Source organism: Glycine soja, chromosome 20, assembly GCF_004193775.1.
Source record: "Glycine soja cultivar W05 chromosome 20, ASM419377v2, whole genome shotgun sequence".
Lineage (NCBI taxonomy): Eukaryota > Viridiplantae > Streptophyta > Magnoliopsida > Fabales > Fabaceae > Glycine > Glycine soja.
The window spans coordinates 19,537,943-19,610,031 of NC_041021.1; the positions used below are offsets into that span (position 1 = coordinate 19,537,943).

The 72,089-nt window shown below is 35.3% G+C and overlaps 3 protein-coding genes, 1 long non-coding RNA gene and 1 pseudogene across 5 annotated transcripts; 3 read left to right on the plus strand and 2 right to left on the minus strand.

The window, feature by feature from the left end:
• Positions 1–21,608: 21,608 nt before the first annotated feature.
• LOC114401899 (classical arabinogalactan protein 9-like) lies at positions 21,609–21,941 on the minus strand. The gene has a single exon (XM_028364477.1). It carries the CDS (start codon positions 21,939–21,941, stop codon positions 21,609–21,611), a length of 333 nt encoding a protein of 110 aa, XP_028220278.1.
• A 539-nt stretch (positions 21,942–22,480) lies between these two features.
• LOC114402592 (thymidine kinase a-like) lies at positions 22,481–26,129 on the plus strand. The gene is made up of 4 exons (XM_028365233.1): positions 22,481–22,656; positions 22,808–22,952; positions 24,382–24,503; positions 25,697–26,129. The coding sequence occupies exons 1-4, from the start codon at positions 22,505–22,507 to the stop codon at positions 25,959–25,961; spliced, it is 684 nt and encodes a 227-aa protein (XP_028221034.1). The 5' UTR covers positions 22,481–22,504; the 3' UTR covers positions 25,962–26,129.
• An 11,166-nt stretch (positions 26,130–37,295) lies between these two features.
• Positions 37,296–40,636, plus strand: LOC114402877 (OBERON-like protein). 2 transcript variants are annotated; one of them, XM_028365559.1, is made up of 3 exons: positions 37,296–37,414; positions 38,041–39,173; positions 39,790–40,636. In XM_028365559.1, exons 2-3 carry the CDS (start codon positions 38,087–38,089, stop codon positions 40,404–40,406), a joined length of 1,704 nt encoding a protein of 567 aa, XP_028221360.1. In that variant the 5' UTR covers positions 37,296–37,414; positions 38,041–38,086; the 3' UTR covers positions 40,407–40,636. The 2 variants fall into 2 exon arrangements, with proteins under 2 accessions (XP_028221360.1, XP_028221361.1); XM_028365560.1 differs by having other exon boundaries at positions 37,413–37,532.
• A 14,212-nt stretch (positions 40,637–54,848) lies between these two features.
• On the minus strand, positions 54,849–56,897 carry LOC114402964. The gene is made up of 3 exons (XR_003664559.1): positions 56,801–56,897; positions 55,060–55,199; positions 54,849–54,978 (listed from the first exon to the last, which is right to left on the minus strand). It is a non-coding gene; the product is annotated as an uncharacterized LOC114402964 (long non-coding RNA).
• A 7,294-nt stretch (positions 56,898–64,191) lies between these two features.
• On the plus strand, positions 64,192–64,916 carry LOC114401900 (annotated as a pseudogene).
• Positions 64,917–72,089: the final 7,173 nt, after the last annotated feature.

The following is a 72,089-nucleotide window of genomic DNA, read 5'->3' on the forward strand; positions in this document are numbered from 1 at the left end:
TGAGATTTTGGATGTTAGCATTTCGTTTCTAAATGACCATTTAGAGGAAACACTGGGTTCAACAAAAATAGAAGAAATCCACTCAAAGTGTATCAATCTCGCACAGGTAAGTGTTTTATCCTAATTCCGAACCATAGATATGTCATGACTTGACTTTGCAAATTATTTCCTATCAAATCAAAAATTACATGCGTGATCATGGATCAATAGGGCTTCCCTTGGGAATGGGTTCTTTTGGTGGTTTCTTCTTTCGGCTTTTGTGTGTTTTTGGCTTTTGATTTTCCTGGCTTTTTCTTTTTCTGTTTTTTTGTTTAGTGCGGGGCGAGAAAAAAAAGGGTCGCTAGCGCACGGGATTTTGGTTGGTAATTAAAGGGAGAAGACCATTTTAGGTCGTGGTTTCCTTTCCTTCCTTTTTTGTTCATTTGGTGACAATTCTGTATTGTTCAGATATTGTCCGGTCCAAAGACCTTTCTGCACATTTCTTCTGTTTTCTTTCGATCCTTGATCAGGAGCTTTCTTTCCTTCTTTTCTTTTTTTTTTTTTTTCTCCCATTCTTTGATTGGGAATTTTCTTTCTTTTCTTTTTGCTTTCTCCCACTCTTTGATTGGGAATTTCCTTTCTTTTCTTTTTTTGCTTTCTCTTTGATTGGAAATTTTCCTTCTCTTCCTTTTTGCTTCCGAGGGTAAGGATTATGGTGAGTCAGGATTTTGGCTCAAGGTTTGTAGAATGGCTAGACATGATACATGTCGGGGTTTGGTTTGGCTCAAGGATAAAAGGGATGCCTCACATTATTTCCATGACACAAAATGCAAAAATGATGATTTGGAAACTTTATGCAAAACTGGTCATGCATGCACCTATGCGGACACTCAAGTGTCAAATTTTTAAGGTCATGTGATGCTAGGGCTCAGGATTCATTTCCTCTATTTTAATCAACCCAATGTTTCCAAAATATGTTCTTTTATCAATTTGTGCATTCATCCGAGTCCATTTCGGGCGTCCGGGGAAATTTCACAGCATTCACCCTTCAGGTGTAGACACATTTTCCAAAAATTGGTTATGATCAATGAATTTTTTCAAAGAAAAGTTGGAAATCGTCTCTTTTCAAAAGCATGTCATTTTTTAGCTAGACAACTTATTTTCTCTTTTTCCCCCTTTTTCCTTACTTGCCTTCTTCTTTTTTCTTATTTGCTCTCTTTTTCTTTACTTGCCCTCTTCTTTCCCTTTTGTTCTCTTTTCCATTTCATTTTCTTTTCTTTTCTATTTTTATTTTTATCATGATTTTTTTTTTTTTGTTTATTTTACATATATACTTTTGGACGATGTTCCTAAACGAAGAACTCTACACGGTTCCAGAATTTCAAACATCATCGATAGTAATGATATATAAATACTAACGCACCAATCTAAACAAAAATGTATGCGCTGTACAAATGACAATCGAAACAACAAAAACAAACATTAGTCTCTCAAGTCAAAACAATAACATAGAATAAAAATGACAAAAGAAATATGAAAGAAAACATGAATCTGGGGATCTCCCAGTCACGTGTCTCCACTCCCTCCCAAGAAGTCAAGCAAATCGGCCATCTCCTCATCCTCGTGGGCTTCTTCTCCATCGCCGGGAGCTTCTGGGGGTGCCTCTCCTGCTTGGGCCTCGGGCCAATCTCCGGGCCATGCTACCTCTGCCCTGAACTGGTCTGGAGTAGGGCATGAAAAAGAAGCGAAGCCCTGGCTCTGCATGCTAAGGCTCATCTGGTACAGACAGTCATGGGTCCGTACATGTGCTCGGTGGTTGGCCGCCTGCTGGCGAACCAAATGTCGTAAATACTGCTCTATGTCAAATGCCCCAGCCTGGCCATCCTGATGAGGTGGTGGTGGCGCGCCTGCGGCCTGTGGAGCATCACCCTGAGCCTGTCTCTGGGTACAGTACTTCTCAATAAAAGCCCGGGTGATGGGCGGCCGAATCACCTTGGTAGGTGCAACGGGGACTCCGAACGACTGGCAGAGTCCTGTGATCAGTGCGGGGAATCCCAGGGCCCTGTTGGACTTATCTGGGTCCAAAGGGTGCCTAGTGGGCGCCATACCTGCAAAAATATATATGGCATCAGCAATCAACTGAGCCACATGGATGCTCATCCGTGTCAGGATGGCGTACACCAGCTGGCACTTAGGCATGGGGAGGTCGGAATTATGATCGGTGGGCAGGATGTTGCTGAGGAGCAACGTCATCCATATCTGGGTCAGGGTGGTCATATTGGTGCGCATGATTCGCACTCGCCTCCCTGCAGCAGTCCAGGCAAAATCCTGCCCCGGTATACATAGCAGCTAGGCGATGGCCTCCTCATCGAACCCATCAGACCGGTTCCTCCTCTGGCCATACTCGCATTCCTGGCCCTCTTCCAATACCATCGGATATCCCAGGAGCTGGCTGATAGCGTCGGCATCGAACGGGATCCACTGACCCCTAACCCAGGATCTCATGTCACGCACGCCCTCCTCTGTTGGCCAAGCATTGGCATAAAACTCAAGGACTATTTCTGGATCAAACTTGGCCATGGGAGTAACCAGTGGTGCCCACCGCCGGCGCCCTATTTCCTCCTGGAAATCAGTATACTCGTCGTCCCTGAGCTGGACGCGTCGCTCCCGGAGAAACGACCATCCCTTGATGGCTTCGAAGCGCTGCTGGTGTACAACGCTCCTAAAGCGGTGACTGTCGTACTCCGGGGCGGAACTAGTTCCTTTGGCCGCCTTGTCCTTCCTGGACCTCTTTGAGGCAAGCTTCCTCGGGGCCATTCCTGCGAAGGCAAACATTTGGAAAGTTAGTTTTACCAGTGGGACATTACTCTTAAAGCAAAAATGGCATATAACCTCCTCCCATAAATACAAACATCAATGTAAATTTAGAGCAAGCTTATGCGCATATTTCCTTACAAACGTTCTCTTGCACAAGACATTCTATTAACCGAAAAAAAATGCACCCATATACAATCAAGGCAGCTTCGTTACCTAGATTATTTACACGTACTTCCAAGGTGTATTTGTTACTTACATCACACACATCTCCTTGGCTAAATTCACATACATGCATACTCAAAGCATTTTGGGGTACCAAAAATTGCACATGTGCACATCTTGGTATTTCTAATACCTATACATACACAAACTTCATGATGAATCTTGACTATCTACACAATAAGGTGCTACATTTCATGCTCTTTTCAAGTTTTTGCTACCTAAAGCCGCATGCAAATTCAAGTATATTTTCCTTTGCTGACTAAAATTGTATTCAAATTAAAAGGTATACATTTTTTGGTAATGTATCTTCTTTACATAACATGCAACATATTTATGTATATTTTTTTTTTTTTGTGAGACATTTTGACTACCAAAAATTATATGTACATACATCCAAGTATTTTGCTATCATACCCAAAGTGTAAATTGCCAAAGGTATTTTGCTACCTATTCTAAACCTACACATTTATGATGAGCAAAATTCCTAACCATCTAGGCATAGGGAAAATATTGTAGCGTGGCCCATAGCTGATTGCTGGCCAAAAAAAAAAAAGGGTAACTTTACCCAATATGCACCTCCCTTTGTGCTCTTTTTGCATAAAATTTCAGTTTCTAGGACTAGGATATATGTGGGGCGATTACTCTAGCCTTTTTCGGGAATGAATACATATTCCAAAAAAATAGAAAATATGCACGAACCAAAATACCCCATGGGTTGTCTCCTTACAAAAGTCACGCGCTAATGCCATTGAGGCATTTCACCGAACACTTGGTGGGCGCGCGTTTAGGCATCAATAGCAAGAGAACGGGGACAATGTGGCATGTCCTATTGTTTCAAAATGCATTATAGGCCTAGGGCCATCTCATACCAACCCCTAATTCAACCTAATCAAGCAAGAAAACAAATCAAAATTGCCCCATATATTTGAGCACACTCCCACAATTTAGAGCACAAAAAGGAGATCAAAATACACCAATGAAAAGCTAGAAAGCTTAGGGATGGAATACTTACTTGTTGGTGATGAACAAAAGCGCAAAACGGAATCAAAAAAAGCGAAAAAGGATGACCCTAGGGCTGCAAATTCGTCAATCCCGTGGGTATGGCTTTTGAAAGGGGGGAAAAGAAGTTTTTGAATGTAAAAACGCCCCCCCTTTCGTCATTTTTATAATTTGGTGCAGGGGTGGCTCGCCCAGGCGAGCCCAGCTCGCCCAGGCGAGCCCAGCTCGCCCAGGCGAGCCCAGCTCGCCCAGGCGAGCCCAGCTCGCCCAGGCGAGCTAACCTGCACTTTTTTTTTTTTTTTTTTTTTGAGGGGAACATTAACCATGTCCCCTCCCTTCTCATGGATTAGCATTTTGCCTAACTTGAACTTACTTAGGTTAGAATTAGGCGTTGATTACTTATCTTATTATTACTCTTTTCCTTTTTAAAACAAACAAATAGTAAAAGAAAGCTGCAAAATACAAAGGATACGGGGCTGCCTTGCAGCGACATTCCCTGCTTGTTTCGCACAGAGAAGGGCAACGATCGGTCGGTCGTGACCCCATCCCCGCTTGCGTTCATCCTTAAGTACCTGCAAGTAATAAACAACCAGGTATGGCCAATCTTGACCGCATCATTACCCTACCTTGATTGGTTTCTGCCGTTCATGTTTTGTCTCCACTCCAGAAGGTAGCCCAAGGTGATCCTGCCCCTGTTTTACCACAACAATATACATGCGTATGCGTATGCGTATGCATGAATGTTTTCAAACGCAGAAAATTTAGGGAAAGTTGGTTTAGGTTCAATTCTAATTAAGCGCTTGGGGGATCCCATGAACTGAGCGGAAGGGCTCAGGCGATCACAAATTAACGCAAGGTGTGAAACTAACGTGAGGACTAAAAGCCTCAAATCCATGTTCATTTCTTTGAAAGATCGTAACAAGAGATACAACGGACCTGAAATCCCTGGGGGGAAATCTAGAAAACGCATAAAGATAGAGAACATGCAGCGACATCCTTAATTGCCCCAGCTTCTAAGCATAATATTGTTTGACGACATCAGAGTTCACGGGTGAAGGTAGCTCTTCGCCATCCATGTTGGTAAGCACCAGGGCTCCTCCGGAAAAAGCCCTCTTCACAACAAAAGGCCCTTCGTAGTTCGGGGCCCATTTCCCTCGGTGGTCCTTGACAGCATGGGACATTTTCTTTAGCACAAGGTCTCCCTCATGGAACTTGCGTAAGCGTACTTTCTTGTCGAATGCACTCTTCATTCTTTGCTGGTATAAGCGCCCATGACTCATGGCCGTTAAGCGCTTACCCTCAATGAGGTTGAGCTGATCGTAGCGTGTTTGAGCCCACTCTGATTCCTTTAATCCGGATTCTGCCAAGATCCTTAATGACGGGACTTCTACCTCAAACGGTAACACCGCCTCCATCCCATATACCAATGAGAACGGCGTTGCCCCAGTTGACGTTCGCACTGAAGTCCGGTAACCGTGTAACGCGAATGGGAGCATCTCGTGCCAATCCTTGTATGACACGATCATCTTTTGGATAATCTTTTTGATATTCTTATTGGCTGCTTCCACGGCTCCATTCATCTTTGGCCGGTAGGGTGTGGAATTGTGATGCTGGATTTTAAACTCCTCGCACATTTCCCCCATCATCTTGTTATTCAGGTTGGTGCCGTTGTCCGTGATAATCTTCCTTGGCAAACCATATCGGCAGATGATCTCCTTCTTAATGAACCTGACCACCACATTCCTCGTGACATTGGTATATGAAGCCGCCTCGACCCACTTGGTGAAATAATCTATTGCTACGAGGATGAAGCGATGACCATTCGAGGCCTTGGGCTCAATGGCCCCGATGACATCTATTCCCCACATGGAGAAAGGCCAAGGGGCGGACATGACATTCAGAGGATGCGGTGGGGCATTGACATTATCCGCGAATGCTTGACATTTGTGGCACTTCCTCACATGGACACAACAATCACTTTCCATGGTAAGCCAGTAATAACCTGCTCTTAAGATCTTCCTGGCCATAGCATGCCCGTTGGCGTGCGTTCCAAACGAGCCCTCATGGACTTCCTCGATCATGTGATTTGCCTCCTTGGCATCCACACATCGCAGGAGTGTCATGTCGTGATTTCTCTTATACAGTGTGCCTCCGCTCATGAAGAAACTGGCTGCCAACCTCCTCAATGTCCTTTTATCGTTGTCGGCAATCTCTGGCGGGTATTCTTTGCTTACAACATATCGCTTGATGTCGTAATACCAAGGCTTTCCGTCCCGTTCCTCTTCCACTTGGCAACAATGTGCGGGTTTGCCACGACACTGAAATTCAATGTAGGGTAGGTCCCCGTGCGGTGTTAGCTGGAACATAGATGCCAACGTAGCAAGTGCATCCGCCATTTGATTTTCCTCGCGGGGAACATGATGGAAGGAGATCTCATCGAAAGTCTTAGCCAATTCCTTGATGTAGGCTTTGTAGGGTATCAGCTTGGGATCTCTAGTTTCCCATTCCCCTCTCAGCTGATGGATTACCAACGCTGAGTCGCCGTACACCTTGAGTAGTTTGACATTGGAGTCAATTGCTGCCTGGACGGCTAGGGCACATGCTTCATATTCGGCCATGTTGTTGGTGCAGTCGAATCCTAGCCTGGCTGTGAAAGGTACACATTGATTGTCCGGAGAGATCAACACTGCCCCAACGCCATGACCTAGAATGTTTGACGCTCCGTCAAACCATACAGTCCATTTGTCCCGATCTTCGTCCAACTTTTCCTCGAACAAGGCCATGATGTCCTCATCCGGGAATTCCGGATGCATGGGCTGGTAGTCGTTAAGAGGCTGTTGAGCCAAATAATCTGCCAAAGCGCTTCCTTTTATCGCCTTTTGGGTGACGTAGACTATATCAAAATCAGATAGCAAGACTTGCCACCGGGCGATTCATCCTGTGAGAGCTGGCTTTTCAAAGATGTACTTGACCGGGTCCATTTTGGATATCAACCAGGTAGTATGGCTTAGCATGTACTGCCTTAAGCGATGGGACGCCCATACTAAAGCACAACACGTTCTTTCGAGCAAGGAGTAATTCATCTCACAGGTCATGAACTTCTTACTTAGGTAGTAAACAGCGCGCTCTTTCTTCCCGGATTCGTCATGTTGCCCCAGCATACACCCCATTGATTCGTCCAAGATTGTCATGTACAAAATGAGAGGCCTTCCCGGTACTGGTGGCATAAGCACGGGAGGACTCATTAAGCACTTTTTGATCCTTCCAAAAGCCTCTTGGCAATCCTCATTCCACCGATCAGTTTGGTTTTTGCGCAAGAGTTTAAACAACGGCTCACAAATGGCGGTGAGCTGCGATATGAATCTGGCAATATAATTCAGGCGCCCCAGGAACCCTCGGACTTGCCTCTCTGTACGGGGTTCCGGCATCTCAAGGATAGCCTTCACTTTTTCGGGGTCTACCTCTATCCCTTTCTGGCTTACAACGAAACCAAGCAATTTCCCTGATTTGACCCCAAAGGTACACTTAGCGGGGTTCAACCTTAATTGATATTTCTTAAGCCTTTCGAACAATTTCCGCAGGTTGACAAGGTGTTCTTCCTCGGATTTAGATTTAGCAATTATGTCGTCCACGTAGACCTCGATTTCTTGATGCATCATATCATGGAACAAAGCTACCATGGCCCGTTGATAAGTTGCCCCGGCATTCTTGAGTCCAAAGGACATCACTTTGTAACAGAACGTCCCCCACAGGGTGACGAAAGTAGTCTTTTCCATATCCTCGGGCGCCATCTTTATCTGATTGTAACCAGAGAAACCGTCCATGAAGGAAAATAAAGCGAAATTGGCCGTGTTATCCACGAGGACATCGATGTGTGGTAAAGGAAAATTGTCCTTGGGACTGGCCCGATTCAGGTCCCGATAATCCACACACATTCGTACTTTCCCATCTTTTTTAGGAACTGGTACGATGTTGGCCACCCATTCTGGATACCGAGAGACGGCCAGAAACCCAGCGTCAAATTGCTTCTTCACTTCTTCTTTTATCTTCAAGGATGTTTCGGGCTTCATCCTCCTTAGTTTCTGTTTTACCGGGGAACACCCGGGATTTAGAGGTAATCGGTGCTGCACAATGTCAGAACTCAAACCGGGCATATCTTGGTATGACCAAGCAAAGATGTCTTGGTAGTCTTTTAGCAGGATTATTAATTCTTCACGGATAGGTGCGGTAATGCCTGTACCTATCTTTACTTCCCTCTTTCCACTGCCAATTCCTAAGTCTACTAGCTCTGTTTCTTCTTGATGAGGCCCCATTTCTTGGTCCTCATGGGCGACCATTCTTTCTAGTTCCGAAGGAAGTCCCACATCCTCATCTCCTTCATCTTCCGTTTGATTCATCTCTTGCTCGAAGTCGATAGACGGGTCCCAGGTATTAGTACCTTTGGGGGACTCGTCATCGGATCTGCCGTTTCAGAAAAAGAAGTAAACATGCAAATGAATGATAATGGGTAGAGACCAGGAACAGATGAAGCAAGATCCTTGTATTATAAATTCAAAAACAAAAGACACAAAGCCTTAACAAAAGGAAAAACTCTAAAGCCTAGGCCCAACTATAGAGCTTTCAAAACCGTAAAGGTTTACATTATGCTTGTTGCGTAAATGCCGGGGCGTTCCTCCACTCGCCAATTTCCCAGCTGGAAATTAGGAGGGCATGGTCATACCAAATCCAAAGTACTCGGAATATCATCTTCGCATATCGCAAACGCTTGACCTTTGTCTCCCGAACCCGCGCTTATAAAGCTTCTACTTATGTGGCAGGGAGGGCTTCCTTCACCTTCTTGTCTCCAACGCGAACTTTGACCATTGTTCTTCCTTCCCGCGATGCTTCTTTTCATGTCTGCCTGAGTGGGCTTATAGCCTAAACCATACTTCCCACGATTACCTCGGGTATTTATCAGTCTAGTTATGCCGCCGTTGTTTTTTCCTAAACCCATCCCGGGCTCATAACCGTTCCCCAACATAACTCGGGCCATCATTACCGCTGCATCGGACAGACTAGGCTGCCCAAAGAGGGAGTCCACGGAGGAAATGCTGACCACCTCAAAAGACTGGAAAGCAGTTTCTAACGATTCTTCTGCGGCTTCCACATAAGGCATGGAGGATGGGCAGCTTACCAAGATATCTTCCTCGCCTGACACGATGACCAAGTGCCCCTCTACTACGAATTTCAGCTTTTGGTGGAGCGTAGAAGGCACGACTCCCACTGAGTGGATCCACGGACGCCCCAACAGGCAGCTGTAGGGGGGATTAATATCCATTATTTGGAAGGTGACTTGACAGGTGTGAGGGCCTATTTGTACTGGGAGATCGATCTCTCCCCTAACCTCTCGGCGAGTGCCGTCGAAGGCCCGAACCACCATTGAACTTGGTTTTAAGTGGGAAACATTGAATGGTAACTTCTCCAAAGTGCTCTTAGGCATCACGTTTAAACTGGAACCATTATCGATGAGCACCTTGGCTACGATATGGTCCATACATTTGACTGATACGTGTAAAGCCTTATTATGCCCTCTCCCCTCGGCGGGGATTTCTTCTTCGGCGAAGGCAAGATAGTTGTTGGCAGTGATATTGTTGACCAGCCCTCCGAAACCTTCTACCGAGATATCTTGGGCCACATGAGCCTCGTTCAGCACTTTTACTAGCAGAGCCCGATGAGGCTCGGAGCTCATAAGTAACTCCAGCAGCGAGACCCTAGCCGAGGTTTTGTTGAGCTGTTCAATAACCTTGAATTCGCTCTGCTGAATTATGCGAAGGAACTCGCTGGCTTCCTCTAGCGACACCTCCTTTCTACCATCCTTTTTCTCTGGGGGCCCCTTTGCTGGAATATCTTTATTCGAAGCGTGGGGTGCTTCGCCATCTTGTTCCTCCACCACTTTTCCTTTTCCTTTGACGTCGGCGGGTTGGACTGGTAGGTCCGGAGGTGCGAACACACGACCACTACGGGTCACACCACTCAGCCCCGTGATATTTGTTACTTTAGCTGACAGCGAGCTGACGTCAGTGACTTCTTCTTCCTTCTTCCCCGGAGGTGTATATCTCCACGGGACCGCGTGACTATTTTGGTACGGGAAAGGAACAGGTTTGGCCATTAAGGGGTGCCCGGGCTTTTGCGAGGCTGCACTTTTAGTGAAGTATATCACCAAGGGTTTGGGCTTCGCAACACCGCTCCCCTCCGTAGATTGCATGCATATATGCTGCTCTTCTTTTCCTTCAATGCCGACTTCTAGTCGACCTTGGTCTATCATCCGTTGTAACAATTCCTCTACTTCCAAACACGTCTCCATGTCATGCATCTCGCCGGAATGTAGCAGACAGGAATCCTCCTTACACCTACTATGGGGAATTACACCTCCCTTTTGTAGGGCCTCAAAGATAAACCTCCTAGGGGTTGCCACATCCCTTAAAGGTTTAGACCTGTGCGGCCTATTGGATTCAACTGCATTAACTGCTCCCCCTCCATGATTGGCGAGCGGGTTGGTCCTCACATTGGGCCGATCCTCTTGGAAAGTCAGCCATCCGGCATCCATTAAATGTTGGACCTTGTATTTAAGGGCCAAGCATTTTTCGACGGAATGCCCTGGGACACCCCCATGGTACTTGCAAGTTGCATTAGGGTCATACCACTTCGGGAAAGGGGGTTCGAGGACCCTTCCGGGAGTTACCACGGCCAAATGATTGGCGATGAGGGATGGTAGAAGATCTTCGTACGTCATTGGGAGCGGGGTGAATTCCGGCAATGGCCTCGGAGGGAAGTTCCTTGTCGTGTTGGAATTACCGGCCGGTCGAGTCGTGTTCGGAGTTGGAACTTGGGGAGCTTCCCTCTGGGTGGGTGCCTTAGGCTGCACGGGTGTTGAACTAGAGGCGTTCCCAGCATGAGCCGAGAAGCTTGGGTGATGTTGCGAGTACTGATGGGTACCATGAGGTGTTTGCTGGGGTTTGACCCACGCGGGTGTTGAAGAGACGGCATGGGCATCTCCTTCCTTCCTTTTTGCCCCTGTTGCCCCGATTCTTTTGGCGTTCACGTTTGTGGAGGAAACGTAATCAAACTTTCCTCTCTTCAATCCAACCTCGATTCTTTCCCCGGCAAACACCAGATCCGCAAAGCTGGACGGCATGTAACCCACTAGCTTCTCATAGTAGAACACTGGCAGAGTGTCTACCATCATGGTGATCATCTCTCTCTCAACCATGGGAGGAGCTACTTGTGCCGCCAGATCCCTCCATCGCTGCGCATATTCTTTAAAGGTTTCACCCTCTTTCTTAAACATATTCTGCAGTTGAGTACGGTCAGGAGCCATATCAGAATTGTACTGATACTGCCTTAGGAAGGCGGTAATCAGATCCTTCCAAGTACAGATACGGGAAGCTTCCAAATTAGTGTACCACACTACCGCAGCTCCGGCCAAGCTATCCTGAAAGAAGTGTATCAACAGCTTTTCATCTTTAGAATGAGCGCCCATCTTACGGCAGTACATTTTGAGATGGTTTTTGGGACAAGTCATCCCTTTATACTTGTCGAAGTCCGGCACTTTGAACTTCGGGGGAATAACAACATCGGGTACTAAGCAAAGATCCGTCATGTCTGCAAACGGATAGTCCCCAAATCCTTCCACAGCCCTCAATCTTTCCTCAAGGAGATCGAGCTTCCTCCTTTCTTCAGTTGCCGGGGGCGGCCCTTCCATGGACAAAACTATTGGCGATGCTGCGATGTTGGGTTGAGGCAACGTGCCTGGTGTCGGCCCTTCGGGGATCGGGGGATAAAACTCGACATCCCTCCGAGCATAATCTTGAGGGTCTTTATGGACTTCGTCGGGCTGCTGAGGAGGCTCTTTTTCATGGACGGTAGAAGCAATGTGGCCCGCATCTTCTTGCAAGATGGGTGGTGAATAGTTGGGCGGCAATCCATAAGGGTAAGCCGCTCGGTTGTATCCCAGGTGAGGGCTGCCATCGTGCCCCAGTGTGTCCCTTCCCCGTCCTACTATGTTTGAGGGAGGATGGTGCGTAGTTGCCAAGAGAGTCGGGTCTGCTTCGGCAGCCGAACTGACAGCGGCGGCGGTGGCCGCGTTCTTCTCCATGAGCTGCTTCATACCTAACATGGCCTCCATCATGGAGGCCATTTGTTCTTTCAGAGCCGACATGTCGGCTTTCATCTGTTCCTGCGTCTCCTCTTGATCACCCATCGTTCTAGATTTGGATCTGGTGCGATAGGGATCCCTTGCGGCGCGTTTAGTTATGGTGTTTTTCCCTAAAAAAACCAAACGTGAGGAGTGGGTAAAGAAGAAAATGCATGCTAGAGATGAAATGTAGGAGTGATTTGATTTGCACAAGTTTTTTTGGAGTAAAACATGGGACCAACTCATTTTATTTCAAAAAGGAAGTCGTATCTAGTCAAGGTCTGAGAGACCATACAAGTTTCCTAACGATTTCTAATTATGTGGGCCATTAAGTCTATCATATGCTGACAATAGGCGAGAAGCCCATGGATCTCTTCGGGGGCGGAGTAGGTGTCTGCCATCGCCTTGGCCTTGGCTAACAATCGGGGAAGTTCTTGACTCCCGTTCAAGGTAAGAGCAAACCGATCCATCCACATGGTTGCCTCTTGGTGTAAAGAGTCGATCACCCTTCCTCTAGCCTCTTTTTCCGCATACACTTGGGCATACTCATCCGCGATTCTATGCTCGTGGGCCGTGGCTAGACCTAACTCTTCTTGGTACTTGGCGATGATAGCTAACATGTTGGTCTCTGTCTCGCATAAACGCTGAGACAAGCTTCTTTTGGACCTTGAACAAGCAATCAACTCCTCTTTCAGAACCCTGCTATGTGCTCGCGACTGGTCCCTTTCTTCCCTTCGCAACTTGAGTTCACTATTGCTACCCCATAGAGCTCCGCGAAATTTGTTCCGGCCATACTCTTCCTTGCGAGCCCTCTTGGTCTCTTGTTCAAGGGCTCTTGCGGTAATTGCATTCTCTTCCCGTAACCCGGCACACTCCTTCCGAACGTGTGTAGCAGCCAACTTGAACTTCTCCTTGGCGAGTTTTGCTTTTCCTAACTCGCTTTTGAGAGCTTGGACTTCTTCGTCCTCTTCCGGTGCTTCAAAATTCTCTTTGCTGACGACTTTTAACTTGGCGAGCCAATCTAAACCTCGTATGCGAACTTTCAGCCATTCGTGGTACCCACCAATGATGCCATTACGAATGCCTCTAAGCTCTTGATCTTTCCTTAACGGGGTTTCCCATGCCTTATGGATTCTTTGTATAGTCTTGGAATTTTGTGCGCCGAGATCCCTCACCAGGAAAGGAGACATGCTTTCTTCCGTCGGTGCTCCCCTCATGGGGTACCCTAGTTGTCTTATAGCGAGCGTGGGATTGTAATTAATACAACCCCTCGTTCCTACCAGCGGAATGTTTGGGTATCTTCCACATGAGAAAAGGACTCCTTCTTTTCCTTCCTTCCATCGGGGGAACCAACTGATTGTTCTACCTCCTATCCCGGCCAAGAGCTGGTCCCAATCTATTCTCCTCTTTTCAGTACACGAGCGATGGCTCAGGAGCGGACAGGGATGTCTTGTGTCTTGTTGGAACAAATGGGAAACCAACCAAACACAGAGGGCGGGTAAGCAATAGATGATCCGTGCGCTACTCTTTTCGCACCTTCGGTCAAATGTGTCAAATAGATCTGCCAAGACAGCTACCACCGGACTCTCCTTGCTATGGTGGTAGGCAAGGAAAGCGTCGATTGCTGCTAAGTCTACCAAACCATCCACGTTTGGAAAGAGGACGACCCCAAAAATTAGCAAAGCTAACACATCCATAAACGGGACCCAGTCTCCTTGATTGGCCATACCCCTCGCCTTGTCTTCTAGGTACTTCTGTGGTAGGCCCGCTATGCCGTTCCGAGTCTGTTTTATGCGGTCCAAACCTCTTGCTGAATCCTTGACCACAGTTGCAATTCTGCTCAAAGAGGGGAGACATCCGGAGGAAAGATATGGTTTTCTTCCCCCGAGAGGACATCCTAGAATTTCCTCAAATTCTTCAATGGTTGGTACTAATTGGAAGTCCCCGAATGTGAAGCATCTCAAAGGCTGGTCGTAGTATTGGGTAAGTGATGCAATGGCTTCTATGGACACCTCTGCTATGGTCAACTCTAAGATCTTTCCGTAAGTCTTGCGGAAGGCTTGCATTTGGAGGGGTTCCATCAACCGCCCTAATTCCTTGATGCTGGTGGTATCTAGGCTTTTGACCTTGACTTGGTAGAACCTCTTGCCGGTTTGATTTGTTCCCATGCTTACTAAAGTGAGACAAAAGTTGGTGCAAATCAAAACTCCGATATTTCATGGGTGGGATGGATGAATGCATGATGGAATGCATATGACACAGATGCAATCTAGGAATGCGGGGGTCCGGGGAATTTGTCCCCTTCTTAGATACGACGTCTAGGGGTAGCGAAATGCCCCAACGCCCGTTTTTCAGAAGGCGACACGGACCCTCCGTTGGTTTGTTTACAGTAGGGATCAAGACAGAACCCATATGCAATGCCTATGCAAAAGACACAATGCGGGAATGTGCACAGTATGACAATATTTACCGAACATAAGCAAAAGGGTATATGATACTCATGCATGGCAGTGTGAAAAATGGCACGCAGCGTGTTTGCTTCGTGCCCCTATTTAAGGGACCTATAAGGGAGAGAACTAACTAGGCTTTTAGCAATAATCCCCAAGGTAGTTATATCTCTCTTGATGGTTTCTAGAGGTATCATCCCCTTTGAAAAACATATTGTAGCAGTAGGGACTACTAGCAACAATAGATTTCCAAAGAGAAAAGCTCTAGATGAGGGTTCACTGTAATCAAGCAAGTCGGAGACCTAGCATGATCACAGATTCACCTCCACTCCTTATGCTCCCATGAACCCGGGTATAGGGCCCTTTTTCACTCACAGTGTGTGTAAATAGTGTTGGTGTTTGTGTGCATCAAATGAATAAATATTTACTTCATGCATACATTTAAAACGCACTAAAAGCAACAAAGAGTTTATATACACAAGAACATAATGAAAGGAAACCAACAAAGGGGTAAGTCACGGTAAAACATTGCACAAAATTAAATGGCCTAACTCTCTAAAAACAGTCCCCAGTGGAGTCGCCAACTGTCGCAACCTACCCTTCGGCGGGAGGGCGACGCGTGACTCGCGTGATGCGTGTTCCACGAAAGGAATACGCGCGGAGTCGCCACCAACGTTTATTTGAGGAAAACGTCGGAAAAACCGGAAAAGACGCGATCTACGAACTTTTAAGTGAAAGGTTCAGGAGTTGTATTTACGCACGGGGAAGGTATTAGCACCCCATACGTCCGCCCCAAGGGACGGCAGCCTTTAATCGAATGTGCAAACATGACTTTGATTTTTTTATGTTCCCTTTTTATGTCTCCATATCCTTTATACCCTTTTTATATTTTCTCTTTTTGTGGTCGACAAGGGTGTTTCCCTTTGCTCCTACGTATTCCTCAATTCGGGATGAGAAAATCAGACCTACGTAGTTCTTTTTTTTTATCAAGTGATTCTTTTTTACTTAAGTGGTGATCATTTTAAGGCGTTGGACCTTAAAAATGATCCTTTTTACTTAGTGAGAAATTGAGATGACAAACTTCAAAAGCCTATTTTTGTGGACGAGCTTGACTAGGCGAATTGATTTTAGCCTTTAGTTTCACTTTAGTTATTAATCAATTCGATTAAGAATGAGAAATCCCAAAGAGAAAACGTCCGATTGATTTTCCGCTTTATTTTACCTAAAGATGTCTTTTTGACTATTATATTATTTTTTTTACCTCTTTTTGATTTCCAACGTGGTTACGGCACGACCGAACGGTCGGAATTTATTTTAACCGAAGTTAATGGATAATACAATTCAAACGTTCGGTGGAAATTTATTTTGTTTTTAAGTTAAGCGAGAAATGACTTAAGTAAAATGGCTTAAGCACGTCAACAGGGGGTATAAAAAGTAAACAAAACGAGAATAAAAATGCACAAAACACAATGTGGACCACTACGGGTACATAGAATGAATCGAAAAGCTTGGTTCGAGGTACTTACCCGTTGAAGATCGAAGAACGAATGAAGAACGTCGAAGAACGGTTGAAACCTTTGCGAGATTCCTCACGGAAAACGTTACGGAAACGTTTCGGAAGCGCCTCGGCTTAGATTTTCTTCACGGAAACAATTTTTCCAAGCAAATTCGAAAGAGAGAGAAGTGCCTAAGGGGCTGAACCCATTCCTTCTTCACTTCCTCCCCTATTTATAGCAAAATAGGGGAGGTGGTTGCCGCCCAGCTCGCCCAGGCGAGCAGGGTTGCTTCCTCCAGAAGCAACCGCCTTCTGGAGGAATATTCCGGAGGGCCCAAGTGGGCCTGGGTGCTATTTGCACCCCCATTTTTACTAAGTACACCCCCCTCTGCTGTTTTTTGGTGATTCTTTTTTCGTAAAGTTACGGAAACTTACGAATTTCGTAACGATACTTGTTTTCTTTCCGTAATGTTACGGAACCTTGCGGATTACATAATCATCCCCTTTTTGACTTACGGAATGTTACGGAACCTCACTTAATTATACAACGATGCTTCCATTTGATTTCCGGTGTGTCACGGAAACTTACGGATTGTGCATCAATATTTTTTTGGTTTTTCGGCATGTCCTGGAATTTCACAAATTGCCTAATGATGGGTGTCAAGCACCTCACGAGGACCAAAGAATGGTCGCACGTCATCGAGCAAAGGTCCCCGGACGAAATTAGGGTATGACAATCATGCATGAGCAAACATGAAAACAAAAGGTATGCAGTTTGTAGAACAAAAAGTATGTTGAATTCATATGCATGATGATGCAATGACTCATGCAAAATGTGATGCTGGAATATGATAACGGACAAATGCAGGAACGATATGTTCATTATGATGCCATGAAGAGATGCTTATGCGATGCACAATATGAATGCATTTACGGACACGAGAGCCCGGAAAATCATCTCTTCTTACTTGTGCATTCGGGGACGCAGTGCCCCATGTGTGCAGTTAAGAAGGTGATATGGACCTTCTGGCTTCCCGTGACAAAAGACGAGACCAACATGCAACGCGTGCGTGACGACATGATGTAGATGCGCAAAAGCATAACACGGGGATGTACACAGTATGGCAATATCAACAAATAATCATAAGCAAAGGCGTATATGACATTTAGGTTATATGCATGGCAGTGTTTAAAAGGCACGCAACGTGTTTGCTTCGTGCCCCTATTTCAGGGACCTAAACGGGAGGAACTAAAAGGCTTTTAGTGATAATTCCCAAGGTGGTCATATCTCTCTTGATGGTTTCTAGAGGTATCATCCCCTTCGACAAACATATTGCGGCAGTAGGGACTACTAGCAACAATATGTTATCAAAGAGAAAAAATCTAGATGAGGGTTCACAGTTATCAAGCAAGTCGGAGACCCAGCATGACCACAAATTCACCTCCACTCCTTATGTTCCCATGGACCCGGGTATAGGGCCCCTTTTCAACTCACCGTGTGTACAAAAAGGTGTTGGTGTTTGTGTGCATCAAATGAATAAATATCTATCTCATGCATACATTAAAAAGCACACTAAAAGCATAAAAGAGTTATATACAAGGACATAAGAAAAAACAAAGGAAAACGAACAAAGGAGAAGTCATGGTAAGGAATGCACACTGAGTGATTGCCCTAACTCTCTAAAAACTATCCCCAATGGAGTCGCCAACTGTCGCAACCTACCCTTCAACGGGAGGGAGACGCGAGGGCTCACGGGTGCGTCTTCCAAGAAAGGAAAATGCGTGGAGTCACCACCAATGTTTATTCGAGGAAAACATCGGAAAAACCAGAAAGGTGTGGTCTATGAACTTTAAGTGTGAAAGGTTCGGGAGTTGTATTTATGCACGGGGAAGGTATTAGCACCCCACGCATTCGTCACAAGGGATGGCAGTCTTTAATCGAGTGTGCAGACATGACTTCGATTTGTTTTATTTCCCTTTTACGTTTTTATGTCTTTTTATGCTTTTTTTTGTATTTTTTTATCTTTTTGTGGTCGACAAGGGTGTTTCCCTTGCTCCTACGTATTCTTCAATTGTAATAAAGAAATCAGACCTACGTAGTTCTTTGAGAACTGAACGTTGGTTAAGTTGTTTTTATCTTTTTTTTTTTTTTTGCAAGATATATTTTAATTGAACAAAAGGTCATTTAAAGGTGTTGGACCATTAAACGATCTTTTGATTTTGAAAGGAGAGAAACGTTAAGGCGTTGGACCATTAACGATCTCTTGGTTTTGAAAGGAGAGAAACGCTAAGGCGTTGGACCATTAACGATCTCTTGGGGTGGTCGACAAAAGCGGGGCTTTTGCTCCTACGTATCCTCAATTGCGATGAGGAAATTAGACCTACGTAGTTCTTGCAAAAGCGGTAAAGTTATGTATTGATTTTATGCTTTTAAACGATCCATGTTAACCGATAAAAGCAAAGAGGACTGTTTAAGGCGTTGGACCTTAAAACGGTTTTTAGTGACTTTTGCGGACAAAGCTTGATTTGTGAGTTGATTTTAGCCTTAGTTTCACTTTGGTTATTAGTCAATTGATCCAAGGAAACTTTCAAAGAAAAGCGTCCGATTAATTTTTTTGATTATTTTATTCAAAGATATTTTGAGTATTTTATTATTATTTTTCAAGATATTTTGATTATTTTATTATTATTTTGCTTTTTTTTGTTTAACCGAGGTTACAACATGAACAATCGGTTAGATTTTGTTTTAACAGTGATTAAACGAGATTACAATACAAATGATCGGTTGAAATTCATTTTATCACTTATTAGGTGAGAAAACGGCTTAAACGATCGGTTAAAGCTTGTTAAAAACGGAAGAAAAGAAACCAAAAGTGAACGAAATAAAGATGAAAGCCAAAAAACAAGAAATAAATTGAAAGTCTCGGATTCGAAAACTTACCCGTTGAAGAACGAAGAAAGAACAAAGAACGAATGAAAAACGGTGAAGAACGACAAAAAACCTTCACGGATTTGTTCACGGAAACATCTCGGAAGCGTTACGGAAGCACCTCGGCTTGGATTTTCTTCACGGAAACAATTTCTTTCACCCTAAACAGCTGAAATGCATAGCCAGCGGGATCAGGGATCATTGGAAAATCCCATTTTCGCCTATTTATAGGAAAAATGGGGAGGAGGTTGTCGCCCAGCTCGCCCAGGCGAGCTGGGTTGCTTCCTCCAGAAGCAACCCTGCTTCGAAAATATTCTGGAATGCCCAAATTCAAAATTTTGAAAATTGCTATTTGCACAACCCCATTTTGATAAGTTCACCCCCCTTCTTTCGTAATTTACGGAAAAGTTACGGAAGCCTTAAGGAAGTATATAGAACTTGAATTTCTTATTTTTTTCTCTTCCATCTCACCCATATTAAGTTAAATATGCTTATTTAGGGTTATGGAAATTTTACGGAAGCATTACGGAAGTCTCGGAAGCCCCGGAAACCATTTTTTTAACAAAACGGGGGAGGTGGTTGCCGCCTAGCTTGCCTGGGCAAGCTAGGTTGCTTCCACCTTAAGCAAGGAAATATCCAGAATCCTCTAGAAGGGGCCAGATTTGAAAATTGCTATTTGCACCCCCAATTTTACTAAATACACCCCCATTTTGCCTTTTTTTGATGATTCATTTTCCGTAACATTACAGAACTTTACGGATTACGTAACGACACTTATTTTCTTTCCGTAATGTTGCGAAACCTTACGGATTATGCAATAATCCCCTCTTTGACTTTTGAAATGTTGTGGAATTTTACGGATTGCGCAACAATGCTCCCTTTCGACTTCTGGCATGTCGCGAAACTTCACGTATTGCCTAACGATGGGTGTTAAGTACTTCGAAGCGGTCAAGCAAAAGTTGCAGGCTATCAAACAATGGTCCCCGGACGAAATTAAAGTATGACAGTCATGACTTTTCAAAGTGTTTTTTGAAGTATCGTTACTAGTAATCGATTACAAACATTTGGTAATCAATTACAGGATTTAAAATTCAAATTTCAAAACCCTTTTGAAAAACTCATTTGAAATCTTGTCTTTGATAATCGATTACAATATCTGGTAATCGATTACCAATGCCTTTGAGTTGTTGAAAATATTTTGTTTGTGGCCAAAACTGAACCACGAGTGAGATTCTTTTAACAAATAAACTAAGGCCTTATATTTTTCTTAATCTTGTTTGTTTGACCTTGAATTAATCTTGAAGCAATCTCTATTTGCTTAACTTTGAATGTTTGTTGAAGCAATCTTATTTGATTATACTTTTTGTATCATCAAATATCTATCTTCATACATTTACAAAGACTTATTAAATCTACACCGTTGATATTTTTTTATTCATAGAAATTAAATACATTACTATGGAATGTACAACACTTACACATCATGCTCAACAAACTGAGACCGTTGCTATATATTAATCCTATGATTTATAATATCTTAATAAATACGACAAATTTAATATATTTAATTATAATTAATTAGTTATCTTTAATTAATAAATTAGATTATTTGATTGATATGATTTTTTCAAATTAATTATTTATTAAAATTATTAACTGCTATATATTTATACAATTTTTTTCATGCAATAAAGTATATATTTATGGCTATTTATTATTTTCATAATATAACAATAGTTTATTTCTGAATCGTTTAAAAAAAATACACTTACTAGAAAATAGAAAAAATAAATGTATAATTAATTATGATTTAAATTTATTTATAAATTTTATTATCATGTATTATTTATTTTATATATTTTATTGTAAAAATATTATGTAGTATTTTCTTTTTAACCTATATTAACTGTGAAAAATGTATATCATAAGTAGAAAAAATATAGTCTTTATTATGGGTAGTATTTGTAGAAAATATTATTTTGTTAATAATTTTTATAAACCATTAAAAAATCAATCAAATAATCTAATTGATTAATTATAATTAGGTAATTGATAGTGATAAAATATGTTAAAATTATCATATTTATTAAGATATTATAAATGATAGAATTAACATATATTTATAGTGTAGATTTGGTATAAGTATTTTATACTTACATCATGTGTTAACAGATCTTAATATATATTTAATTAAGTTATTGATATATATTAATGATGACCGAACAATATTCAGCAAAAAAAAAATGATGACCATAACAACAAAACATTTACCCCGTGTTTGGATGAGATATTTAAATAAGGTAATTCATTTTTTTAGTGAATTTAAAATACTCCTATCATAATTTACTTGTTTGGATATAGGAATTCAAAAAATTTAAAATGACATCATTTTTTAAAAGAATCTTAATAGATTAAAATGATAGGAATTGAAATTCCACCATAGTAAGAATTTGAATTTTCCTAATCTCACATTGTACCATAGGCCCCTTCGTTTTCTCTATCACACCTTTGTTTTAGGAGACGAAGCATTTTTGCTTGACCCGGAGCTCATATCGGAGGAGTGGGAGGGTCAAGCAATGCCGACGACGATGCTAGTGCAGTGTGCTTCTTATTCTTCTTCGTCTTCTTCTTCAACTTGGGAGTGGGGACCTCAGCGCTGGGTGCTACCACGGGTGTCGGAGTTGTCGGTGCCAGTGCAGGGGGAGAGCTCACCGGAACAGGCGATGGTGGAGAACTCATTGGATCTGGCACTGGCGGCAAGCTCACAGGTGTCACAGCAGGAGGTGTAGCCGTAGGAGGAGTGGCCGCAGGAGGTGTTGCCACCGGAGGAGTGATTGCTGGAGCTGGAGCAGCAGCTTTAAACGGAGGAGATGCTACCATGGGAGATGGAACGAGAGGGGTTGCGGTTGCAACATTGGGGATGAAGATGGAGAAGATGAAGTGGGAGAAGCAACAAGCACAGTTGATTTTGGTTTAGAAGGGGTTCTAGCCGGGGATGCTATCAACACTTTTTTTTAAAAAAAAAATAAATATTTAGAAATGAAAATTTAAATTTCATTGAAATTGAATTATTTTATTCAAACAAGAAAATTAAAATATAAGAAACTAAATTACTTCATCCAAACAAAATATTTACAAAATGAAAAAAATTTAAATTAAGACAATTAAAATATTGTATATTTAAATTTCCTAAAAAAAAATTTAAATCCTTCATCTAAACACAATGTTAAACTATATGTGTAAAGCGTACAAATATATTTTTTCATATATCCGTTTCCCACCAATTTAGAATTCGAATCGTATCCCATGTGTCTAAAAGTCTCAATTTTCCCTCCACAATTTAAATGTCCCTCTAAACCAAATCAAATCAAAGCTACGCTCCTAATCTCAAAATCCCTCTATAAATATTGAATGAATGCCTTCCCTTTTTCTCATACCAAACTATGGCTTCTTCTTCTCCTTCGTCCCTCTCACTGGACACTGCCAAAGACCTTTCCCACTCGTTTAGTGAGGTTCATGTCATCATCGGTCCCATGTTCGCTGGCAAGACAACTGCCCTTCTTCGTCGCATCAAATCCGAACTCAACGCTGCCAAGTAATCTTTTCAATTCCCACATTTTTCTTTCTTTCTTTGATTCTGAAATTTTGTTTTGTTCTTGCCATATTATTATTATTATTATTATTATTATTATTATTATTATTATTATTATTATTATTATTATTATTTGTGTTTTGTTGTTGCCAAGTAATGTGGCGTTGTTAAAATCGAGCAAGGATACAAGATATGCAATTGACTCGGTTGTGACGCACGATGGGATTAAATTTCCTTGTTGGGCGTTACCGGATCTGTTGTCGTTCAGAGAAAAATACGGAGAGGATGCTTATCAAAAGGTACTTTTGATGTTCTTTGTTTTTTTTTTTTTAAAACTTAATTATATTTTTTATTCTTAACTTTTTAAATTCTGATAAATTTTATCCTAATATTTTAATTTGATGCATTTTATTTTAATTTTTAAGAATTTTGTGAATTTTACTTTTTATCAATTTATTACTAACATAATTCTACTTTTTGTCTTAAGTTATTATTTTTTGAAAAAATATGTACTTTTTATCTTAAATTGTTATTTTCTGACAAATTTGTCTTTTTAGTTTTATTTTTGGACAAATTTTATCCTTAATTTTTTTAATAAATTCTATCTTCAATTTTTGTGTTTTGATATATAATAGAGGATAAAATTCCTAAATTCCTTAAAAGTTGGTAAAATGTGTTCAATTTAAAAGTTAGAGATAAAATTCATAAAAATTAAAAAATTAGAAATAAAAAACATAATTAAACCTTTTGATTATTTGACATTTTGAAGAGGAAATGGACCGAGAGTAGCACTGTTTTGTTTACTGGTTTTAAAAACAGTTTTTGGTTTACTAAAAGTTGTTTGTCCTTGAGTATGTTGTGTTTGGCCCTTGAACAGATCTGGTTCTTGGTTTTTTTAAAAATATGTTTTTCAAATAAAAAATTAATTTATTTTAAATAAGAAATTGATGTTGATTAGTATAAAATTATTTTAGAAAATAGTTTTTAAAACAAAAAAAGGTGAAATGAGAATCAAACAGGTCATTGATTGTTTATTGTTTTTGAAAGTAAATTTTTGTTTCCTAAACTTTAATATATTTTTACTCTTATAGGTCTGTTCTTTGAACACTTAATAAAGCACTTGAAAAAGCAGAGAAAGAGCACGACAACATTTTTTTAAATGAATTTTAGAAATGAGAAATTGATTGTTGAGTACTATGCAATGAATTTTAGATGAGAAATCGATTGCTGAGTTTTAAAATAAAATTATAGCAAAACAAAATTGAGAAGGGAATCAAACAACCCTCACAGTCATAAATTGGCTGCAAACCCATTCCTTTGGGTCTTTGTTAACACCACAACATTCTATTTGATGGTAAGACAGGATCAAAATTCAGTAGTTATAGTTAATGTTTTAACTTTTGTGTGTGGTTGTAATTGTAATTTTGTTGCACTTCGTAGTATGGTTTAAAATTTCAGATAAATATAGTTGAATTGGCTGCAAATCGTTGTAATTGTATTTTTTTATAGACGAATTTTAGTCATTAATTATTAAATTTTTTTGTTCGTAAAAAATCAAATTTGTGATTTTTTTTTCTTCTTTCTCTTTTTAATGCCAACCTTATAAGTTATAACTCCGAAATTGTTGTCTTGATATTAGGGCTGCAATTGTGATTACAGTTCACTTCTCAAAATATTTAGTACTTTGACTAGGTAGTTTATGTATGTGTTTCACTGCTTTGGATGCAGTTGGATGTGATTGGCATAGACGAGGCTCAGTTTTTTGTAGATCTATACGAGTTTTGCTGCAAGGCTGCTGATGAAGATGGCAAAACCGTAATTGTTGCAGGCCTGGATGGTGATTACTTAAGGTAGTGCTATATTGTATTATTGAGACTTAAAATAAAAATGGCTTAATTATAAAATTTGTTTTTTTTTTATTTTGTCAATTTCATTAAATTAATCTTTTATTTTTTTAATTCATTATTTGAATCTTCTTATATTTTAAAATTTATTATTTTGATTGATCGACTAGAAACATGATATTTAAAATGAATAATAAATTTCTTTATCATTACATTTATATGATTACTTTTAATACAAAATATAGTATTAATATAAGTTTTATAGGTAAATAATTTAAATTCAAATTTTATTTTTTTTAATTTATTTTATTTTTGTAATCTTATATATTATTTTTTAAAATATAATATATAAAGATTAAATTTTATTTCTGTATAAATTAGAATATATATATATATATATATTATATAAGTTTTATTTTTATTTTATATATTATATTTTTACAATCTTATATACTTTTATCAAACTATTCAAAACTTATTTTATATAGAAAATATATACTATAAATTTATCTTTAATGTATATTTTTTTATATAAATTATAATTTCATATTTTTTTATATATTTTTATATTTTTTATATAGAAAATATTGTTATTAAATTACAAGTATTATTTTAAAAAATAAATATAATATATAAAATAAAAATAAAATTTATATATATATATATATATTTTAATTTATGTGAAAATAAAATTTAATCTTGTATATTATATTTTTTAAAATAATATATAATATTATAAAAATATAATAAACTAAAAAAGAATAAAATTTAAATTTTAAATTCTTTTTTATAAAACTTATATTAATATTATATTTTACATTAAATATTTAAATAAACATTAAGTATAGTGATAAAAGAATATATTTTTTACTTTAACGATCATTATTTTAATTTTTTTTTCAAGTATTTTTTTAAATTCTTATTTTTTAAGAAAATATTAATCAATTTTTTAGTCTAATCAATGTTTAAGATTTAATCATTAATGGTTACTCAATGGTTAAAATTAACTCCAAAAATTAACATAATATATCTTAAAATATAGAAAAACTTAAACAGTAAATTAAAAAATAAGGATACCGAATTGATGAAATAGATAAAAATATTAACAAATGTTAGTAGGTACAAAAGCTCAAACTACCTTGGTTTAGTATTTGGTTTTTCCTCGAATGCTTATTTCTCCAGCTTACCCCTTTGTACAGGAGAAGCTTTGGCTCAGTCCTTCACATAATTCCACTTGCTGAATCAGTGACCAAACTAACAGCACGTTGTGAACTGTGTGGCAAACGTGCTTTTTTCACCTTGAGGAAGACAGAGCAGAGAGAGACTGAACTAATTGGTGGAGCTGATGTGTATATGCCGGTTTGTCGCCTTCACTACATCAACAGCCAAGTTGCTGAGAGGAGTGTTCTCGAATCTGAAAATGAGAAAACTGATTCCCTTCTTGAGGCAGCTACAGATGTTTAAGGGTTATTGGGAAATTGGCTTGTATGTGGCCTACCATGCCTTTGTTCGACTGAGACAGGCATAAATGAATCTAACTTAATCTATTAGTTTTTAGAGTTTAATATATAAGTATTAATACGGTAAAATAGTTTTATATTTTTATTTAATAATAAATTACTGTTTAAATTATTTTAAAATTTAGTAAATTAATTATTTTTTATAAGTTGTGATTCGATGATTTTGTAATTTTTTGCATTATTAATGTACAATTTTGTTTTTCTTGTTTTCATCACCCTTTTGTATACGTACTTGAGTTTGTTAATGCTCATTTGCTATGTTACATGTTTTTCCTTGGTGCCTTGTAGAAAAATTCGATGACTCTATTGTCTATCCTTTCTTTGACGTATCCATCCACTTGAAGTCAGGAAACTGCTGAACAATATTTAAAAGCGAGTCAAAAACAGTTGTTAAAATATTTTTTTTAATTGGTTTATGAATTTCTTTCAATTTCAGACTTAAATTATTCAAGATTTCATAAAGTTATTTTAAAATTTAGTTGTTAAAAGTTGAAACATAAATTAAAAATAGTATATATAAATGAATTTAAAAGATACGAAAATTTGAAATTTTATTACATAAATATGAATTAATATTTATCAATATTGAAATGATGAGACCTAAGTTACCCAAAAAATCATAAGATCTATAATTAATTAATTAATTAATTAGTATTAAAACACAAATTTTATTATCGTTCATAAAATATATTTTGAAGTAATAAAAATGGTTTAACGAGATTATGAAAAAAAAAATGTAAATTTTAATGTTATATATGTAGTATTTTTGTAAATATATAAATAAAAATAATTTTCCTTTCTGTAATATTAATATTAACTTTTAAATATCACTAATTTCTTTTGTAGACAACTTCCACACTTGTATGAGTCTAAATGATAAAGAGCGTGTATTGTATGAGTCTAAAATATCACTAAAAATTTTAAAAGTTTATTTGCATACACATTTATACTTCTATATATTTTAGAATATACTAGTATAATATAAATAAACTCGTGTATTGGATGAGTCAAAAAAATAGTATATAATAAATTACACTCATACTCTTATGTTTTTTATAAATTGGTTTTGATGATCATCGACTAATGGTGTGGTGGTTGATGATGTTACAAGTATGAGTGTTAAAGTAAACTCAAATCTAATGAGTTAACTCGACTCACTACACGTTTGTGCCGAAAAAAATAAAAATTTCATTTACTAAGAAAAAATGAAACCAACTCACTTAACCCATATGCTAAGTGGGTCTGAGCTAGGTTGAATCAAATTGGTCCACTTAATCCACTTAAGTCATTGTTTAGTAATTTCAATTATGTATGTTGTCTTTGACAATTTGGTATTTTTAATTCTAAGAGTATAATGTTGTTGAACTATGATTGATGTTTGGATTTAAGACTTTGGTGTTTTAAGACTTATGATTGATATTTTATGTATTTGAGAATTGAGACATTGGACTGGTTATTTTCTTGGTTATATCAGGTATTTGAATGGTTATTTAAGACATTTGTTTGTTATTTGCATTTGTATTTAAATCATTGGAATGTCTTTGGTTAAAAAAAATATATTTTAAAAATAACAAAAATATTTTTAATTTATTTAAATGTCATTTTTTCATATTTTTTTATTATACAAAATTTGGTGAGCCACCCAACTTAACCTGAGAATCCACCTAACTCACCAACTTGTGGTGGATTGGGCCAGGTTGGTATTTTCGTGGCTCATTTAAAAGTTAGTTGAGCTAGCTCAACCCGTTTAAGTCTCAACTCATGGTGAGCCAACCTGTGTGAGTCGGACTGTCCCGTTTTGACACCCCTAGTTACAAGGGAGTAAAAGTAATATCATAAAACATGAGCGTGAATGTAATTTACTCTTCTTATTGTGAACACAAGTCATCCATTATTAAGTTGAAAGACTTTTAATTATTTTAATTAGATGCAAATAAATACAAATAGTTAACTAAAATCACGATCTGATACATCATTCAAGAAATGACATTTAAGACTTCATTTATTATTTTTTTGTCTAAGATTCGTTTTGCAAAATCATTCTCCTAGGATTTATCGAATCCCATGAAGAATAAATGAAGCTCAAGTTTTAAAAGTGTCAAACAACATCAAAAGACGTGCTCTGTTGTGACAGACCTGCTCTGCCCAAAGAGAAGTGGTTTTCTATTGAAGTGTTCTATACAAAAGCTTTTTGGCTACAATGAGTCTAGGCCACTCTTGACATTACACTTAATCTTCCCTTGGGATTAAGAAGTATTTTTTGTCACTAAGCCACTCATGGCTTTCACAAATAACATATGTTTGATAGAAAAATTATTCTAATCACTCAATGAGTGTTTACACAATAAGCTTGAATACAATGAAACTCGATAACTTAGCAATACTAAGATTTACTCAATTCGCTCAAGTTTCCTTCGTCCAATGGACTGACAACGTTACAATACTTTTTCATTTTGTTTCAAAATATTTTCTTATTTTTCGACAACCTTAACACGAGCATCTTTAGGCTTTATATAGATTTCGAAGCTTTGATCAATTGAGAGATCCCAACTAGTCGTTGTCTAATAGCTTTGGCGCTTGACACGAGGTCGCTACTATGCAAAGATATCTTCAGAGATGTACATTTTTTCAGTGTCGCCTAGTGCTCAGAGCTGACTTTTCAGTGTGTGCTAAAGACGAGACATTTTAAATCTTTCCTTTTGTGTGCTAAAGCACGAGTTTCTTACTGATTTTGTGAACGTTACTTTCTTGTGATTGTTTTTAGTTCTTGAGGATTGAGTAACTATTCTATTGCTTTTTGCATTTCAAGCCAAGTGCAAAAGCACTTGTCTTCTCAAGGTTGGACATAGAAGCATTATCATCCAATGACTAGTACTTTGCCTATCGTCCAAAACCCTTTTGTTCATGCTTTTCTGCTTGTACCTCATAGAGATAAAATAATTGATGACTTAAGCATGAAAGATTAGTACATAAAATCTATACTTTGTTAAGATCAAAACCTTAGGGATATAATTGTTTGGTACAGTCCAATGTGACTTGGATGCAACTAGACTCAATAATCTCTGTTTTTTTATGATGAAAAACAATATAAACTTTGATACTTAACTTGATAAGATAAGTAGATTAAGATCAGAGTATCAGAGAAAAACTTTGATACTAGCCTTACTTTCTTCCCAGTTATCAAGCCATGTTCACCTAGCTTATTTTTGAAAACCCATTTTGTACCTATAATGTTTGTCTTACTAGGCCTAGGTACTAGTTCCCAAACTTCATTTCTCTTAAATTGATTAAGTTCATCATGCATAGCCATAACCCAATGTTCATTGACAACCGCCTTTTCAATAGTTGAAGGTTTTACCATAGACACAAATGCATAAAATTCACAAAATAGATTTAGTGAGTGTCGACTAGAAACACCATTTGCAGTATCACCTATGATGTTGTCAATAGAAAGGTCCTTAGGTGTTTTCCACTTGTTGGATCAAGTGGCCTCAGAATAATTAAGAAGGGGGGGTTGAATTAATTATTAATGTGTCTTGACTAATTAAAAATTTATCCTTCTTAAAGTTACTAGATTCAATTAGGCTTTACTACTAAGTTATGAGAAAGTAAAAAACAAAAACAATAACTTAGACAATAGTAAAGCGAAAATAAAAAGTGCACAACGAAAAGATAAAGAGTGTAGGGAAGAAGAAGACAAATACAAGATTTATACTAGTTCGGTCACAATCTGTGCCTACGTCCAGTCCCCAAGCAACCACCGGTTCTTAAGATTTTCAATAACCTTGTAAAATCCTTTACAAGCAAAGATCCACAAGGGATGTACCCTCCCTTGTTCTCTTTGAACAACCAAGTGGATGTACCCTCCACTTGAACTGATCCACAAGAGATGTACCCTCTCTTGTTCTCAGTAAAACAACCCAAGTAGATGTACCCTCTACTTGTACCACAAAGGATGTACCCTCCAATGTGTTAAGACAAAGAATTCTTAGGCGGTTAGTCCTTTGCATTCTCTGTAAGGGGGATACAAAAGATATCTCAGGCGGTTAGTCCTTTGAAATCTTTTGTATAAAGGAAAAGGGAAAAATATATCTTAGACAGTTAGTCCTTTGAAATCTTTCATAAGAAACAAAAGATATCTCAGACAGTTAGTCCTTTGAAATCTTTTGTCAAGAGAGAGAAGGGAAGAAGAAGAAGAATAACACAAGTTTTTTGTCAATGAACTTTTCTTGAAAGAGAAAGTATTGAACAAAAACTTTTTGAAAGATGAAGAGAAATGAATGAAAGAATTCTGTTATGCATTCTTTGAAATTCATGCCATGGTCACATATTTATAGTCATTTGATGACTCAAGTTAAAAGTTGTGACTCTTGACAATTTCTTCAAAACTAGTCACTTCAAGAGTTGTGACTTTTGTGAAAATTAGTCATTTAAAAGTTGTGACTCTTTTTGAAAACTAGTCACTTAAAAGTTGTGACTCTTAAAAAATCTTCAGAAAACTAGTCACTTTAAGAATTATGACTTTTGGTAATTTATTTTTTAAAGTAAGTCACTGGTAATCGATTATACATCAACAGATGTGACTCTTCATGTTTAAATTTGAAAATCAAATCATTTAGAAACACTGGTAATCGATTACAAGTATTGTGTAATCGATTACACAAGTTTGAAATGATTTGAAAATGTTTTATCACAAGTTGTGACTCTTCGAAATTTGAAATCTAACGTTTTAAAACATTGGTAATCGATTACAACTTTGTAAATCAGTTTGAAAACAATGTTGGCTACTAGTAATCGATTACTGTCTTCTGGTAATCGATTACCAGAGAGTAAAACTCTTTGGTAAAATTTTCTTTTGAAAAATTCTTTTGAACAAAATTGAGTTGTTCAATAGTTTTTGAAAAACTCTTTTAATACTTATCTTGATTAAGTCTTCTCTCGATTCTTGAATCTTGAGTCTTGATTCTTTACTTGAATCTTGAATCTTGATCTTGATTCTTGAAACTTGCTTGACTCTTGATTCTTTGGCATCATCAAAATAATCTTGGAAGGCATTGCTTCCACACCACTCCTTAGGAAGATTGTTGTGTTATAATGAGTGTCCTTCAAGAGGGTTATTGTTCACTACCTTTTCTCTTGTAGGAGAAGATTCCTTAGACTTCCTACATCATCATTATCATCATAAAGAAGTACTTTTCCCAATCTTTGGGACATAGTTTCATAAAAAAAAACTGCATGCATAGACTCTTCTATTCTTAGTGTACATTTCTTAAAGACTTCATATGCTTTTCTATTTGTAAAATAACCCAAAAATAGACCTTCATCCGCCTTTGAATCAACTTTCCTAAGTAACTCCTTACCATTATTCAAAACAAAACACTTACTACAAAAAACTTTGAGATGTGACACATTTAGTTTTCTACCCTTGTATATTTCATAAGGGGCTAATTTAAAAATGGGTCTAATCATCACACTATTGAGTACATAGCAAGTTGTGCTAACAGCATCAACCCAAAAGTATTTAGGCAGATTATTCTCGTTAAGCATGGTCCTTGCTAGTTCCTCAAGGGACCTATTTTTCCTCTCCACAACACTATTTTGTTGTGTTGTTCTTGGAGCAGAAAAGTTATGATTAATGTCATTTTTTGTCACAAAACAACTCAAAGTCCTCAATTTGAAATTCTTGTCCATGGTCATTTCTCAAACTTTTAATTTTGAAATCCTTTTCATTTTGAATAGGCAAAATTGCAAAATTGGTCCCCCACTTTATCTCCATTTACGGATTTGGTCCTCCTATAATTTAATTCACAAATTTGGTCCCCAGTTTTATAAATCCCTGCAAAATTAGTCCTGAAAGCCCGATTTGGACGTTGACCGTTAACCTCAGACGTTGACTACTACATGTCAATGACACGTGTCAGCGTCTGAGTGGTTCCCTGTAAAAGCTTCATTTTTTGTAGGTAAAATTGCACTTTTGGTCCCCCAGTTTTACTCCAATTTCGATTTTGATCCCCCTATAGTTTAATTCACACATTTAGTCCCCCAGTTTTATAAATCCATTTATAAATTGTTCCTGCAAAATTGGTCTTTTGAATGGTTTAGCTACTGGTGCTAGAGACATGGTAGGTCTTGATAAATCTCGCACTTCTTTTTCATCGCAAGTTTTTCACTCACTTGGAACCCAGAGAAAAATCACTCTTTGTCTCTCTCCCACTTCCGGGGTTGTTCAACTTGGGAAAGTGGCGCATGAATCCCAACCTGGGTCAGAAATTTTCAGATCTCTTACTTTAAGATGTTTTGTAATAACCCCCTATTTTTTTTTCTTTTTTTGCTCCCCCATGCGGTATTATGTGTATACGATTGCTTAAGTGGCCTATGTATGACAATGATATTTTTGTTTGAAATTTGAAATACAACTTCTCGAGTAATAAAATTTGGCTGAATTTATAAAGGAATTTATAAAACTGAGGGACCAAATGTGCGAATTAAATTATAAGGGGACCAAAATCGAAATTGGAGTAAAACTGAGGGACCAAAAGTACAACTTTACCTACAAAAAATGAAGCCTTTACAGGAAACCACTCAGACATTGACACATGGCATTGACACGTGACAGTCAACGTCTGAGGTTAACAATCAACATCCAAATCGAGCTTCCTGGACCAATTTTGCAGGGATTTATAAAATTGGGGGACCAAATTTGTGAATTAAATTATAGGGGGACCAAATCCGAAATTGGAGATAAATTGGGGGACCAAAAGTGCAATTTTGCCTTTTGAATAAGCTTGGCAAGTTTTTGAAAAGCTTTAGAAGCGATACTTTTAGAAGATAAGAATAAAGTCCAGGTATATCTAGAGTAATCATCTACAGTAACCAAAGCATAGTAATTCCCTCCAATGCTCATGGTTCTAGAAGGACCAAAAAGATCTAAATGTAAAAGTTTGAGCACTCTAGAGGTAGAAACAACATTTTTAGATTTGAAAGATGCTCTAGTTCGATTTCCCTTTGGACATGCCTTACATAATCCATCCTTCTCAAATTTGAGCTTTAGGAGTCCTCTAACTAACTCCTTAGAGACTAGCTTATTTAGATGATTCATGTGGATATGAGCTATTCTCCTATGCCAAAGCCAAGAGAGATCATCATTACTTATTAAACAAGATATGTTTGAGTGAGATACACTTTCTACATTAAGCATATAGGTATTGCCAATACGACTACCAACAAACTTAATGCTATTTGAAATCGATTTAGTTATTGTGCACCACTCTCAGTTAAAAATGATTTTAAGACCCTTATCACATAGTTAGCTTATGCTCAACAAGTTATGTTTCAACCCTTCCACATATAAGAAATTCTCTATGGAAATAGTTAAGGAATTACCAAATATTACCTACACCAAGAATTCTCCCTTTCTTGTTATCACTATAGGTTACAATCCTACTACTTTAGCCTTTAGAGACAAACTTTGACTTGTCTCCAATTATATGCCCTGAGCAGCCACTATCAACATACAAATATTGTTTATCCGTTGCTAGGCACACCTACAAAACATATTTAAAAAGGTAGATTTAAGTACCTAAGTTGCATTGGGTCCTTTTTAGTTTTCATAAGAATAAGAGTACACAACACAAACAACAAACAAGTTCATACCCCAGTCTTGATAGGACGAACTGCTCTAACACCACCATTGTAACACCTTAAAGTCTTTTTCCAAAATTTTGTTTCAAAAACTATTCAAATAATAGATATGTATCATATTATGTGCATAACCCTCATTATGCGTACATCACACAAAACAAACATTCATACACACATAGAGAGACGAGGCTCGAGCCTATGTATTACTCTTAGGGAACCATTCTAGGCCCCTCAAGTGATAGAAATCACTGTCACCCAATTCAACCGAAAATTCGACAACATGACAATTATATTTACAACATCCCAAAATTTATAACAAGTAATTTGCCGAGGGTCAGACTCCCCTAGACCCAATCCACAACGCCTACCGATAAAATGACAATATACAGATATATATCAAAATATAAATTTGCATGAAACATATATAATTGCTAGAGTTCACACTCTATCGGTCTTATCATTCAACAATAATAATATACAAGCTTTCTGAAAATGTATCAGCAAAAAAATCATTACAATTTCAAAGCATGCATCAGTCATCAGAGTTTGCAGTTTATCTCAACAATCATATATAACAATTAAATCAACAGTTACAAAAATAAATAATTCTAAGGTAACTTTATCTAGATGCATGGTTTCCAATGTTAAGCTGTCTATTGTCTCAAATCACTTTGTCGCTCAATTTTACAAAGTTCTGCTCCAACTTATTCTTAGTGTTTCTGGGTGCTCCAGGAATCGGTTTCTCACTGCCAGGTTATTTTCGAGACAAATTTTATCTGATAATATGTTCTAAAACTTGTTTTATTCATAAATTTTGCTAGAAAACTTCAATTTAAGTGAAATTTAAGGCTTATCCTATGTTTAAACACTAAAAAAACTAATTTTTGGCATTCAAAACTCAAGGAAAACAGCTCAACCCATAGATCTATAACAGGGAAGCAAGCACAAAAATTTCAAGACAACAACATGTTCAATGGAGTTTAACAACAAGCCACAAAGCAAACTATATTTACATGAAAAACAAGAGAATATTTACAACAAAACAAACAAGAAAAAGACAAAAGGGGTAAAACAAATATTTGTAAAGGAAAATATAATTTTGCGCTATTAATTATATCAGGCTTGACTCTCAAAATCCTCAATGGAATCGCCATCTCTCAAAATGATCTTTGAGACCAATGATAGGTTTGAAAGTCAATTACATGTAAAGAATGTATTAGCACCTTATCATCCCCGTTAAAAGCAATACTTATAACTAATTACACAAAATTATATAATTTTATAAACATTTATTTTTCCCAAAAAGAAAATAGTTTTTATTTTATTTTTGATGATGGTTATATTTTTATTTTTTATTTAATGGAAATTATCCATGCATGAGACTTTAAGCTAATAAATGAGTAGTCATTAAACTCTCATAATCAAATAACATTAAAGATAAAATTGTTATTTGTTAACGCTATTGATGATTGCATATCCAAATAATTATAAAAAGAAAACAACTTTATGAATAAAAGTTTTAAATAACAAATGACTATTTCATAAACTTTTATTATTTAAGCAAAATTAAAAGATAGAAGTGCTACTTAATTAATGTCACAAACCATTACATGAGTTAAAATAATTATTTTTTAATAATTGCAAATAAATACAAATAAAAAAGTCAGAATTCATTTTCCTTACTATGAATTATATTATTTTGACAAAAAAAACAAAAAATGGTGAAATTAATTAATGCAATTGATGTAACGCACATTCACCACCAAAACTAGAATCATTTCATTTCCATTTTGATTAAGAAAAAAAGAAAAAGAAACTCAAAACCTAAACTAAATTTTCAAATATTCAATTCTTATCCTATGTACAACAGCACGCATTTGCATTTCACACTCAAAGGCACAGACAGATTAAAACATACATTCTTATCCCTTTTTTAGAATCAAATGAAAGGTTAAAACCAATACAGATTCTACACCCACAACGAAAGATATAGTACCAACTACCAAGGGTTTTAATCTATTCTTTTATTATTTTTAACCGACTCAAAATTCATATACAATAAGAATAGTACCAACTACCAAGGCTTGTATCAACTCACGAAATAAGTAAAAAATGCAACACGCAACATGAAAAAAAAAAAACCTTGATGATGAAAGACCTGTTGTCATTACACGAAACGAAGAAAGAAAGACTTGGCTTGTAATTGGTAGGCTATTGAGAATGAACGACAGAATGAGAGAAACAATTTTTCTCTTTCCAGAACTTTTTTTTTTCATCATTTGAGTGCTAGTGGGTCTTTTTTATAATTTAAGAATTGTTTGATCTCCGCGTAACGAACTAATTATCTTGTTTTTAAACCTATGGCTTCATAATCATTATTTTTAGTAATCGTTTTGTTTTTCTCAGTTAAGTAATTGTTACTCCATATAACTGAAATATTTTCTAATGATTAAATCTTCTCTTAAGAGCCAAATATTTACTTTTTTTTCTTTAAAAAATATTTAAATATATTTTAAAAAGAAAAAAGAAAAAAATAAATAAATACACTCGAATAAAATTGGATATTCACAATGATGAAATCATATTATCAAAATTTTAAAAAATTATCTTCTTATTTCAATTAAAAAATAAAGGATAAATCGTTTGTTCACTAATTTGATAGCTTTTTTTATCAATTGGAAAAAAATAATCATTTGTTCATTGTTGGACAGAATCCTACTAACCTGACTTAATATATAAGTGGCATGCACGGAAACAGCTTTCAGAGATTTGTTTCCTTTTGGAAGATAAAAAAGAGTTAAACAATCAACTTATTGATATTGGAAGACTCATATGATTATTCTGGTCAAATAGAGATTTTTTCTTTGGACCATTTTTTGAAATAAATATCTCTATTTTTGTAATAGTTTAAGTGATATTGTATGAAAATATTTTATTACTTTTTATTAGTATAGTACAAAAATTATATTTTTTTATAAATTTAGTTTTCTATTATTTTAGAGTTTAGATTATTATTTCTACTCTTTTTTCTGTTAAACAAATAACATTTCTCTTATTATATTATTTATTTAGTAACATTTTCAATTTTATTTATTTTAATCTTAATTGATTTATACATTACTTTTTTTCCCAACTTTACACACGTCAGCATTTTGGAAAGTTTTTTACCCACTTTTTTCTTTCTTTATTTTTTTTTCTTTTCTCCTTTTTTAAATTTTCTTATTACTATATTTATTTAATCAATAAAAAATTAGAATGCTCAATATTATTATCTAAAATAATTTTATAGCATAAAAAATAATTTATTTAAGTACTTAAATTATTTAGACATTGATATTTTAGTAGAAAAAATTCAAAATTAATTTTTCATCAAATATTTGGGGATTTGGGATAAAATTTTTAAAATAATTATATTTGTGTGTGCTTACGAGGAGTTAACTCATTGTGTGAGTATTTGTAAATTTCTGATATTGTATTTAATTTTTATTGATAAAAAAAATTATGCATGCTTTGTTTATTCATTACCAAAATATATAAACATGTCCTATAGTAAAAAAAAAAAAAAAAAAAGAAGACAAAAGTAGAAATGGAAGGGATATCACAATTACAAATTTACAACTGTGGAGAACCGGCTGAACCGGTCACCCATGGGCGTTGAAAAACACGGCTTCGTGTTCCTGTTGTCGTTTTGGGTTTTCCTCTTTCGCAGCTCAACACAAAGCCCCATCGTCTGTTCTCTCTCCGTACTTCATTCAGGTCGGTGTTGTGTTCAATCATTCGATCTACCCTTTGGGTTCTCCAATTTCATACTTCCTTTCTTCTTTTAATTTCACCATCGTTAGTTCCAAAGGGAAGCTAATTTCAGCTGTCCAGAGTATGATTCTAAATAAATAAATAAATAAAAATAGTGTCAAACTCTATAATTTTCTTATCCTTTATAGTTTTTATGTGTGCTTTGGAGGAAAGATTAAATCCCACAGTTACTTAATTAAGTAAGCTAATTTACTGATTTGCATATCAAGGAATTAATTAAGTGAGCAATTGGCTTCCGAATTCATATGTTGCTGTTCTTATCTTAGGCTGTCTTTTGACATGGATGAATTGTTAGGTTTATGGATTTTTTATTGTTGTTATTATTGATAATTTACATTTGCAGTCGGCCTCCATCTATTGAATGATAACAACCATGATAATTGAGTAAATCCCCAAATTAGTTCTTCAAATTGCAAGTCCTTGACATTGCAATGTCCTACCTATGCTGTTTGAATTTTTAAGGACTAGTTTAGGGATTTACTTAATAATTTCCCCAATCAAGTGTTGTGTTTTATAAATGTGCATATAATCCCCCCACTAGTGACTAACCAAGTAAATCTTTTTAATAGGCACATCATCTTCTTCTATAACATTAACCCAGGGTCGTCTCCAAAAATGCTACCTCTGCGTCCACAAGCACAAGTTGGAGGACTACAAACATCGCTGTCTCTGGTTTCCTCAGACCCTCTCCTGTCTCCTGATGAACCTAGATCAAACTCCAACAATCTCCATGAATCTCCGGCTGAAAGTGCAAGTTCTCAGGAAACTTGGCCTACTGCTGATGCAGCTGCAGCAAAGAAGATGGAGAATGGAAAAGCGGAGGTTAATTGCCTTGAGCAGAAAGTGATTCATCGTGTTTCTAGTTCAGACAAAGTTACTCTTCAGGATGTTGCTAGAGAAAGTGTTTGTATGATATGTGAAAAAATGCATCATCTACCTGAGGAATATCTAGAAGAGCTAAAGAATGGACTGCGAAGTATCCTTGAGGGAGGGAATGGTTCGCAGCACAGAGAGGATTTTTTCATTTTGCAGAAGCTTGTTCAGAGTAGAACTGATTTGACTGCCAAGACACTGGTCAGAGCACACCGAGTGCAGCTTGAAATCCTTGTTGCAATAAATACTGGAATTCAGGGATTTTTGCATCCTAGCATCAGTCTATCACAGACTTCCCTGATTGAGATCTTTGGCTATAAGAGATGCAGAAACATAGCGTGCCAAAACCAGCTTCCAGCTGATGATTGTACCTGTGAGATATGCACCAACACTAATGGTTTCTGCAATCTTTGCATGTGCGTGATCTGCAACAAGTTTGACTTTGAGGTGAATACTTGCCGCTGGATTGGATGTGATTTGTGTTCTCATTGGACTCACACAGATTGTGCCGTTCGTGAGCAACTTATTTGCATGGGCCCTTCTTCAAAGAGTGGAGCAGGACTGAGTGAAATGGTTTTCAGGTGTCAAGCATGCAATAGGACTTCAGAATTGTTGGGTTGGGTTAAAGATGTCTTCCAGCACTGTGCACCGTCATGGGATGGAGAAGCCTTAATGAGGGAACTTGATTATGTTAGTAGGATCTTTCATGGGAGTAAAGACCCCCGAGGAAGGAAGCTATTTTGGAAGTGTGATGATCTTAAGGAAAAATTTAAAAGTAAAAAAATGGATTCAAAAGCTGTCTGCAGGGCAATATTGATGTTTTTCCAAGGTACTAGAAATCTAGTTTTTTCTGCCTTTATATATATAGAGAGAGAAGGGATCAAGTTACTCTAACAGTAAATTTAAAAGAATTACTCCTCATCTTCATCATTTATTTTCTTGAAATCTAATGGTTAAGATTAGTTATTCATTGCAACCATTGGATTTCAAGGAAATCTTTGAGTAACTTGATCCCTCCTCATATATATATAGGCAATATCATGCTTTTGCCTTTTGTTTCCTTTTATATTAATTGAATTTAGTTATGTCTAAATTATGCTAAGGCTGATTCAAAAATAACGTGCACCATAAATAGAGATAGCAATGGTGAACAGTGCTTTTAGACTACAGCTTTATATGTTCTCTTTATTGAACAATCTCTTTGATTGACTAAAATTTATTGGAAATCACATATTTTTGTAGGTCCTTCTTGTTATTTAATAATTCTCTCTTTTGATTTTGTAATTTTCTATAAATTCTAACCAATAGTGAAGTGTGTGTTGTTAACACTTCTCTTTGTTTCTTACTTTTGCTTTTTAAGGCAAAGGCTGTTGTTTGGGGGGTTGATGCATGATTGTAAGTTTAACTTTTCTCTTGTTCTAACCAATACATTATCCTAATTGAAGAGCTTGAGGTGGACTCTGCAAAATGCCTGGAAAATGGAGAAAGTGGAACGTTGATTGCTCCGCAGGACGCATGCAATAGAATTGCTGAAGTGGTGCAGGAGGCTATAAGAAAGATGGAAATGGTAGCTGATGAGAAGATGAGGATGTTCAAGAAGGCTCGCTTGGCTCTTGAAGCTTGTGAACATGAACTAGCTGACAAGGCCAGGGAGGTGACAGAGCTCAAGATGGAGAGACAGAAAAAGAAGCTGCAGATAGAAGAGCTGGAGAAAATTGTGAGGCTGAAAAATGCAGAGGCTGATATGTTCCAATTGAAGGCTAATGAGGCTAAACGAGAGGCCGAGAGGCTTCAGAGGATTGCTCTTGCCAAGCAAGATAAATCAGAAGAAGAATTTACTAGCAACTACTTGAAACAACGTTTAAACGAGGCCGAGGCCGAGAAGCAGTATCTTTATGAGAAGATCAAATTGCAAGAGAGTTCTCGCGCTTCGCAGAGCAGTAGTGGTGGTGACCCTTCTCAGATGCTGATCTATTCCAAAATCCACGATCTACTTTACAGTGTTCCTTCCAAAGCAGACAGTCAGGGTAATGAGCGCCACCCTTTTCGGACAAATCCCTGAGAGTCCATTGTGTTTGTAATGCCAATTATGTTCCCTGTCATAGCTAAGTCATTCCCTTTGAACAATTTAGGATGAGCCACTTTTATGGCAATGTTATCATCATTTTCATCAATTTTATCTGCTTTTTGTACAAGGAGATATTGGAAAAAGCTTCAATATATGTTTGAAACTAGGCTTGTTGTAAGCATTATTAATATGTTTTTTGTAAGGAATTGTCGACTGTTGCATAACTTGTGGCTACTGGTAAGTTGAGTTAGATGTTTGGCAGTGTGATAAGTTTCTCGATAACTACTTATAGGAAATAAAAATTAAAAAAAATAAAATACAATGAATGAAGATTTTTTCATTAGTTGAAATTAATCGTATAAGCTAATATTTAGAAATTTTCTTATTTTATTTCTTCAGAAATTGATTTGAATTTATGCATAAATTAATTTTAATGTTTTGAAGAAACTAAATTCATTTAACTTTATTATTTTCTTCTTTGATGATAAGTATTCCTAAGTTTATCCAAACAATTAATAGTTCGGTGAGTGGCATCAACGACCATATAAATCACAAAGTTGGGATTATACGAGTATATCAAATATGATACTATTACAATGGGAAAACAAACTTTGTAAAACAAGTTATTAATATAGATATTATAATCCTAGGCATGATTTTAGAGTTGCAAATTTTTAATTATATGGATATTTTTCATTAAATATTATAAAATTGAAATATTAAATATTTTATATTTTTATTACATATGTACTAGTTATTAGGATAAGTCCTATTTAAGCATTATATTTAAAATTACGTTAAATTATTTTTTGATCTTAGAGCTATTTTTTTTAAAAATAAGTCTTTGAACTTGTATTTGTTTATTGGTTTAATTAAGTCTTTCATACTTAAAATATAAGTTGTTTTTAGATTATCACTTAAAATTTATTTTTTTCAATCAATTATCTGAAAAAAATTTCAATTTCATTTGATTACCTACCGTTAGCCGTCTTCCGTTAAGTGATGACATGACAAACAAAGTATCATGTCATCACGTCCTATCACAGACACCTTATTGTCATGTCATCACCTTCAATGACGTGTCGATAATTGGGTGTGTCACACACAGTTTGTCATGTTATCACTCAATGAAAGGAAACTAATGATAGGTAGTAAGTTGAAACAAAAATTTTATAGATAGTTATTTGACAAAAAAAATGAGTTTTTAGATAGTAATATGAAAATGATCTATTTTTCAGGTATGAAAAACTTAACTAAATCAATCTGAAAATTAATTTTTTAGTTAACAAATGATAAGGAGGAGTTTTATCAAAATAAATAATTTAATTTCAAATAAAATGATAAATTTTATTATTTTATTGAAAATAAAAATAAAAATGGTAATCGTAAATTTAAGTTATGTTTGAAAGCAAATCTAGTCAATAAGAAAAAATCGTTTCTCAAAATTTTTTATTTGATCAAATATTTGTAAACTTGTCAAAAAACTAAAAATTAATTAAAATAACTTGATGAACATATATGTAATTTACTTTTATATAGACTTAAGAAACTTTATCCGATTTATTTTTTAAGATAATTCTTCATTCAAAATAAGAAATACATTAAATTGATAAGATATTTTTTATTGGTAGGAATAAAAAAAATACTATTTGAAATTTACAATAATTTACCTATCAATTTATCATGTTTAATCAACTGAACTAGATTAATAAGATAGTATTAAAATTGAAATTGAAGAGTTAAGATGAATACATTTAATAGCTGGACAAAGCTAAAAGAGAACCAACAAAATCAAATGGTGAGATATATATTTTGGATCCATAGAATAATAAGGAAAGGCATAACATGTGTACGTTGATCATAGACTACAAAACACTAATTATATATGGTTTAAATAAATTTTTCATACCTGAAAAATAGTTCGTTTTCATATTACTACCTAAAAATTCTTTTTTTTGTCAAATACCTACTTGAATTTTTTTTTATGTTTCAACTTACTATCCATCGTTAATCCCTTTTCGTTGAGTGATGAGATGACAGACAGTGTCACATCATCACACCCAATCACTAACACGTCATCGTCACGTCATTGAAGGTGATGATGTGATAGTGACATGTCAATGATTGGGTGTGATGACGTGACACTCTGTCTGTCACGTCATCACTTAATAGAAGACGACTAACGGTAGATAGTAAAATGAAATTGAAATTTTTTTAGGTACTTGGTTAAAAAAAAGTGAATGTTAGGTAGTAATTTGAAAACGGTCTATATTCTAGATATGAAAAACTTAATTAAGCCTTGTTTTTTTAATCAGACTCTTTCATCTAATTATTGCTAAAAAAATTAATTCACAAGAACCTAATTAGTCCCTCTTGATTGCGGTCGCCACCTCTACATGCCTACACTCAATATTTTCATCTCTTCAAGTCAATATTTTCACATTTGTACGCCAATATTCTAACCTATATTGGTTTTAAATCTAGTATTCTCAACCAAGTTATAATAGTGGCTTAGAGAGGTGAGAATAGTGATATTAAGATGAGAGAATACTCAATGCATACTCCACATGTGATCAAATTGGATTCAAGACCTCTTCAAGCCAATGTTCTTACCTATATAGGTTTTGAACCCAGTATTCTCAACTAGAATATATACTAACCTAGAGAGGTGAGAATATTGACCTTAAGAGGGGAGAATACTCATTGCAAACTTATAGAGGTAACAATATTGGATTCAAGGACTAATTAGGATTTTGTGCTTAATCTTCTCTTATTATTAAAGCGAAGAAGTTTTACAAATAAAATTTTCCGGTTTTTTTAGATGCAATTTTTGCTAAAAAGGTGTGTAAATTAACCGCCTAATTGAATTACATAACATATTGACATTATTATTAAAGCAGTAATGATTATTTCCCAATTGATATTAAAAATGCATGTCAATCAATGAATATATTATCAATTAGGCAATCATCAATATAAATTGTTCTAATAATAATATCAATATGTTATGTGATTTATGCAGTTAATTTACACAATTTTTTTTAGTGAAATTTGCATTAAAAAAATGAGAAAATTTCTCTTCTGAACTTCTCACTTTAATAATAAGAGAGAGATGAGCGAAGAAGCACGCTCATTGATTTTCATCTAATTGCACAATTAACAAGGTAATCAAGCTACCCTTAATTGCATCATTAATTAATACCAATATTTTTACACATAAATTTAGTTCCCTTTAATATTCAAATTAATTATCCATCTATAACGCACTGATTGATTTGAAAATTAAATTAGGGAGGAGTCATTTTGTCAACGAACATTGCATAGTTTGATATAAATCACAACTTGAATCACAAATTCAACATCTCACATTTCTTTTGGTAATTTTTTCAAGAAAAATATAGAAGTCAAAAAGGAAAAGATGGATTGAGGTGAGGAATGATAGAATAACACCACAATTTAGATGGATTGATAAGTTGAAATGAAGATTTACCACTTTGAATTAGGAAATTCAAAGATAAGAATCAAGGTAGTTTCTATGAACCAAGAGAGAGTTTCCTCTCACAAAGCTTCATTTCAAAATGAGTGAAAACTAAATGACAATGTCAACATTTTTCCTACTATACTATAGCCCTTAAGTCCACCAAGGCCCATTTGACACATATGCCTAAAAAGCTAAACACAAAATTACAAAAAAAATAAAAAGTCCAACAAAGGCCCAACACCAAAATTACACAATTCCTTAATCTACTATTTGACTCTAATGTAGTCTCAAGCCTCCTTTTTTTAGACTTCTATCATTCATTCCTTCTTGAAAGAAATTTGTCCTCGAATTTAACACTTGATTGCCTACATAAACAAAAAAAACACACATTAGAATTTATTGAAAATTGCATTAAGAAAATCCTACATCTAAGTAGACTTGAATCCCCTAAAATGGAAAATATCTTATTATTGAAGTACCTTTTCACCAATCCTCCCAGGTCAAAGACCAACCTAAAGAAACCATCACATATAATTTGCAATGCATTATATGACTTGTGAAACAACACCTAAGCGTTGTATTTTCAACTTTAATATCTCCATCACACATCTTATGTAATTCAAAATATCTAATAAATTTTTATTATGAGCCTCTCCATCTAAAGAATCATGTAATGGCATTAGAGACATTGATGAAACCTTAATTTGTAGATCTAATTTTTAGTCTCAACAAACTGGGAAACTTATTTGAGACTCTTTGAGATTGAGGAAAATAAAAAGGAAAAAACAGAATTAGAAAAGGAGATTGAAAGAACAACGCCACAATCTTGGAAGATTGATAAGTTGAGGATGATTCGCCACAAAGAATAAAATTCTTTGATTAGAACCTAAGGTTTCACACAAGAACCAAGAGAGACATTCTCTTAACTGTGTCTAATATAAAATTTCATCAAAAAAATATCAAATAAGTGTTTAAGGAGTCTATTTATACCTCCTACTAATAACCTTAAACTAGGCTCAAGACCCAAGGCCCAATAATTACTCTAATAATTAAAAGACTTAAAAATAACAATAAAAGGTCGTGTGGCCCATTACAAGTCCAAAAATAGGCCCAAAATACAATTAAAAACAAAAATAAATCCTCCATGAGAAAATTTAGTCTCTTTTCAAACTCTTCTTGAAATTTCTTACTCTTTGCTTAAGTGATTGCTCCATCCATGTCGAGCCCACCCAAGTCAAACTTTTCCTCCTTGGATAGTCTTCTGTCATTCCCTCCTTCTTGGGAAGAATTTGCCCTCGAATTGATGTCAAAGGTACCTACATCACAAAGAGTGAAGTCAGTAACATTAAAAGTGTTGCTCACATGATAGTCAAGTGGTAAATCAATTTATATGCATTACCATTTATGCGCTCCAAAACTTTAAAAGGACCATATCCCATTTCTTGAAGTTTAGATTTCCTTTTGGAAGGAAACCTATTCTTCCTCAAGTGAACCCAAACCCAATCACCCCGTTTGAAAATCATCATCTTTCTACCCTTATTGGCATATCTAGTATATTGTTCAACCTTGTTCTCAATTTGTGCTTTCACTTCTCATGCAACTCATAACAAAGTTGGCTTTAGAAAGCCCATTCCGATTCATCATAGCAAATTTGATAGGCGAAGGTAACAAATTAAGAGGGGACAATGGATTAAAACCGTAAACCATCTCAAAAGCAGAATAAGAAGTAATAGAGTTTACTACCGTATTATAAGCAAATTCAGCACAAGGTAGGCATTCCTCCCAAATTTTCAAATTCTTACCTACCAAGCACCTTAGAAGTTGAGATAGAGTTCAATTTACCAGGATGACGAGCATAACACATGAGCTCAAAATTTCTCTCACCCATTCTTTTTCCATTAAGCTCTCCACTTGTCTTTGGCTTTCTTTTGTATCTTTTGGGTTACTTCTATATGCTGGCCTATTTGGTATGGAAACTCCTGACATCTGATCAATTTAGTGCTTTATCCCTCTTAAGGGAGACAACCCATGAGGGGTGTCTTTGGGGAAGACATCCCCAAACTTCTTCAATAATTCTTCCACACCTAGAGGCAAAGAACTAGCAACAGAAGACAAACAATAATCATGAGGCATTAGTAAATACATAGGTTGCCTAGCTAGCATCACTCTCTTCACCTCTTTTTCTCTCATGAACAAGCTCTGTATTTTTCTTCCTTCTTGATTTTCATTTTTTTTTACAGTTTCACTCTTTTCTTTCTTTTCTCTCCTTTCATGTCTCTCTCTCTCTCTTTATCAATTTTTCTTTTCTCTTTTTTTTTTCTCTTGTTCTCTTTTCACTCTCATTTTTATTTGATCCTCACAAATCTCACTTGGAGACAAAGGTGTGAGGGTAACCTTTTGCCCTTTATGTACAAATGAAAATTTATTTGTGACACCATTATGGACAACATCCCTATCATATTGCCAAGGCCTTTGAAGTAAAAGATGGCTAGCCTCTATAGGGACAACATCAAATAGTATCTCATCATCATATTTTCCAATGGAGAAGCATATCAAAACTTGTTTATCTACAACTAACTCCACATTAGTGCATCTACCCCCATCAATAATCAAAGAACATATTTTCCCCATGGCCATGCACCTAGTATGAAAAATATTCTCCCTTTGCGTTTCATTTCTATCCTTACACACACTCCCTATTAACCTCCTAACCATCAAAAGATCACATTTCAGGGGCTATATATCACATTCACTTCCACTCTCACTAGAAGAACTAGAAGAGCTAGAAGAAGGGGTGTGCAAAAAAAATGGTTTGGATTGAATCGGATTGTAACCGAACCTAAATAAAATTAGTTTTTTTCCTAAACTAGTTCAAGAAAAAACGAGTTCACCAATTCGATTAACCAAATTGTTTCTACAAAACTAGTTCGGTTAACCGAATTGGTTTTCATTTAAATATTTTTTTATTTGAAAAAAATAGTTTGAAAACCAGTCTGAAACTGGTTCGACTCTTAGAACCAGTTTAAAATTGGTTAAAAAATAATTCAATTCAGAACTAATTTTTTAAAACCAGTTCAGTTTTGAACCAATTTCTAAATCAGTTTGACTATATGATATAAAACTGAACCAGTTAAAACAGTTTGAAACTAGTTCGGTTAGGTTTTCTTATCGAACTAGTTTTTGCACACCCCTAACTAGAAGAAGATTCACTAGTGATATCCCCATTACACAACACAACCATAGTCCTTTTGTTAGGAATTGGTAGGCAATGTGACCCTTTCCCAAACACTTAAAATATTTAAATAGAACTCTTTTTTTTAAGAAGTGAGAGTAGGGTTAGAATTATTTTTTCTAAGTGCAACACCTTTCTCATGAGATTTGAATTAAGATCTGCCCCCTTCTTGAATGTCCTTATCTTTCCAAGTTTAAGAGCCATAGGGGAACTTCTTGTATATTTGCTTCCTTTTTAATTGCTGCTCCACCTTGATAGCTTGATGAATGGGATCCTCCAAAGAGGCATAGTGGTGCAACTCTACAATGTCTTGGATCTCCCTATTGAGACCATGCAAAAACCTTGCCATGGTGGCCTCTTGAGACTCCTCATTTTGAGCCCTAATCAAGGAAATCTCCATCTCTTTGTAATACTCATCCACACTCTTATTTCCTTGAATTAATCTTTGGAGCTTGTTGTGAAGGTCTCTTCCATAGTAGGACGACACAAATCTCTCTATCAAAACTCTCTTCATGTCTTGCCAAGTATTCATCAATGGCCTTCTCATCCTTTCAACATCACTCCTCACTTGGTTCCACCACACTAAGGCATATCCCTCAAACTCCAAGGAGACCAATTTGATCTTTTTCTCATCATTATAGTTGTAGCAAGCAAAGACTTGCTCAACTTTCATCTCCCACTCAAGATACACTTATGGATCACAAATCCCTTTAAAAGTAGGGATCTTCACCTTCACCCTCTCAATCCCTTCCTCTCTTTGCCTACCTCCATATCTTCTATGATTTCTTCTCTCCCTATATCGCTCATTCCTCCTTCCTTCCTCTTCCTCTTCTGTCACGACCCACCCTTGGATCATGACTGGCGCACAAACTATGATTTTGTTAGTCTGGCTAGCCTATCCTATGTTAAATAACCTGTAAAAGAACACATAATATATATATATATATATATATATATATATATATATATATATATATATATATATATATATATATATATATAGACCCTTAACATATTGACCAAAATATCCACTAATAACAATGTTGATTATAAATACTAATCATCAAAGTATCTCAAAATATCATAAGTACATCACATCATTAGCATACCTATAAGAGAGAATCATTTAAATTTCAAAATAAAGGAATTCTCTCTAAATCTATTACTACCCTGGTCCCTATAGCTGCATTATACTGGAGTTACAAACAAAATATCCATTAGACGCAATGGAGGCCTACCAAAAGATAATCAAATTCCTAGGTACGTCAGCAAATCCCAGGAAGTCAGTTACTCCACTATTGTGTATCTGAGAAAATAAAATAAAATAGGGGGGGGGGGGGTAAGTAACAAAGACTTAGTGAGAGCATAAAATACAAAGCGAACAGGAAGGAAAGCATAACATAGCACGAGTCTTTACATCAAAAGAAATTTAAATAACCTTAATTAAATAAATAATAAAATACAACTTGCTTTTAGAAATCATTGTATGCTCAAAGAATAATTTCAGAACTACTCATAAACTGGTATTCAAGAATAATAACTTTATAATCGAACTTTCATTCCACTATGTGCACATAGACCACATTATCTCTTCGTTGTGGTGAACAGTAATTATATAAATACGATATTTAGCTCGTAGGCTACATTATCTCTTTGTTCGTTGTGGTGAACGGTAATTATATAACTACGACATTTAGCTCGTAGGCTGCATTATCTCTTTGTTATAGTGAACGAAACATATAATTATACTATGAGTAATTGACTCATAGGCTACATTATCTCTTCGTTGTAGCAAACGACAAATATAATTATACTATGAGAATTTGACTCATAGGCTACATTATCTCTTTGTTGTAGCAAACGAAAAATATTAATTATACTATGAGAAATTAACTCATAGGCTACATTATCTCTTCGTTGTAGCAAACGACAAGTATAACTATACTATGAGAATTTGACTCATAGGCTACATTATCTCTTCGTTGTAGCAAACGAAAATCAATCATAAACTCACAATAAATACCATAAACAAATAATCCAACATTCATCCTTATATATATTATCAAAATCTCAAAATAAATTTCAAAGATCATAAAGAATATATATATATATATATATATATATATTGAAGTTTACTTGCTTCTCCTAAAAGTACTTTAAAAAATGTCGCTAAGTAGATTAGCTACTCACATAAATAATGCAATCAATGTCTTCTACTATTGTTGGGAAGATCAACCACCGTATTTTCCACAGGATCTAAGCATTTAAAATAAGAGATTAGACAAAATCCCCAATTTTAGCAAAACCTAGGGTTTTGAGAAAACCACAATAATTCCTAATACTTAGTTTCTAACCCTTTTCACACAACCCATAACTAATCAGTGCTATAAAATACTCATCTAACACAATGGGTTATAAATTTTTACCTTAAAGAGATCAAATAGAAAAATCTAAGGAAATGAGTAGTGTTCCCCTTTTTCTCCAATCACCTACTTGTGCTTGGAAATGACACAAGGATGTAATAAGCTTGATAATTTTGGAACAATGGAAGGAGATGAGTGAAAGATTGAGAGATGAAAATTTGGGGGGAAAAAGAGATAGGGTTTGAGAGGTGGGAGGTGGGTTATTGAAAGGAAGAAGGGATTTTGAAAATGGGGGGGGGGGGGGGGGAAGGGGTCTCAGGTAATAAGTTGATGCAGAGGGGTGAGTTTTTTTTCCCTTAAGTGAAATGGTGCGTTTCATCTTCATACCCCTCATATTCTCCATGATTTCTTTGCTCTATATTTTCAATCCTAATGCTTAAAGCTTCACTACTCCTTTGTATTCTTCCAAAACTCTCTTCATTCTCCTTTCTCACTCTTTCCATCCTTTCTTCATTTTCGTAACTCATTCTTCTCATTTGATCACCAAGTTTAATCATCTCCGCCATGAGCTTTGCAGTTTTTGGAGATGGTGGAGTAGCATCTCCACTTGTAGAAGCCATACCTACAAGGAAAAGTTAGTGCACAAGTAATAAACAGAATAGGACCTCACCACTCAACTTAGTATTTCACTCAAGTTCACTCGTGTATCACTCTTTCAAGACTTTTTTTTTCTTTAATAATATGCACTCTTGTCTTTTACCACTCTTGCTCCTCTTTAGTTTTTAAGCAAAACCTTCAAGCTCAAAATCATGAAGTATTCAATGTGAAATATGTCACAAATCAAAACTCAACTCAAGAAGCCAGGAATAGAAATACTCTAAGACAAAACTAAGGAATTTTAAAGACAAGCAAAAATAATAAAAGGAACACTCAAAAGGATTACTAAGGAAGAAAAACTAGAAGACTCCGGAATCAAGAAAAGAATTGTCCCAGAATTGAACTAAATTAGATATAAATAATCAACAAGACACACCTTTTTTTTGAAGTATAGGTAATGTGAAAACTAGATGGGAAACAACTCTCAATGCATAACTTTTTTTGCTCCTTTTTTTTTATCTCAACACTTTTTTTTTGCATGAAATTCAAATTTAGCACAAATTAGTGATTGGTCAGATCCAAATCTAGAATGTAACATGATTTTGGCTCCAAATTTGAAAAACAAATTCATATCTTAACAACTTCAATTATCCAAATCTGGATTGTAATAGAATTTTGGCTTCAAATTTGAAATCAAATTCCGAAGAAATAGAACAAAGGAAGACAAAATAATAATATAGAGTTAAACAAAAAGAAGAACAAAGGAGAAAACACAAAAGAAGAAAGAAAACACAAGGGATAAATAACACTAGATTTCAAGAACCGAAGCTCTGGTACCAATTGATGGAACCCTAATTTGTGAATCTAATTTGTAGCATCATCAAACTGGAAAACCTATTTGAGACTCTCTAAAATTGGGATAAATAAAAAGGAAAAAGAAGAATTAGAAAACGAGATGGAAAGAACAACGCCACAATCTTGAAAGAGTGATAAGTTGAGGATGATTCGCCACAAAGAATAGAATTCTTTTATAAAAACCTAAGGTTTCACACAAGAACCAAGATATATTCTATTCTTTTAACTGTGTCTAATACGAAATTTCATAAAAAATGTCAACAAAGGGTTTAAGGAGTTAATTTATACCTCTTAGTAATAACCTTAAATTAGGCCCAAGGCCCAATAACTAATCGAATCATTAAAAGACTTGAAAATGACAATAAAAGGTCATGACAGCCCATTACAAGTCCAAAAATAGGCTCAAAATACAATTAAAAACAAAAATAAATCATATTATAAAAGTTGGCTAAAATTTATGAGCTTCGCTTCTCTTTCCTCCATGAGAGAAATTAGTCTCTCGTCAAGTTCTTCTTGAAATTTCATACTCTTTGCTCTAGCGATCAATCAATCTATGTTAAGCCTACCCAAGTCAAACGTTTCCTCTTTAGATCCACAAATTAGGGTTCCATCAGACATACAAATGTAATATATTCTGACATATGCTTTCCAAACCTATAGAACTCATTATTTTCAATTTTATCATAAACAAACAACACACATAGATGAAGACTCCTCGTGATCATACAAGCTTAATGATGCATCTAATTTATGCAACATAGAATCTCTTGTTTCTTTACGTTGACGCTCACTTGAAGATGTAGTTTTTTTCTTTTTTTTTGTCAAGTTCTTATGTAGTCTCCATCAACATCATCATTGGCATCAACATAAACACCTTTGGAAAGAAAGTTTCCCTCCATTTCTCTCTCATCATTAGAGGTTGGTGGCTCTTGAGTAGAAGCTTGACTTAACTTTCCTGTTATAAATTGTGCTGGAATTGAATATTTCACCAAGGATCTCATAGTCATGCTCACATCCATTCTTCTTGAACTGTTTGTAAAATTTTCCTTGCTGAAAATGGTAAATGAAAAACTTTAAAAAGTACGTGTTACATTGACTATTACAATATATTTAAACAAATACATTAAACTTACCTTATACAAATCTTGCTATACTTCTTCAGGAGCATTTACTTTATTAGATTCAATATCCCAAGTAACTCATGTACGAGATAGCAAGCTTGAAGATTCATGATGTTGAAGCCTAAGTGATTAAACTTAACCTTCAACCTATCCACACCATAATTTTCTCTGGTTATTTTCTTCAACTCACCATTTGTTTCTTCCCAAAATGTTGTCTTCAAAGTTGACCCTTGTAATTGTCTCTTTTTAACTTGGTCATAAATGATTTCGAACAAAACTTTTGTGATTTGGACTATCCATTCCATGTTCTCCCCCTTCTCACTTTCCCACCAGTGTTTTTTTTTTATATATATATTAACTTCATAATAAGAAACTACAACATAGATAGTGAAATAAGAAACATGAGTGGATGCAAGGTGCACTGATGTAATTATAAATAGTGAAATAAGAGACATAATTAACTATGCAAAATTATTATACTTTGATAAATCATGAAGCTGACACAATGCTCTTACTACACCAAAATTATTATACTTTGATAAATCATGAAGCTGGCACAATGCTCTTACTACACCAAAATGATTATACTTTGATAAATCATGAAGTTGTCATATATAAAAAAAGAATACAAATGGTTTCTTCTTGTTTCATATTGTTGTTTGTGTTGAATAAGATATAGAGTAGTAGTTTAAAAATGAGTTTAAACTAACATCATGAATCAATCAATAGCTTAAAAATGTTTTCTTCATTAACATGGCACACAGGTATTGCATACAATTAACATGAGTTTAAAAATGTTGCTTAGATCAAAGTCATGTATGACAAAAAGAATTTACTTGGGCTCTTCCAATCACAACATCACAAACCAAGTTCTATGACAACATGACATAAACAAAACATCATCAACTTACTATTTGGGCATGGGAAGAAGAAACGGGCTTCGATGGTTTGCTCTCACAGAACGCAAAAGAACAAATGATGCAGTGCTCTACGAGCACTATTAGAAAATATGCTTTCTACATCGGTTATTTATGACTTTCAACATCGGTTTTTGAACCGATGTTGAAAGTACCGACGTTGATAGTATTATCGTTAACATCGGTTTTTGAAAAACCGATGTTAACGTAAAATTACCAACATCGGTTATATAAATAACCAATGTTGCTAATATGAATTACACCCAGAAAATGTATATTAATGTTGAAAGTTAACATCGGTTTTTACAAAAAACCGATGTTAACGAATGTGTTACTGTTGACAGTTAACATCGGTTTTCTGTAAAAACCGATGTTAACCCACGTTAACATCGGTTTTTATAAAAAACCGATGTTAACGAATGTGTTATTATTGACAGTTAACATCGGTTTTTTCAAAAAACCGATGTTAACGGATGTGTTATTATTGACAGTTAACATCGGTTTTTTCAAAAAACCGATGTTAACGGATGTGTTATTATTGACAGTTAACATCGGTTTTTATAAAAAACCGATGTTAACGAATGTGTTACCATTGACAGTTAACATCGGTTGTTATAAAAAACCGATGTTAACCAAGTTAACATCGGGTTTTGCAAAAAACCGATGTTAACGGATGTGTTACTATTGATAGTTAACATCGATTTTTTTATAAAAACCGATGTTAACGAATGTGTTACTATTGACAGTTAACATCGGTTTTTTACAGAAAACCGATGTTAACGAATGTGTTGCTATTGACAGTTAACATCGGTTATTTTTATAAAAAAAACCGATGTTAACCCACGTTAACATCGGTTTTTTATAAAAACCGATGTTGTTTTCAGGAATTTTTTTTAAATAATGTCTCTGTTTTTACAAAAAAAAAACCAAAATTTAACCTGTAAATTTAAAATCAGACCACACAGCACACAACATATATCATTTGCATTCAGTTTTCAAATATATTTTAGCAAAAAACTAGCTATCAACAAAGGTTGTTCAATGTTAAGATGAAACTACAATTGTAAAAAATGTAATGTAAAGTACGTAAACTAATTAATTAAGCTAAAGTTACATAGTTGCCTAACATCCTATGTTTGATTTCTAACTTTTAGATAATACTGTGCCCACTGTATGCGAAGTGCTTTGAATCTCTCTGCTTCCAATGATCTAACTTCATTAAAATACTGCATGATCAAATAAAAAAATAAATTAATGATGTAATAACAATTATAAAAAAACCAAATTTGTTTGTAATAAACAATTACCGTCTCCCAATTATTCCTGAAAGATCCTAAGATTATCGTGGACATCTAGTGCATCACGTAGTAGCCACATTCAGTGATTCCTTTTTGTCTATTACACTAAATACATAATGAAATTTGGATATTAATTAAACGTTAACTACAATTAGTGTACACACACATAAAATATATATAAGTAGAACTTTTATTTAAATCACGTACCTTAACAACAATCCACCTAGCAGCAACCTTGGATTTCGGTTGTGGAGTATCATCAAGTCCTTTCAAAGCACTAGTGTTGAATATGAGGAACATTAAAATATTGATGTTGTTGAGTTATGCCAATGAAAATGTATTGAAAACAATACTGACCTGTTAATTATTCCCTTAAGGTAGTTGTCTGGCCTGTTATGTAAAGAACAAAACCAGACAACTAGGTTTTCCTTAGGCAGAATGACGACCATTTGCCAGTGTCCGCTGCAGTAGAGACGAATATGGGTTATTGTAGTAGTATAGATTATTTAAATTCAATTATTGTGTTTGACTTACCCATTCAAATAGGCTCCAAGGTAAACATCTCGTTTTGAACTCTGTATCCAACTCTTGATGTAACTTTCAGATTCAAATTGTGATTGCCCAGATCTCTGAATGGACTGTGGCTCGAGGAATCCATACACATCAGAATTCCCCGCTCGCACACTTGTCTCGGTCAGATGGCTGTGTTGCTAAGTCAAAGTTAATTATGTATGAATTTAAAACAATTACTTTGGTAATTAATAGTAATCTAAAATGACTTACAGAATCCACAACTGTATAACAGATATGCTGAGACATTGACCACCGTGTGCAATTTCAGAGAGATCTTCGTACTTTATATACAACGGGAAGTTTTGATTAAACACCCCGAATATGGTAGCATCCCACATAACCTGGAGCGGCTTCAAAAACAGTTGTGGGATGGTCAATGTCATCAGGTACAGGGGATTGTCGACCTCTTCATCCGGACTTTCTAGAGATTTTGCTGGAGACACAGCTGCCTGTTGATAAAACATAGTTAATTAGCAACTTTTGATTATAGTGAACAAAATAATTGAAAAAAATAAACATATAATCAGAGTAAAATACCTGTTCTGATAAACACTTCACAAGATGTGTTGGCCAAGCAAGGAAGGTGTTAAGTGCCTGCCCCACTAAGGTAACCTCGTCAGTGGGTACAGGAACGAGAGCCTCTGCATCTTTAACCTCCTCAACACCAACCTTGACTTGACCATACAACAAAGGGATGTTGTGAACTGTTGTGGATCCCTCATAAAGTCTTCCTAGGGCAACCAGGCGGGAAGGATTTTCTTCAATATATAGCCCGCATTTTTTTAAATCACCCGTCCCTGGATTGTTCCCTGAGGGAGCAACACAACTCTCCTTTGTGCTGACACGAGGACCTGAGGGACCAACCTCTGGCTCTGGAGGTAGTGCAAGTCCCTGTGATTGCATCTGAGACTGAAACTTGGACTGCATCTGGCTGAAGGATTCCATCATCTTTCGAGTCACTTTTTCTGTAATTGACTCCTCCAGTTGGTCTCTAATTTGTTGGGTCAGCTGTTCTAGGTCTTCAGGAGGCATGGAGGAAGAACTGCGGGACGTTCGTGAAACTGATCCAAAGTATTGCTTTATGGTGACACCGGCTCCAACAGCACGAACACGGCCAGGGTGCTCTGGTCGCCCAATGGCAGCAGTCAGGATATCCTGACGTCCATGGGGGATGAACGATCCCTGTGACGCCTGCTCGTCCAAAGAATCCTGTACCGAACACATATTTGTCCAAGGAATTCACAAAATACACAAAGATAATTACAATTATTAATTAAAAATGACTTACAATCCTGTCAGCTATTTCTTTTGCAGCCTCAGATGTCATCTATCCAGTTTTCTTCGTGCGGGCCATCTTCCATTTCACGTGGCGTCTGATGGGAGATGGAGGGTCAATGATGCCCTCAGTGCTTCCAGATTGGGCAGCATCTTTCAGTCTTTTCTTTGTCTTCTCAGCCATGAGCTTTTTTTTTCTAAATATTCATAACCTCCACGAGACAATACGTGGGGGACAGTGTTTTGCTTTTGGGAGACCTGTGCCTTTTTCCGCACATTCTGCAAAAGTTTAACATTAATGAAAATGATTATTACAATAAATTATACAAAGTGATTTTGTTGTGGAAAACAACTAAAATGACAAAGTACATACCTCCCATGAGGGGTCTCTGCGGGTCTGACAAAACTGGGTCCATTTCTCCTTGCTAATGCCATATTTTTCACAGACAATGTCGTCCGCACCGTCCTTGTCAGCTCCAAGTGCCCATTTTCTAGTCAAGTCAGATTTAAACTGTCTCCAGCGCTCGCCGACAATCTGAATAATTTTCTTCTTTGTCCTACTGTCAGAAGCTTCAGGGATTTCAAATTCCGCCTGACAAACAATAAATTAGGTTTTATTGTAAGTAAATAACAAATTTAGACTATTAAAGAAAATCAATGAAGAAAACTCAAATACCTGAATATCCTCCCATATCAAATCCTTCTGAGTAGTAGGGACTTCCTTCCAGGTGTCATATGTCACGTCGACCTTATCACGAGCGACAATCCCTAAATATGTTCTTAATTTCTTCTTGTGGGGACCGTCGGCCTTGCCAGTAGCAGGATCGACGTTGACCACAGGTCTTTTTGCCCTAGGTGGTCTAGTGGCCAATGATCGTAGCCGTGTCGCCTTGCGTGTCCGCTTCAACGTAGATGGAGACGCTGATGCGTCTGCAGAAGGAGGAGGAAGAGGAGGAGGAGGCGAGGCAGGTGGAGTAGCCATGGTCCTTTAAAGAGAAAAAGTTGAGTTAGTTAATATTATAAAAAAACACTGTATGAGTTATGTAAATGAATGTAACGAAATGAAATATTATATTAGAAAATTACATTAGACGATGTTAATTAATTCTCCTTCATCATGATCATTACGATTAGCATGAACGTCGTCAGCTTCTTCTTCTCCGATGCTGTTAGAAGTCATTTTTGTAGACAAAGGACTAACATAAGTGTCCATGTATGAATCATCATCTTCTACATTAACACCAATTGTTTTCCCGTGTAGAACCACAGACCACCTTTCATCACAAGGGTCTTGCACATAAAATACTTGCTTAGCTTGTTCTGCCATGATGAAAGGGTCATTATGGTAAGCTAGTTTCTTTAGATCTACCAACGTAAATCCTACATCATCAGTCCGCACACCGGTGTTGCTGTCAACCCACTTACATTTGAAAACACAAACAGTAAATTTGACATAGTTAAGCTCCCATATTTCATCAATAAAGCCAAAGTAAGGGATTGAAGCTACACAGGGATTGTCATCATGTACAGTTGCAAAGTGTTGAGATTCAGCCCTTAGGGTGACCCCGCTGTTTTGCATTGTACTTTTGTCGTCTTGTGCTTTTGTGTAAAAGGAATACTTGTTTATGTCATATCCTTGCCAAGTTATAACATTTCTTTTAGGCCCATGAGCTAGCTTTCTTAATGTTTCAGAAGCATTTTCGTCAGCAAAGATTGTATCTTTAAACCAATCAGAGAAAGTCTTGTTATGATTTTTCAAGACCCAGTTCTTTGACATTTTTGGATTACTTTGTTTGACTAAACGTTCATGCTGAACTATGTATGGCAAAACTTCATTACTGTTGTTCAACACATACAAGTGAGCTTGTAACAAATCTTGTACACTTGGAGTGATAACATGTAGTCCTCTTGAACCCTTACCGCCCACTCTGTCGTCATGGCGAGACTCAGGAAGGCCAACAGGTTTAGCCTTTTCAATGTACTCTGAACAAAATTCAACGGCTTCTTCTGCGACGTACCTTTCAACAATAGATGCTTCTGGACGATGTAGATTCTTGGTATACCCTTTTAAGATCTTCATGTAGCGCTCAACTGGGTACATCCAGCGCAGATAAACAGGACCACAACATTTGATTTCTCTGACCAGGTGAATAATTAAGTGGACCATGATGTCAAAGAAAGCAGGAGGAAAATACATCTCCAACTGGCACAGTATAATTACAGCCTCGTTTTCCAGGTCATCAAACTTGACCGGATCAAGGACTTTGCTACATATGGCATTGAAGAAAAAGCACAGGCGAGTTATGGCTAACCTGACTTTGTTAGGCAAAATGTCTCGTATGGCCACAGCTAACAATTGTTGCATCAACACGTGACAATCATGAGACTTTAATCCCACCAGCTTAAGTTCCTTGAACTGCACAAGGCTCTTAATATTTGAAGAGTATCCTTGTGGGACTTTAACCCGGCGTAGACACTGGCACAAACTGATCTTCTCCTTTCTAGATAAAGTATGACAAGCTGGAGGCAAGTATATTTTTTTACCATCAGACCTTGGATGCAACTGCGATCGTATGCCCATGTCAGCTAGATCTTGACGGGTATTTAGACCATCTTTCGTCTTGCCCTGAATGTTAAGGAGTGTCCCAATGACATTGTCACATATATTTTTCTCTACATGCATAACATCAATACAATGTCTAACATCTAGATCAGACCAGTACGGAAGATCAAAGAAAATGGACCTCTTCTTCCATATGCAACTCTTACTTTTATCCTTCTTTTGGGTCTTTCCAAATACAGTATTAAGGTGTTCAACCCACTGGAAGACCTGCTCACCAGTTAACGGTGTCCGCGCAATTTCGTGCTCTTGACTTCCATTAAAAGCTTTTTTCAATCTTCTGTAAGGGTGATGAGCTTTTAGAAAACGGCGATGTCTAGTGTACACTTTTTTTCTACCATGTTTCAGTTGTATGTACCTTGTGTCTTCTTCACAGATGGGGCATGCATGATGACCCTTAACACTGTAACCGCTGAGATTCCCGTATGCTGGAAAGTCATTAATGGTACAAAAAAGCATTGCACACATTTGAAAAGTCTCCTTGTGAAACCCATCAAACACTAAAACTCCTTCATCCCACAACTTTCTCAGGTCTTCAATCAACGGACTTAGATACACATCAATGTCATTTCCTGGTTGTCTTGGGCCCGATATCATCATAGACAACATCATGTATTTTCGCTTCATGCACAACCAAGGCGGAAAATTGTAAATTACTAGTAGAACTGGCCATGAACTGTGTTGAGTGCTTAAATTGCCATATGGATTCATTCCATCACTGGCTAGTCCAAGTCTAAGATTTCTTGATTCTTTGCCGAAATTCGGATACAAACTATCAATCTTCTTCCACTGGGAGCAATCAGCTGGATGACGGACCATTCCATCAGATTTTCTCCCATTAGCATGCCAGGTAAGATCTTTTGCATCGTCTTCATTAGCAAATAAACGCTTAAACCTTGGAATGATGGGAAGATACCACAACACTTTCGCTGGAGGGCCCTTCTTTGAGTTTTCATCAGAACTGCAGTCCTCATCATCCTTCACCTTGTACCGTGACGCCCCACACCTAGGGCATTTCGACATTTCTTCAAATTCATGTCTGTACAGTATGCAATCATTAGGGTAAGCATGAATCTTCTGATACTCCATACCCATCGGACACAATATCTTCTTTGCCTGATAGTAGCTTTTAGGCAATGTGTTATCCTGTGGAAGCAGATCGTGCACTATTTGAAGCAATGAAGTAAAGCTTTTGTCACTCCATCCATATCTGGCCTTGACATTAACCAGACTTAACACCGCCGACAATAGCGTCAAGGAATTGTTACACCCCGAATACAAAGGCTTCTTTGAGTCACCCTGCAATCTTTCATACACAGGGGCATGCGCTTGTTGGAAAGACTCTTGTCCAAGGTCACGAATCATATCCTCCAAGTGATCTCCCATTTCTACATCAAACGGTTCGGATTGTTGCCCACTCTGCATGTCTGTCATTTCACCATGCCATATCCACGTCGTATAATTTCTCTTAATTCCATCACACAACAGATGCTCTCGTATGTCATCCAGTATTTGTCGTCTTCCGTTCAAACAATTGATGCAAGGACAATAATATTTTCCATCTTCATCCGGTTGACCTCTTTGTGAAGCAAATTGTAAGAATTGCTCGACGCCTTCCTCATATTCTGGGCTGATGCGACTTTCATTCATCCAACTTCGATCCATCTAAGTAATAACTCGGTCATACTCTCAAAGTTATTCGATGCATGAAAATCTCACTTTTTTATTAAAGGTGTGGCCCTATCCCATTCGGCAAGACCGTCTTTTATGGTAGCTTCATACATCAGGGTTAATTCTATTTTGTTAAATTTGACAAAATTTTGGCAGCATTTCGCATTGGTCTCTAAGTACACGACATGAAATCGGTGAAATTAATTTCCCGATAATCAAGTATGCACTCAGAGAACAACTAGAAATGCATTACCAAAATTTCATCAAATTAAACAAAATAATTTTAACCTTAACACATGAATCTACCATAAAAATATCAGTCTCCCCAAACTGTCCAAATGGACAATTCAAGATTGAATACAATGATTAATGCAAACTGTCCGCAAGAATCATTGCATCCAATCTCAAACGGGAATCTAAGGTTCACTCATCATGAACACAATTTGTATAGCATATATCAATTGTCATTAATGGCAGTGAACACGTAATAAAAATATTCATTGGTAACAAACATTTGTACCTGTGATGATGAGCAGCACGGTCCAAAATGAAAGCAAGAATCAAAGAAATAACTGAATGAACACCTACATAAGACAATTTTGTGTATGATAAAAAAAGAGTAAGATTAAGTATAACAAGCGCTCAGAAGATATGAGAACAATTTATTCTAAATTATATCAAAAAAATGTCTTACTTCTTTCTCTTTTCGGATATATATATATATATATATATATATATATATATATATATATATATATATATATACACACACGCACACACACAACTTCTATTACCTCTCAGAAGATCACAGAACTGCACTGTGGACAGGCCCAGTCACAGGGTCCCCCACTTTCTTTATGGCTTCAAACGTTGTGCCATCCACTAGTATCCCTGTCATTGAATCAAGTCGTGTTATTGCATGTCTCATTAGAAAATGACATGACATGAGTTTAATTTAATTATAACGAGAAGTGTTAAAAACCTATATATTTTTTTAAAGCATTCTTTTAATCAAATTTTTTATAACGAGTTAAACCTTATTGAAAATATAAACTGCTCTGCTCTGTCTCCGTGTGACACAATTTTCATTATTCATATAACCAAACTCATCCAATAATAGTAGTACACTCGATCGGAACATAAATAACAAAAGGGTAATAGTAGGAATTCAGAATACTATTAAGTTATAAGATGAATCTCACAAAATTAATAAAATAATAAGATATGAATCTCACTAAATAATTAATAAATATAATTTTTTTAATGGGTAGTAACAAGTAATTTTATTGTCAGCTTGTGAGAACAGAATAATAAAAACAAAAAAAGTACCGTCAACTTTAGTTGAGTTGTTAGTCTTCAATCTTAATTACCCACGACTCTTCTCATCTTCCAAGTTCCAACTACCTGTGCAATGCATGCCGTCAATGCTCAGAATAAATCATAATCTGCTATTTTTGTATTACCCTCTCTCCTTAGTATTTTTGCAAAAGTAAAGTGTATTATAAGTCCCCTTAGTAGCATATTGATTCAATCTTGTCCAACATTATCAAGATACGCTAAATCAATCCCAGTGATATATTGATTAAATTTCTTTTTAAGAGTGGATATTGTTATCACAAGCTTCAGAACTTTACTACTGCTATTTTTTTTTTCGATCGCTAAACAAATATATTTATTAATAAAAGGGCACGAGAAATTCATACACCATAATTTCAGTGTGCGCACGCACACCATAAACATAAAATGATGAGTGTACGTTTTAATTATCAAGCAAATTATAATATAATAGTAAGTACGTAATATATTACCACTCAATGAGAAAAACCAAATTACTTACAATTGCTTTTATTTTTTAGGTGAACCTTATAATTGTTACATCTAGATGATTAAAACGTAAACACAATCATATATATGTAACATCCCAAAATATATATTTTATAGGACTGAAAGTTCTTTATGATATAAACTATATATATTTATAACATTTTATATTTATTTAATTTTTTTATTATTACTTCGATGATTAATGTTATAAATATTTTAAATACATATATATAAATGATTAAATTAATTATACCCATAATATTATTTAAATTTTACAAATTTTAATATAAATAATTAAGATAATAAATAGTCAAACATTAAGAATTAAATTAATATTTAATTATATTTATATAATACTGAGTAACTTACGAATATCCAAATCGAACCAACATCCCTATAACTTAATGGGTCACATCTAGCATTACTGAGTAATCAACATCAACTAGCTATGGGTCACATCAAAGTAATTAGGGGCTTTATAAGACGCGTCTGAATCAGAATCCCTTTGTATTGTTAGTGGTCTTGTGAGCACAACTTTTGTTTCTTTCTTCTCTTCCATCTGCATCATTACGTTTCACATTCTTATTTTCTAAACCGCGTATCCTAAAATCCAAAAAGAGTTGCACGAATATTGGTGTAAAGATGGTAATTAAATGGTAATAATAACCATAGATTAGTACAATATTTGCAATAATTGCAATTCTTTTGGTATATTTTAACAAATTACTATAATTATTGTTATCATTATTATGATACATATCATAGAAACAATCATTGTAGTTTATGGGACTTTGATTTTTTTTTTTCATTCAAAGTAAAGAGTCGGACTCTAATTTAAGGATATTTAAAATAAATGCACTCACACTACTAGCTTAACCATCTTATCATAAGATTGATGTGATCATATAAATCATATATACCCCAAACACTAAGGCTAAGAGGTAAAGGCCATCAAAATATAAGCTGAAGTTTAGTCATATGATGCTAAGAAAATTCCCTAGTTATCCATCAATGGACTTAATTAAATATATATATATATATATATATATATATATATATATATATATATATATATATATATATAACTTAATAAAGTAAAAAAAATGTATATTTATGTTTCTCAAATTTGTATTCCTCGTTAGTAGTATTCGTATTGGAGACACAAAGATAAAGAAATAGAGTAATGATTAAATAGTATATAAGTAGTATATACGAAAAGTAACACACGTGTAGACGACATTTCTTATAAATAAACTATGATGTGACTTACCCAAACACAAAGTAATTGGATTTATTCATTTGAACTAAGCGAAATCAGACTGCACGAACAATGGTAAGTACCTACAAAAACATTTATGATGTTTAAGTCAATAAGAACTCCATGCAAAAGCTAAAAGTTATAAACGCATATCTATCCTTTTCTTTAGATACCAAAGCGCATATCGATCTTACTGACATTAAATCACAAAAAAATATTATATTAATAAACATCACAACGCATAAACAGTGCATGATTACTATAAACAGTGCATGAACAAGACTAATTCCAAAGCCACACTTAGTCACCCACAACGTGGGTTTAAACACAATACCAAAGCCACACTTAGTCACCCACTCTTATTAGATTTCCATTTTAATCCGGTGGACTTTTCAACAACACTTTGTCAAAACAAGACTAATTCCAAGGATCTAGCCTTAACCCAAGAGGAGTAACCTTCCATGAAAGAAGCAAAATCTAGGACCTCAAAATTCTTTGGCTATCTGACCTGAAATTTTTCATATTAACAATTTACAATATAGTCACGAGCAGAGAGGCACAGAGAGCATGAGCTGCCGTAGACAAGAAGGTAGAATTGAAAGCTAGCCAGAGGAAACACATTGGTTTGTCTTTTTTGGTAAACAAAATAAACAAGTTACCAACCACACTTGTATTTATTTGTGAACTAAATAAACCAGACTAAAACTATGACTGCCCTTTGAAGATGGAGCCACTTGGACAAAGCCACTCCCTTTCACAGTAGAACCACAAATGCTGCTAAGAGAAACCTTTCGCAAGACCAAAAGCTTCTGAAATTTCTGGTCTTTCTTCTTTGGAGAGTACCAAAAGCTTCCCAGAACTCTTTCCTTTAATCCATTCCTCTGTAGAGTTGGCAATGCAATAACTCACACAAGCGACCAACTTTACAGTGAGTTTTATGATATGCTGCAGTCTGACCTTGGCAGAATAAAGATGCATGGTAACTACAACATGTCCATGTCAGCAATGGAAGATGATGCTGCATGTTCTAGAAGCTTCATGTGTTGTGCCAAGCAAAGTCCACAAAAGAGTATCCATGAGGAGAGAGCACAAGAGAAGAAGAACAAAGGGAGCTCACAACTCAGTATAAAAGAGGACTTAAAGTCACAAAACATGATGAACAAGAAAGCTCATGTTTTAGAACAAAAGATGAAGGCAATGGATATGATGAATGCGGGTGATCTGGAGCATGTGCTTGTTAAGGGTGATTTTAATTACAAGGAGGCTCTGACCAAGTCCCTTATCTTCCTAGAGGCACAACGTTCAATGAGGCACAATGTACAAGGAAATACGGTGCTAATACAAGGAAGCTCCCTTCAAATAATAGGGTGCCTTGAAGAGGAGACTCAACAACAATATAAAGACAAAGAAAAGTGTTAAGATGATTACCAGTGACACTCCTGGGACTGAGATCGCGGCTGAAACTGCAGCAACAATGAGATCGCGGTTGCAAGTAAAAGAGGCCTAAAAAATTCTTTCAAGTTATTAACCTAAAAGTTTACAATAACAAAAGGAAACTAAACCCTAGTCCATGACATTATAGTACCTGGAAGCGAGGGAGAGTGAGTGAGCGGCGAGCGAGGGAGAGTGAGTGAGCGGCAACGAGGGAGAGTCAGTGAGTGTACGCTTCTTTTTTAAGGAATTACGCTTCTTTTTGGAAATCTTTTTTATAAAGAGGTGCTTTAAACGTTGTGAAAATAATAGTTTTTGGTTTGTGAATTCTCGAAAGATCTTTTTTGTCAATAAAATACTTTTTTTTAAAAAATAAAAATTTAAAGTGAGTCAAATATGTTATATACCACTAAAGAAAATCCAATATTTGAATTCGCCGCCATTACAAGACATGATGCTTATACATTAATTTAACCACTTGATGTTTTTTATTTGTCTTATTAAACCCTGATGGGCATTTTAGTGTTAACATGGGAATGAGATTCTTTCCATGAAATTTAACATGAGAGGATAAATTCAACCCATCTCTCATTCATCGTGATTATCAAACTCAACTTTATTATGCGGTTTCCGATAGAAATAAATTAAATGTTGTGAATGGCTATTATTGCATACAGTGAAAATGTCATCACTGCCAAGGATCTGACCTTGTTACATGTATATATACATCCATGAAAATTTTCCATATTGTACAGATAATGATTTAAAAACTCATTTAGGTCCATATTGTGAAGTTATCGTGTAATCCATGCATAACGTGCTCATGTAAATGCATATGTAAAAGTTCATGGATGTGCTTGTACATAATAAATAGTCATAATCCAAATCTGAAAATCTTGACAAAGACTAAACCATTATGGCAATATCCTATTTCAAAATTAACAAATTAATACATATTTCATTGCTTTATTTTTATATATTTATATTCATTTATTTATTACTAAAAAGACTAAACCAATCACAGTTGCATGCACAAAATATTAAAACATTTTTTATTCATATAAAAAAGTACATTCAACAAATATGCAACACGCAGTAAGAGGAATCCATTTACCGTTACAAAAATCAAGTTAGAAATTTTTAAAAACATCAAATATCATTTCACAAATAACTACTAGTACAAAATAAAATATCATTTCACAAGATTTCACAATTTACGCATTTCAATCAATTATGAACCATTTTTTTTGAATGATTATCTTTATTAGATCCTTTAACGATATATTTTTATCCATATAAAATTTGAATTTAAGGAATAGAAAAGAAATTATAAAAAAAATAATTAAAGAAAAGAAAAGTAAGAAAGAAAGAAAAAGAAAAAAAAAGATTAGGAGAAGCGTGAAGGCAGGTAGAAGAAGAGAGGTATTTTTTTAATTAATATAAAATAATTTAATATAATTATTTATTTATTTTTGCTTTCTTTTACGTTCATTCAAACAAGTAATATTAATATTTCCACTTATTTTTCTTTTTTTCTATTTGCCTAAACAACACTTTTTTCGACTATATTTATCTTTACTTTTTATTTGTTTTCTTTCATTCCTTTTAATTTTTTTTCTCTTTATTAATCTAAACAATTGGTAAACCACATTTGCACAGTAAAATCTATGTTGTAAAAATTAAATTAGAATGTTCTTAATTTTCCTTTTCTTAAAAAAAATTGTCCTCACCAAAGTCATGAAATCCCTTGCAACCTCATTTTTTTTTGTTTAATTCCAATTTGAAGTCGTGAGTTTATCCATGATTTATTTTTTTCTTTTTCGCATTTTTCTTACCTTTTATTAGGAAATAAATATTTTATCCTTAATATTAAAATAATCATATTAAATAAATTAAATAAATTTTTATTTTAATAATACTTATTTCAAAAAAGAAAGAAATCCCTACATATTCTACGACCTCTATTTCAAACATATTAAAAAAAAAGGAAAACTAAAAAGTCACCGGCCCAACGACTTCTAAAAAAATCAAATTTCATAATAAAGTCAAAGAAATTTGGACCAACAATGTTTTTTTTCATCTACAAGATCCAAATCCAAAATCTTACTTTAACTCACTACTATTTGGACCAACAATTTATCGATATACAACTTAATATTTGATTTATTTTTCTATAATCAAAGTTTTTAAATAAAAATTAAAAAAAAAATCAGGAATACATGGATACTTATGTTTTTTTTTTTATATATCTAATCAATATCTCTTATTTATCTCTTCATATCTCAAATCTCATTACCTATAACATTTATACTTTTTTTTTTTTTACTTTTCTTTCTCTCTCACTAGGTATTGTTAGCATATTAGGTATTTATCAATAATTTTTCTATTCTTTATGATATACTTCCTCATCTGTTCTTAAAAATATAAGATTATTTTTAAAAAAATCCTTAAATACAAGGCATAGTGCATTTTAATTATTAACAATTATTTTTTATATAATAAATTGTAAATTTTTTTCACTTTTAAATAATCATCATAATTAAAGTTTTTGACTCTATAAAGCTCAATTTAATTTTAAAAATTTGGATCTTTTTGAGCAAATCATTATAATGTTGATTAATTTTCATGGGATATAATCACATTTTTTAAAATATGTATCTTTTTAACGGCATGTATTTAGTATTATGCAAGAATCATATCTTAAATTAATTTTTATAATTTTTTATAAATAACTTTGCTTAGTCAAATGATAAAAAATATGACGAAGTCTGGTCAAATTTTGTTGATTAAATAATAATAAGATTAAAATTATGAAATTCATTTTAAAAATGTAGTTTAATTTTTAAATGTTTACCTTTTGAATTTATAATTGTTTCTTAATTATTATATTTTTTTAATTAAAATATAATTAATAACACAATATATGATTTTTTTAAAAATATATAAATAATTAAAAAAAAAGTTTATATTAACATCGGTTTTTGGAAAATCGATGTTAACGTATGATACGTTAACATCGGTTTTTTAAAAACCGATGTTAACGTGTATGCATTAACATCGGTTTTTTAAAAAACCGATGTTAACATATCATACGTTAACATCGGTTTTTTAAAAACCGATGTTAGCGTGTATGCATTAACATCGGTTTTTTAGAAAACCGATGTTAACATATCATACGTTAACATCGGTTTTTGAAAAACCGATGTTAACATCATTAGTTAACATCGGTTTTTATAAAACCGATGTTAACGTGTATGCATTAACATCGATTTTTTGGAAAACCGATGTTAACATATTATACGTTAACATCGGTTTTTGAAAAACCGATGTTAACGTGTATGCATTAACATCGGTTTTTTGGAAAACCGATGTTAAGAAGGATACTTTATTTACAAATATGCCACCGCGTTTAACTTAACATCGATTTTGTATAAAACCGATGTTAATAAGCCGATGTTAAAACTGCTTTTTGTAGTAGTGGAGAAAGAGGAAATGAGAGAGTGAGAAATTGTCATGTGTGGGGTTAGGAATATTTTTCATGTTAATTATGGGTATGCCATCACATTTTCAATGTTATCATTTTCAAAATGTACCAAAGAAACCACTGAAAAAAAATCCACAACATTTTCAAAAAATAGACTCATAGAAAACATTTTCTTAAAAACCACACTACTAAAAAAAGTACTTTTTACGACTGTTGATCTACGATTGTTATTGTAAACCTGATGTAAAAGGTGGGGCGGATGCATTTTTGTAATTATTGTAAAAAAATTTGTGTTTTACGACGCACTTTCTAAGACGGTTATTAAAAACCGCCTTAGAATGTTATATGCAAAAATGTTTACAACAAGTTTAAGTTGAAGCCCATCGTAATTGGGGAAAAAAATAATTAAGCACGTGTTCGAATAACACTCAGCTCCCACCTTGCATTGAAGCCCTTCATCGTTACAATTTCAACCCTAACTTAGTCATTTGAAACCTGGAGGTCGTACAACTTGAACCCTAGCCCCTCTTCATTGCAAATCGAACCCTAGCCACTGTTCTTTGTTCTTCCATTCAACCCGACGACTTCGACGACTCGTTGTGCTGTGCTTGCTTCTCTTTTATTCTTTCTATTAGTATTTGTTTCTTCTTCGTTTCGTTTTCTCCTCCGTTTCCGTAGCTCGGCTTTAGCAGCACCAGAACCAGGTTTCGTGCATTTTTCCATCTCACTGTCGTTTATACATACATGTTTATCTCCTGTTTACTTTTCAGCTTCTCTGCTTTCGAGTGTTTTTTTTTTGCTTTGATATGGATTTTTAAGTTGACGGAACTGTCTCTAATTTTGAATATGAAAGTGATTTTTTGTATATCATATTTGAGATTCGTCATTTTGCTTTATTTCCTCCCTTAAAAATAAAAGAAAAAGTAGAAAGAGGAAGTTTTAGTTGTGTGCATTTGTATTTTGTGGGAACTCTTTGCGTGCTTTTGGCTTTGTGTAGAGAGTAGAGGAATGATGAGTAGGGAGGGGTATGGGAATACATTGACTTTAGTCAAGCGTGTGGAATAGTGATGTAGGGTTACTGCAAATGTCTGTTTTTTTATTTATAGGGAAAGTTTGTGCGAGAGTGAGTTTTATTGGAATACCTAGTGGACTATGTGGTTAGGGTTCAATAGTTGTTGAAAATGTGGCATTCCTCAAAATTAGGAAGTTATAGGAATACTTGAAGCTAACACCCCAGGGTTGGGGTTTGGCTTCAATTTATGATTTCATTCTTTGTAACATGTGATAGATATTAGTTGACTACTACTTCTACTACTCTCTTGAACTGTGCCTCTACATTTGAATTTAGTCATAAATAGATTTAGCAGATGTTGGCCATTCAGTGATTCAAGCAAAAGTTGATAGAGGATTCCACATTTATTCCTTATTGAATTTGAACATAATATTGGTTGGCTTTTGTTAGTAGAGCTTACAGATGGATGTTAGTGTTTGGTTTTTTTGTTTTTTTGACAAAAATGCCAGACAAAGATGAATTTTGCTTACTGAGCTTGAGCGAGTGAAACAAAAAAGTGTTAATGGATTTTTCTATGGTTGATGATGCTTTTAAAATATGAAAAGTTACAGATATTAGGCATTTATTGTATGCTAGATTATGTTTTATAATTCCCGAAGTAGTATATCAGATATGTGGTTCATAAAGCATATGACTAATCATGAACTGAATAAAACTCGTTATCTGTACCTTTTTCTGTAAAAACTAAAATGCTTTGTCAAAGATAAGAAATAGGGATAGGATTAGTAATGGCTAAAATAATGAAAATAATTGAGATCCTTAGCTGTGTGAGAAAATCATGTAGGCATCCTAACGTAGAAGATGATTATTATTCTAACTGGAGATTAAGACTCAATGGTGAGTAAATAGCCCTGTGGTCAAATGGTTGTCGTCCTGTGGATAAGATGGTTATAGTGAACTAGCGAAATTCATTTGGCTAACCTCCCCTGCTCACCATTTATTTTTGTAGTTACATATCAGCACATTACATATCAACGGCAGGAGGAGGAGATGAACATTGATACTGCATTTTTAATTGTTCTTGCAGTTCACTTTGTTCCTATACATCTCTATTTCACCATAGAGATCTATAATCTTTTGCTCAAGTAAAATATAGAGATACCAATCCCTCCCTCATCAATCTTCAAAGAAAGAATGTTCATACAGAAAAGAAAAGTTATTTTTTTATTTTGTAGACCAAGATACATAAACAAGCCAAAGTGATTCCAAGGCTCCTAGCCCCAATGAGTGAAACCTTACTTCAGAAGAATCAATTTTAGAGTTTGCGTTTATCTCTCCATTGCTTAAGTAGGTCCTCAAACTTCTATCATTGGGTTTTAGTTTGGCATCTTCACAATCCTCTTCGTCTCATCAAATGTTATTTGACAAGAAGAAACCCCATCATAAAAAAACAATTGAATATGATAGATTTATTTTAAGTTATAGCTAGGTATAGGTTTAAGGTGAATTGTGTCTATAATTATAGATATATTTATAAAAATATTGATTTAGTAGATAGAATACATGTATTAAGCTTTATCAATTCTTTAAAGTTGCCTAAAAAAATTCTTTAAAGTCTGATTAATGATTTTGTTCAACATTGTATTTTTTTGGCTTTATGAATAAATAAAAGAATGACTTGTTTCAAACTTTTTCATCCACTACAAAACGCTGCAGAGATGTGATATTTATAGAAAAAATAATTATTTTATATAAATGAATTTCTTAGCCTAATTATAAATATATGTATATTATTCACCGAAAAAAATATGCATTAAGTTTCTATTTTGTTTTCTATTTTAGAATAAAAATTTATTTGAATTTGATATTATTTTTGAATAAAATAATTTTTTATTCAATTTAAATATGCATAATACTAACAACCTTAAATTAGAACATATGATGAATTACAGATTGTTAATTTAATATATATGTTTTATACTAATGGGTTTTCACCCTTCTTCTTCGCCCCCAACCCTCCACTACTTGTATTTTTGATTAAAAATAATCTTCAAATATATAAAATTATTATAGGTGACAATTTTTCTAATAACTGTATGCTGACAATTTAAACTTGAAATTAATCTTTAGTTAAATTAAATAATTTGTGTTAATTGATTCATGTGTATGGTTTCATTGTTATAATGTCCTTGTTCCAACAAAGGCTATGACAAAGCATTTAAAAAAGCATGGGTTTACTCAAATCCAAAGCATGACCAAAATAGTTGCCAACTACAGACTAAATGTAGGAACTAATAGTTTTCTTTGTTATGGTTTTTGTTTTAAAATTTATTGATAGTCTAGTTGTTTCTAGTCCAGTCCATTTAGTATTGCTAGAGAACTGGAAATCCTGAGAAATTATTATGATTGACTTACATATCCAAAAAACAAATGAGTACTGTACTCACATATATCAGTGGCATAACAAATTGCTCCAGATCATGTATATAAATTTAAAATGAACTTTTATGGGATTAAGTGGAGAGATAATTTGGAAACTTAGTGCAATAAAGCAACAAAGTGATAGAAAGTAAACCGAAATTAGTAATTGCTATTGCCAGGTCATTTTGAGGTCCTTCCATTCTGACCTTTGTCTATGTTTAGAAGAAATTTGTTGGTTAAACTA

Bases quoted from the DNA above. Each gene is read 5' to 3' on its own strand.
- LOC114402592 (XM_028365233.1), top strand. From the start codon at position 22,505: ATGGCTTCTTCTTCTCCTTCGTCCCTCTCACTGGACACTGCCAAAGAC. The intron at 22,657-22,807 runs GTAATCTTTTCA...GTTGTTGCCAAG, and splicing joins TCCGAACTCAACGCTGCCAA to TAATGTGGCGTTGTTAAAAT. The intron at 22,953-24,381 runs GTACTTTTGATG...CTTTGGATGCAG, and splicing joins GAGAGGATGCTTATCAAAAG to TTGGATGTGATTGGCATAGA.
- LOC114401899 (XM_028364477.1), bottom strand. From the start codon at position 21,941: ATGGTAGCATCTCCTCCGTTTAAAGCTGCTGCTCCAGCTCCAGCAATC.
- LOC114402877 (XM_028365559.1), top strand. From the start codon at position 38,087: ATGCTACCTCTGCGTCCACAAGCACAAGTTGGAGGACTACAAACATCG. The intron at 39,174-39,789 runs GTACTAGAAATC...TCCTAATTGAAG, and splicing joins AATATTGATGTTTTTCCAAG to AGCTTGAGGTGGACTCTGCA.